The sequence below is a fragment of the Schistocerca cancellata genome, chromosome 8, assembly GCF_023864275.1.
Source record: "Schistocerca cancellata isolate TAMUIC-IGC-003103 chromosome 8, iqSchCanc2.1, whole genome shotgun sequence".
Taxonomy (NCBI): Eukaryota; Metazoa; Arthropoda; class Insecta; order Orthoptera; family Acrididae; genus Schistocerca; species Schistocerca cancellata.
This window is the reverse complement of record NC_064633.1, coordinates 186530247-186602335: the sequence shown is the minus strand read 5'-3', so window position 1 is coordinate 186602335 and position 72089 is coordinate 186530247. Positions and strand designations below refer to the sequence as shown.

General features: G+C 42.5%; 1 pseudogene; it reads left to right on the top strand.

Annotated features, from left to right (window-relative positions):
- Positions 1-42456: 42456 nt before the first annotated feature.
- Positions 42457-42573, top strand: LOC126095974 (5S ribosomal RNA; annotated as a pseudogene).
- Positions 42574-72089: the final 29516 nt, after the last annotated feature.

The following is a 72089-nucleotide window of genomic DNA, read 5'->3' as shown; positions in this document are numbered from 1 at the left end:
TTAACATTTTTTACAAAATACTAGCAGTGCCTCTTAGCAGCTAAAATTTTGGCAGTGCATTCCTTTCGTTTTCTTCCGGTGTTAAAAATTTTAGGGTAGGTTTCGACTTGTCTTATTGGATATTTCTCTTGTAAGTTACTTTACTTTACATTAATCATACCACAACACATACGTACACATTACCAGTAACGCCCCTGCAGCCTACCAACTCAAACGTGACGCGGAAGCCCAGCACGATTCCAGGCGACCAGGAAAGCCCACTTTTATCCCGCGTGGCCAGCTATATCCCAGGCTGACTATCCGCCAATGTGGACGCAGCAGAGACGGAAATGTGTGATGTAATACGTAAACCGAAAATAAAGAATACAATTTTCAAAGTATCAAGTGGTCTCTTATTTATTTTTCCTTCTTACTGGGTCATGCATTGTGTAATAGTAATTCTATTTTTTTGTCACATATTATAAATACAGTATTTTTATAATTGATTTACACTTTTCGTATGTATATAGTGTTAAAAAGGTAACTATGCTTCAATTTCTTTGAAAAAATCGAAATGGTCAATACGAAGAAATGCTACTCCTCTGTCAGATTAAAAAAAAACATATTTTTGAATACATTCCGTGTAACCAACTACTCCACGTATGGATTCGAAAAAAAAATATTATTTTAAATTCAAAATCTCAAAAGTGGCGAAAAAATTGTTTAGCAAATTGGATTTACCCACTGAATTCAGCACCCCAAGATATCTTACGAAATAAATTTTCAGCTCCCTGCGACTTTTTTGCGACAGCGATGAAATTTCAACTGTGCCTCCCCTTAACCGCTAAACCGATTTTGATGAAATCTGGTATGGAGTTAGCTTGAACCCTGAGCAAGTGCATAGCCTACTTCAGACAGGACCACGTCACAGAGGGGTGGCTCTGGGAGTGGAAGAAGCGAAACGCACTGTACACAAATGCCCGGACTATTCATACAGTATGTGAGGATGAGAGCTGTCAGTGACTTGCACATAACTCCAAACCATCACGAAACTTTTTCTTGCTGACACCTCCCAGAAAATGACGAAAGGAAATAAGATTTTCGCTTACTAAATTCTCGCTTTTCATGCAGTAGAACTCCAACATCAGAGATGAAGTTTTAATGTATGACTTGTTCACTGCTAACCCTATTCTCAACACAATTTGCGGACAGCATGCACATATACCACTCATACCTCTTATTGTACTTGAAAAATTATGTCGTTGTATAACACATGGTCAAATATGGTGCATAATGTTTGAGACGCGTGAAAAACTGCTGCACCATGCATAACGTTTTAATTTATTATTTCTTTAGTGCTATCTCAATTCGCAACATATTCCGCATACAGGATCCACATACACCACTGAATACACCTGCAAAATTATATCACTCTGTGACACTTAGTTAAGAAGATGTAACGTCATAAACAATGAAAAGTGGGTGACACGGAAGCATAACTAAGGAACACCTGCAGAAATCTCATAATTTTTTTTTTATGTACGTGACTTCTTATTTGTACAAAGATGCTGTGGGACTAGGGTACTGTTACTGACAATAGGGGTGGAGGTACGGATGAGAAGAGCGGGCATAAAAACGGTGCCAGACGAAATTCCAAGGCGAAATTCGCTAGACGTACAGGTGAAATACGTTAAATACATGTGAAGTATTTGTGACACGTGGGCAGCCACAGATAAAGGTTAGTAATAAACAAACGTTTAATGTATAAAAATTATTAAATTTTGTCAATCGATAAATTTGCAAGAATCAAGGAATTTGTAATTTGCATGCCTGCAACTAGGCTGACAACATGGGAAGCGCAAGTACACGAGGTTTCCTGATACCAACTGCCGAATAAGAGAGCATTCGTAGACGCACGTTGTTAGAGATGCGACGTTTCGGGTGGCCGCCTCCATAATGGCTGATCCTCAGCTTCAGACGTCAGGCCTGCACTGAAGTCGTTGCCATCGAAGCATCCAATGCTATAGTATGAAGGCAAAGGTTTGGTGTGCATCAGATCCCTGGCACAATTGCTCCTCAGTTTTTCCCATCATCATCCAATCCCCGACTCTTTTCGGCATTACAACTTATTCACTGACATGCTTTAAGAATAGAAGCACTGTCTAGCAGCATTCATATGTTTACAAATTCTCTTACATGACCAGCGAAAACAATCAACAGACCTTGTTGGCCTACACTGATGTAACAAAAGTCATTGGATAGCGATCTACACACATATACACGCAGTGCGGTAGTATCGAGTACATTTTGTGTAAAAGGGCCTTCCATTGACGAAGCTGTCACGTATTCTAAGGTGATTCAGGTGAAAACATTTCCTAGATGATTCTAGCCCCACGACGGGAATTAACAACGTTGAACGCGAAATGGTAGATGGAGCTAGACGCATGGGACATACCAGTTGTAAGTAGGCTGTTTAGGTTTTCTTATTGGTAACGCCTCGTAGCGCTCTGTATGAAGAATCACTGGCTGTGTTGTGTGCGGTCTGTGGATAGTTTGCATTGTTGTCTGCCATTGTAGTGTTGGGCAGCTGGATGTTAACAGCGCGTAGCGTTGCGCAGTTGGAGGTGAGCCGCCAGCAGTGGTGGATGTGGGGAGAGAAATGGCGGAGTTTTGAAATTTGTAAGACGGGATGTAATGAACTGCTATGTATATTATGATTTTTCAACACTATTAAGGTAAATACATTGTTTGTTCTCTATTAAAATCTTTCATTTGCTAACTATGCTTATCAGTAGTTAGTGCTTTCCGTAGTTTGAATCTTTTATTTAGCTGGCAGTAGTGGCGCTCGCTGTATTGCAGTAGTTCGAGTAACGAAGATTTTTGTGAGGTAAGTGATTTGTGAAAGGTATAGGTTAATGTTAGTCAGGGCCATTCTTTTGTAGGGATTTTTGAAAGTCAGATTGCGTTGCGCTAAAAATATTGTGTGTCAGTTTAAACACAGTCATGTATAATTGTTCAAAGGGGACATTTCACAGTTCGGAAATCGTTAGCGTACTCAATAATTCGAGATTCACAGTCTCAAGAGTGTGCCGAGAATACCAAATTTCAGGCACTATCTGTAAACACGGAAAACGCAGTGGCCGATGGCCTTCACTTAACGACCGAGAGCAGCGGCGTTTTCATAGAGTTATCAGTGCTAACAAACATGCAGAATTCCGTGAAATAAACACAGAAATCTGTGTGAGACTTATCCGTTAGGACAGTGCGGTGAAATTTGGAACCAGACGATTTTGCTAATGGCACATCGCTTTCACCACCTCTCCTGGGCTCGTGAGCATATGCGCTGGACCCTAGACGACTGAAACAGCGTGGCCCGTTCAGATGAGCTCCTATTTCGGTTGTCCGCCCTGGTCTAGGGGTAGCGTCTTTGATTAGTAATTAAAACATCCTCAGTCCCCTGTCCGAAACACGCCACCGCTTAAATTTTGATTAATAATCAGCATTGGCGGCCGAAGTTCGTTATAAGAAGTCTCCCTCATTCTGCCAACGGCCTTGCCAAGAGGGCGGAGGAGCGGACAGAGGTTCACGGCACTCTCTTGTCCTTGGGGTAGGAAACGAACCTTTAAAGGCGGAAGAATCAGCATCGATCAACGACATGGGGATGCAGAAGGCAGTGGAAACCACTGCATTAAAGAAACATAGCGTGGATCCAGAGGATATGCAGCCTGTAACTGAGAAAGTTTCACGATGATCTCTCCATTGGCAAAAGATACCGGAATAGTCACCCATCCGGATATCTGGCACGTGACTACCAAGGGGGAGGCGACCACGTGACATTCTACGAGTAGGAGCGTGGAATGTCAGAAGCGTGAATGTGATAGGGAATTTAGAAAATTTGAAAATGAAATGCGAGGGCTTAATCTAGATAAAGTAGGGGTCAGTGAAGTGGAATGGAAAGAAGACAAGGATATCTGGTTGGATGAGTATAAGATAATATCAACAGGAACAGAAAATGATGTAACGGGAGTAGGATTCATTATCAATAGGAAGGTGGGGCAGCGAGTGTGTATTGTAAACAGTTCAGTGGTAGGGTTGTTCTTATCAGAGTCGACAGCAAACCAACACTGACAACGATAGTCGAGGTGTACATGCCGACGTCGCAAGCTGAAGGTGAAGATAGAGAGAAAGTATATGAGGATATTGAAAGGGTAATACAGTATGTAAAGGGACATGAAAATGTAATAGTCATGGGGGACTGGAATGCAGTTGTACAGGAAGGAGTAGAAGAAAAGGTTACACGGTAATATGGGCTTGGAACAAGGAATTACAGAAGAAAATGACTAATTGAGTTCTGTAATAAATTTCAGCTCGTAATAACAAACATTCTGTTCAAGAATCGCAAGACATATATTTGGAAAAGGCGGGGTGATACGGGAAGATTTCAGTTAGATTAGATAATAGTCAGGCAGAGATACCGAAATCAATACTGTATTACAAGGCGTACCCATGAGCAGATATAGACCCTGGTCACAATATAGTAGTGGCGAAGAGTAGGCTGAAGTTGAAGACATTAATCAGGAAGAATCAATACGCAAAGAAGTGGTATACAGAAGTACAAAGGAATGACGAGACACTCTTGAAGTTCTCTGAGGCAATAGATACAGCAATAAGGAATAACTCAGTAGACAGTACAGTTGAAGAGGAATGGCCATCTCTAAGGATTGCCATCACAGAAGTTGGTAAGAATAACATTTGTACAAAGAAGGTAACTGCGAAGAAACCATGGGTAACAGAAGAAATACTTTTGTTAATCGACGAAAGGCGGAAGTACAAAAATGTTTTCGGAAATTCAAGAATACGGAAATACAAGTCGCTCAGGAATGAAATAAATAGAAGGTGCAGGGAAGCTAAAACGAAACTGCTGCATGAAAAATGTGAAGAAATCGAAAAAGAAATGATTGCCGGAAGTACTGACTCAGCATACAGGAAAGTCAAAACAGTCTTCCGTAACATAAAAAGCAAGGGTGGTGACATTAGGAGTGCAACGGGAGTTCCAATGTAAAATGTAGAGGAGAGAGCGAATACGTGGAAAGAATACAGTGAAAGCCTCTATGGGGGGGGGGGGGGGGGGATTTGTCTTGGTGTGGTAGAAGAAGAAACAGGAGTTGATTTAGAAGAGACAGGGGAGCCAGTAGTAGAATTAAAAGAGCTTTGGAGGACTTAAGATCAAATAAGGCAGAAGGGATGAATAATATTCCATCATAATTTCTAAAATCATTGTGGGAAGTAGCGACAAAACGACTACGTTGCGGTGTAGAATGTATGAGTGTGGCGAGGTACCATTTGACTTGCGGGAAAATGTCATCCACACTATTCCGAAAACTGCAAGAACTGGCAAGTGCGAGAAATATCGCGCGGTCAGCTTAAGAGCTCATGCATTCAAGCTGCTTACATGAATAATATACAGCAGAATGGGAAAGAAAATTGAGGATGTGTTAAATGACGATCAGTTTGGCTACAGGAAAGGTAAAGGCTCGAGAGAGACAATTCTGACGTTGCGGTTGATAGTAGAAGCAAGAGTAAAGAAAAATCAAGATACTTTCATAGGATTTGTCGACCTGGAAAAAGCGTTCGAGAATGTAAAATTGTACTAGATGTTTGAAATTCTGAGAAGAATAGGGGTAAGCTCTAGGGAGAGACTGTTAATGCACAAGAGCCAAGAGGAAATAATAATACTGGACAACCAAGAAATAAGTACTCGGATTAAAAAGAATGAACGTCTGGGGTGTAGTCTTTCAATTTGTACATCGAAAAAGCAATGATGGAAATAAAAGAAAGGTTCAGGAGTAGAATCAAAATTCAAGGTGAAATGAAATGTCATGTGGCTCGGGCCCCCCTTCGGCTAGACCGGTCGCATGGTGCAAGTCTTTTGAGTTGGCGCCACTTCGGCGACATGCATGGCTTGTAATCAATACAGCATGTTTCCAGAATGAGATTTTCACCCTGCAGCGGAGTGTGCGCTGATATGAAACTTCCTGCCGGATTAAAACTGCGTGCCGGACCGAGACTCGAACTCGGGACCTTTGCCTTTGGCGGGCAAGTGCTCTAGCAACTGAGCTACCCAAGCACGACTCACGCCCCGTCCTCCCAGCTTTACTTCTGCCAGTACCTCGTCTCCTACCTTCCAAACTGAACAGAAGCTCTCCTGCGAACCTTGCAAAACTAGCACTCCTGAAAGAAAGGATATTGCGGAGACATGGCTTAGCCACAGCCTAGGGGATGTTACCAGAATGAGATTTTCACTCTGCAGCGGAGTGTGCACTTGCCCGCGAAAGGCAAAGGTCCCGAGTTCGAGTCTCGGTCCGACACACAGTTTTAATCTGCCAGGAAGTTTAGTACAGCATGTCTTTCACACATCATCATTAGAGAATGTAACGGAAATAATGACCAGAACAGTACGAAAACTAAAGACAGTGATCTCAGTGGCTGAAATGATTGTACACCACTAGTGGCAAGAAATGTGCGAGACTTGTTTGAGAATTATTGTTGTCAGGACAGAATGATACTATAAAATGTTTTCTTAACATCAATATTTTGCTATTTGACTTCATGTCTTCCTTCCAGTCGACCTGATTTGATACGACGAATGACTTGTTTGTCAAATTTCTAGCCTTTCTTGTACCGCTGTGATAATTTATTCAAAGGACGTTTAGTCCCTTACCCCCTCAATCAATCAATCAACCAAGGGACATGGGTCGCCGCTCGCTACAAGCTCGACAAAAACGAACTAATTTGTGATGGATGTGCGCGCTTTGCTGGACGCTGTTGTTACCAGCTGCAAACATGGATATCCGGAAACGCTTACTGCCCGGACCCTTCCATACAGTCACAAGTGTTTGTGCTGTACTCAGGAGGGAAATCCGGTTCAACGCTGCACGTCCCGCTCCATTCAAGCCACAGCCATATCATCTACACAGGGATAAATCACAATGGGATTTATACATAGTTATATCATGTATCCAGCACTGTCCAAACACTATGTACATGAAGACATTATTAGTAGTACATTTACTAACTATTTGACTCACTTTGACCTTAACAGGTCAGGTTGCATGCATGCCTGCGCAGGGGCTTGCCTACGCGCCTACGTGCAGGAGCAGTGACGTTACAAGCCTCGCCCCCTCAAATATGTCACGTGACACCCCCCACCCTTCACTTAAATCACATGACAAACCATGCTCCCATTTCCCCGTACCCTCCCCTCCCTCTTCGCCTTCTTATCTCCCTACATAAACCCAATCAAAATCCAAGGTGACGAAACAAACCTAATTGTGGTAGTGGGAAAATTAAAAATATAAAATTGCAGTCCAGGTATGAATTAACAAACGCCTTCAGTCACAACTTTTCGTATTTTATTCAGTACACGATGCATTTCGGAACCTGTGCATCCATTTACAGGTGTAATTCGTCTTAATACATGCTTTATTTGTTCACGTGAATGAGATGAAATGCATATTCCTGTCACGAAAAGGTTTGATGTTAGGTTACGAATTTCGCAACTCAAACGCGGAAAAGATGTGCAAAATAGTGGAAAAGATGAACAGTGTAAACTTACTAAATAATCCAAGAAAAGTGTTTTTAACTTTTTAGCAGCAGCATACTTTTTTTCTCCACTGTTTTCAGATATATCACTTCATTCAAGAGGCACATCCGCAAACACATGTTTGTAAACACTTCACTGATGTTTACAAACATTTTGCTCTGAGTGCCAGCGTTGTTTAATTCTCTTTTTTCAGCTACTTAAAATTTAAGGCTTATGGTTATTTTTTCGTTTTTCTTAAAAATTTTGCAAGATTAATTCTTAAATTTATCATTCAAACTTAAGCAGTGCGGCCTTCTGCCTTTAAAGGATTATGGTAATATATTTTAAAATTTTGAAGCTTAATTGTGGCCTTCAGCCATTAGTATTGTACCTTCCATATGTCTGTTCTATCTGATTTGCTTTGAGCCTTTCCACTTAGCCGTAAGATTTTTTTAAAATTTATTTTATTTGTCTTTAATTGCATTTTTATCTTGTTGATTTTTAATATTTCTTGTTTTTACGCATTGTGGCCTTCTGTCTTTAAAGGTCCATGGTAATATTTTCTAATATTTTGAAACTTAATTGTGGCCTTCAGCCTTTGGTATTGCACCTTGCATAAGTTTGTTCTAGTTTCTTTGCTGTGATATTTTTTTATTTCGTTGCTATCTTAATTGGATTTTTATCTTGTTGATTTGCTAAGATTTCTTGTTTGGAGGCCTTCAGCCGTGAAAGAGTTGCATTCGGTGGAGGTCCGGCTATGTGCAATTTTGATTATAAAAGTGTTATTAAATGACAATAAATTACAACAGCGTGTTCAGCGGGCTTATCAGTTATTAGTTGGTTGCCGTCGTCGAATCAGCTTTAGACTACTGTTGTTAGGCCGATAGCGGTATATTTCTTTTTGTATAACGAACGTGCAGTTCTTAGAAGTGTTCACTGTGCTGTGTACAATATAGCACTGTCTCTATACGTATTCGCTTATTCTGAGCAGAGTACCTACCCATCTAGAGCAGTGGGGTGGACTTGTCAGACCAGCATCAGAGTTGTTATTTGACTGCTAAATACTTGAAACAATTTACCCACCAACCATAAGAAAACAATGCACTATTATAAACTGCCACAGTTGGGGGCAATATACGAAAGTTAAGTTGTTCTTTAACTAATGAAGTGTCTGTACTTACTTGTGTCAATTGTATGCGCTGATTCCTCTACTTAGCTCGTACACAACAAAATGTTGCGTGAAAATGGTTGTAACTTACATTATCTCTCACACACATTTATGTACACCTATGAACCTCTGGCGCAATATTAAAGTTTTGCGTAGAAATTGTGTCAAGTTACATTACTTTTGCAAAAGTAAACATTTACATACCTCTGTATTTAATCAGTGCAATATTAGAATGTTTTTTGAAACTGTCGACTATCTGAAAGATACGCGTTCTTCACATTTACACTTAACTGCATACACATACAAAACTCTGTATTTAATTAGCGTAATATTAAAATGATGTGCAAAACCCCTCGAAACAGAGCGTTGTGTTTAAGCTGCCATCAAAATGAAACAGCCAATCACAATGTAGCTCCATCTTGGCTATGCTGAAATGTATCTGAACGAACTGAATTATGTATAAAAAAATTACTTTTGCAGTATTTCCACATTAAAAGTATGTCACACATAAAAAATCCCTTACTTCTGAGAAATGGAGCCAAATATACTGCGAATTACTTTACTCACTAGAAAAAATTGTTTAGATTGTACAGTTCATTGAAAACTATCAATCGTTCACTACAGAATATAAGGAAGAGTGTAAAACATACTCTCCAGAAGCAGTTAAAAACCAAAGTTTGCTTGTTCACTGTAATTAACGAGTTATTCACATGTAGTTGTCGAACGTGTATTTTACTTTTAGTAATATTCAGCAAAACTTCAAAAACGCGAAATAAAATCAACTTCTGATATATGCTTCTATTGTCTGTTTTTGTGAACGGATGGGTGCACTAATAAACTTTCAAAGTTCGACTGGTGTACCATAGTGTAAGACACAAAAGAAACTTGAATTAATTAATTACCACATCTACATTGTTTATTGTAGCAGTGCAAAAGGTGCAGTTTTTATTTCGACTACCACAATTTTTATATCTGACATCAAGGAGTTACTTAGTAACCATATGAATCAATCTGGTCTCCAAAACATGATTGTGAACGCTGAAATACGCTATTTCCATGTCTAAACAGCTGTGCTTATGAACAATATCAGACAGTTCACGTTTAACGTTACGACTAGAAGATCGAAACTAGCTTGACTAGCCTAAAATACTAGGCACACACACAAACAAATAGACATTTTGAATGTAATTATTTAGTCATACTCTTCGGGTAACGTCCTAAAATTAAATAAGTGTTGCAGTGGTATCTACAGGGTTATTACAAATGATTGAAGCGATTTCTCAGCTCTACAATAACTATATTATTTGAGATATTTTCACAATGCTTTGCACACACATACAAAAACTCAAAAAGTTTTTTTAGGCATTCACAAATGTTCGATATGTGCCCCTTTAATGATTCGGCAGACATCAAGTCGATAATCAAGTTCCTCCCACACTCGGCGCAGCATGTCCCCATCAATGAGTTCGAAAGCATCGTTGATGCGAGCTCGCAGTTCTGGCACGTTTATTGGTAGAGGAGGTTTAAACACTGAATCTTTCACATAGCCCCACAGAAAGAAATCGCATAGAGTTAAGTCGGGAGAGCGTGGAGGCCATGACATGAATTGCTGACCATGATCTCCGCCACGACCGATCCATCGGTTTTCCAATCTCCTGTTTAAGAAATGCCGAACATCATGATGGAAGTGCGGTGGAGCACCATCCTGTTGAAAGATGAAGTCGGCGCCGTCGGTCTCCAATTGTGGCATGAGCCAATTTTCCAGCATGTCCAGATACACGTGTCCTGTAACGTTTTTTTCGCAGAAGAAAAAGGGGCCGTAAACTTTAAACCGTGAGATTGCACAAAACACGTTAACTTTTGGTGAATTACGAATTTTCTGCACGAATGCGTGAGGATTCTCTACCGCCCCGATTCGCACATTGTGTCTGTTCACTTCACCATTAAGAAAAAATGTTGCTTCATCACTGAAAACAAGTTTCGCACTGAACGCATCCTCTTCCATGAGCTGTTGCATCCGCGCCGAAAATTCAAAGCGTTTGACTTTGTCATCGGGTGTCAGGGCTTGTAGCAATTGTAAACGGTAAGGCTTCTGCTTTAGCCTTTTCCGTAAGATTTTCCAAACCGTCGGCTGTGGTACGTTTAGCTCCCTGCTTTCTTTATTCGTCGACTTCCGCGGGATACGCGTGGAACTTGGCCGCACGCGTTAAACCGTTTCTTCGCTCACTGCAGGCCGACCCGTTGATTTCCCCTTACAGAGGCATCCAGAAGCTTTAAACTGTGCATACCATCGCTGAATGGAGTAAGCAGTTGGTGGATCTTTGTTGAACTTCGTCCTGAAGTGTCGTTGCACTGTTATGACTGACTGATGTGAGTGCATTTCAAACACGACATACGCTTTCTCGGCTCCTGTCGCCATTTTGTCTCACTGCGCTCTCGAGCGCTCTGGCGGCAGAAACCTAAAGTGCGGCTTCAGCCGAACAAAACTTTATGAGTTTTTCTACGTGTCTGTAGTGTGTCGTGCCCATATGTCAATGAATGGAGCTACAGTGAATTTGTGAAACCGCTTCAATCATTTGTAATAGCCCTGTATATATGTAAAGTGTATTCGATGAAATGCTGTGTTCTGTCATAACCTGAAGTTTTTCATCAGCAGTTGAGGAGCGGGCGAAGAAAATGTTTCACAGGAAAAATATAATCAATGATGTCGATTGGCTATTATTACTAATGTTATTGGTCTAGATGAAGCTAAGCGCGAAACGAGCTGCTGCAGTCACATCTACTGCAGTTTAAAATGTTTAACAATCGGAACTAAAGCGCTCTAAAAATTTGTATTATCTTTAAGGAACTAGGAAATAACTTATTTCCTTTAATGAACTAGTAAAAAACACCAACATGTAATAAAAATACATGATCTAAAGCACCACACTCACACAACATAGCTAAACACTATTTCAGGAAGAAAGGAAGATGTTTCGTCACACTGCAACACGACATTACTGTAAGTTTTATTACGATATATTTTTATGAAATATCACTTAAAACTGAGATTAATTGCTTTGTTTGCACATACACACACAAACGCAGTGTTGATTCCACGAAAGTAAATTCTGTGATAAGTAATTTAATCATTTATCGAGTTCAAAAACATGCAAAATTGTGCAGATTGCTCACCATAATATGCAGTTGTAATTACAGATCTCTACAAAAATTCGAGAAAAAGAAAATTGTATTATTTCTCAAAATTTGTAAAATTTCGCACACTTTGCAAAGACAGTGGACCTTCAAATTAAATATTTCCACACGTAAATTGTCTGTATTACTTATCAGAACGCATACAGCTTGCATATTGGCACTTTAGGTTCAACAGCAGTCGTTAATGACAAAATTTCGATAGTTGTATCACGCTTTCCAAGCTCTATAGACATTTAAATTACATGTTTACACATTTGAATAAGAATTCGTTGCAAAACACGCATTGAGGACTACTGCACATCTAATTTACAGTTTAAGACACACTGACACTAATGTTATTCTTAAGCGTAAGTATTTTCGGAAGCACAATGGACCTTCAAATGAAATGTTTCCACACTAAATTGTCTGTATAGCTTATTAAATAAAAGAAACCCACTTATTGACAACACTACATTCATCTAGAACACTACAGCAGAACTGAGTTACAGCCTAAATTGCACAGAGAACTGAGGAAATAACCAATGGCAATATCACAAAAAGCAGTTCACCATACATCCTGGAATGCATGGCAATATTATCAGAATAGCTAGTACCAGAACACTATAAAACGTTGCAACCTTCTGCTGTTACATAGTAGAAACTTTAGGGAAACTGTACTGCTTCTGTAATGTGTATCGCAATGACGTTGCCTCATGAAAGTAGGTGTTACTGAGAGAGGAAATTTACTCTCGTGTATAAATCAAGTAAATGATGAGACAGACGTGGAAATAGTTTACGTAATTTTTGACGTTGTATGCAACATGTTATGTTCTTTTATATTATATTTTAAGATTTTATGATGAAACTGAGCTCGCCTTGCGTGTGTTTTGTCGTGAGGTAATATGTTGGTAAAGAGCTGAGGCAAATTTCTTGTTGCGTGCTCTTGAGTCCGTTGGAAGTAGCCGCATTTATTTTCAGGTTCGTTCGCCAATATCCACAGCATCTCTCCAGCTCCACGTCGACATGGTATAGCTGTAACTCTCCATAATAATTAGGATGACTAAAAGAGTAATATTTAAGTTCGTACTTAATATTCCCAATTGTAAGTTCACTTCGTCTTTATCAGAGCCAGAGCAAAATCAGTCATTAACATTACATTCAACAATAGAGATAATAAAAATCAGAGAGAATGCATTGATAATGTTCACTTTTCTCATGCAAAGAGTAACGTCTTTGGTTCCTACACACAGCCGAGTATCTGGCACATTTTTTTCTTTAATAAAATGTGGTATTACAACTATCGAAGAGGCAGTAGAGCAGAAAATGCATATGAACTGTGCTCACCTTTGGTACATCGCAACCTATACTCTCCATCTCGGTGCCGGAGGTTGCACCACAAAATTCTGATTGGCGTGTAATAGCTGGAAACCGGTCTTGGCCTAAGCGTTGAAAAATAAAAAGCAAGTGAAGCTGTCTTTTCAGTTTCTACTATAACGCTCAGTTGCAATGTTCCTCCGGCAGGGTTTTTGAAGACACAGTGGATTCAAAGATACCAGAATGTACGGGCTCTACAAGTGAAAAGCGGAAACCTGCAGTGTAACTTACAAACGTTGCTGTCCCAATTGAATCCCAACTGAAATTTTCCTTCATCGGAGTGAACCATAACTTCTTCTTTGTCTTAAAACCACAACGCTTCTGATTTCAGAATGTAGCGGTGCAGCAAGATGGACAATCGTATGCTAGTTCCCCAGTGGTTGCAAAATACACTCAGGGTGCAGGTGGCTGGAACAGTCGTTTTACCGGTTGTCAGGATGCAGGGTTCTCTCAACCATGGCATGGTGGGTTCTTTTGATGGCTTGGGAACGACGTGGGAAGCTGCTGACGAACAACCGGCGAACGCAAACATTTCATCGTTGGCCCATTAAAACTTGAACAGTCATTTGATCGTGTCCTCGTGTCTGGCACGGTTTGGTGGCGGCCAACGGTCTTTGCACGCAGCTGTAGAAATCAGGCTGCCTACACGGGAGCACGACGTCACGGCGGCGGCGCGGGGTTGGTGGACGCCTCTTCGCTGCCGGGGGCATCCTGGCAGGGATTTCAGGACAGCGAACCGAAAGGAACAAAATTAAAATATTTTTTTCCTTCTTTTAGAACAAGTAATATCTCTTTAAAGTATCAAGTCTAACATTCACAAAAATGCACCTCGAAAGCCCTATAGGCATCCGTAAGATTTCAACCAGGCAACTACAATTGCAGGGAATTACCGAAACAATTTGAAGACCACTCATTAAATAGTAAACTTCAAACGAGGAAGCTGGCCATTATTTAGAAATTTTTTTGGAAATTCAGGATAAGCATTATAATAAGTTGAGGGTGCTTTTGGCGCTAACAATTTTGCAACTTTTCAAACGGGGAGGAAATAATATTCAAAATTTTACAACTTCAGCATTTGACAGTATTATAAAATTTAAACGTCCAGGACTACAACGATTTGGAACGCCCTTTGGGCGCTAACAATTCTGGAGCAGAAGGTAACAACGATTTTAAAATTTACAGTGATGTACAATTAAGAATTGAAGGATCTTCAAATGAAGCTGCAATACAAGAGAAGGCTAGTCTTAGGATGGCTTAGGGTAGCAGACACCTTGACTTAAAGCTAAGTCCTAATGCCATAAGATTGAGAAATTAACTTACAGAGATTCCATAAGCGAGGAGACCGCAAGACAAGGGGCAGAACACCACGCCGCTCGCACGTACACAGCCGAGATAGACCAGCCACGCTCGGCGAACAGGCGGGTAGTGGGTAACACACCGGGGCCAATGGCTCCAACGCTACGAACAACTCGGGAAGTCGTGGCCAGACAAACATATATAAGTCATGCAAGATTGAGTGTCAGACAAACAAAATTCCCATGACCCGACACACGAATACCAAATGCAAACCAAAAATTTAAGTGTTACAATGAGTGCATAATCAAAACAAAGACTGACCGGTTAATCGTTTAAGAGTGATGATATGTGACCGACAATTCGCAATTTTTCACAAACACAACTTTTATTGATATAAGTTCAAAAGGTTGACGGCTGAAGAACAAACGAAAGGTAACAATAACGACGCCAGTAAAAGTCTCCTAATTGAGGCAAACAAAAGTTCCATTCTAAAACAAAGGTTCGTGGTAACACACACACAAGTCACAGTCCAACTCAGAGACGAAGACGTAATCTTCAACGGTCACACTAAACGAGCTCGACATCCGGCGTGAACTGAACTTCGATACTGGTTCTAGCCGCTAAATAGCTGTCTCCAGCCAATCAGGTTTTGGAGTAGTGATACTTCCTGCAGGCCGTGGCTATACCTCCCCCTGCAGGAAGTAGAGCTCAGAATGTCTGTTTCCATTATCTTGTACATAAATAGCCGGTGTTTACCATGGTGCTTTTGGTACGCCTTGGGCATAGACAACAAGAAGCGCTAATACCTAAGCACGAGATCACAGTGGTAATAAAATACACAACAGTACAATAAATTCCTGCTTTTAAGAGAAGTGCTGGATATCACCAACACCTTCCAACGTGAGCTCAGAAAACGAGCCACCATTCATCGGACCGCTGACATTTGCTTGTCACGCGCATGCCATATTACAATTCATTCGGTCAAGCAAGTACTAGCCGCCTTAAAGGTCAGGCTCGATATTCGACCTCAGTGGTCACTAATATAGGCCGTAGAACATATTACAACAAAGTCAATTTCACACTCAAGCAAGAATGACACGATCACCGAAATGCTGAACAAATTGCAATAAAACACAGTTTAAACACACTCAAATGTATAATGCATTAACTGGATTTCACACAGAGAGGGGGAGGGCGGATTTAGTCGCTTGAATACGGAGTGACGGAGAACAGCGGGCAAACCAGACTAACGGGAGCAAGTTGTAACAGAACTACGCGTGGAAGGGCGGAGAGGAAGTGGGCGTGATATTCTTTTGAACGACTAGTGTGTGCCGCCCGGAGTGGCCGAGCGGTTCTATGCGCTTCAGTCTGGAACCGCACGGCCGCTACGGTCGCAGGTTCGAATCCTGGCTCGGACATGGATGTGTGTGATGTCCGTAGGTTAGTTAGGTTTAAATAGTTCTAAGTTCTAGGGGGCTGATGACTTCAGAAGATAAGTTATATAGTGCTCAGAAGCATTTGAATCATTTGAACCATTTGAACAGCTTGTATTTATTGCAGTTGTAAACACAGCAAATATTTTAAAATCTCAAGATCACCAGTAAGGGAAATCGCTAATATAATCTTGGACACAATAAATAATAATGATACTAACAACGACACAGAATTTCAAAGAGTTGATTACAATGCATTCGGTCAGTTTAACGTATAATTGGATCAGTTTAACCCCCCCCCCCCCTCCAACTAGTACACAAAAAAGCGATTTTGAGAATGCACCACCTTAAATTACGAAAGCTTTTACACGCCGTTCATGATAAAGACTGGCACAGAAGTTCTATACCCAAGGCAGCCCACACTACGTGTCTCTTTTCCAAGAGAATAAATTTGCTTGCATTAAATAGCACCGGTACAATCACCACACCCAGCGCCCGCTAAAGTACGTCGGCCAAGTCTTTGAGCAGCGCCCAGCAGGAAGTCTTTCTGAACCTCTCGTGGGAACAAAGTTCAATGGCAGCGGCAACGACCAAAATGTTAACACGGCGGTGCGGCGAGCGGCGAGCGGCGTGCTGCAAGAAGGCGAACTGAGTGATTGACAACTGCAAACGGCCGCGTTAGGCCATTCAGTATTCCAAGATACACAGTGTCCCGAATGCGCCGCGAATACCGAATTTCGGGCATTACCTCTCACCATGGACAACACAATGGTCGACAGCCTTCACATAAGTGGCATCTGCGAAGAGTTGCCAGTGATAACAGACAAGCAACAGTGCGTCAAATAAACGCAGAAATCAATGTGGAACGTACAACAAACATATCCGTTAGGATAGTGCGGCGAAATCTGGCGTTAATTAGCTATGGCAGCAAACGACCGACGGGAGTACCTTTGGTAACAACACATTAGCTGCAGCTCCTCTCCTGGGACGGCTGGTTGGATGAGTCCGGATTTCTGTTGCTAAGAGCTGATGGCAGGGTTCGAATGTAGTACATGAGCCGTGTCTGCTCGTTTTCTTAGCTGTTATACTGTTGCTTATTGGTGTGATTCGCTTGACTATCACGCCACTTGGTGGTGCTTCGGTTTTCTTGTAGTTGACTATTTGGCTGGAGGAAGTTGGAGGCAGTGAGAGAGTGGAACGGGTGACGAACAGTAAAGGTGCGATTAAGGAACTTGATCGGCGGTCGCTCGTCGAAGTGGGAGGCTACTTGTACGAGGTCGTGTTAGTGTTGCGTATTGGGCTCTACGCTGTTGCATCCGATTGACTATCCGGGTTTGCTAGTGACCGTCTGCTGATGTTGGCGTCGTGATCACGTTGATTTTCATGGGTAACCGCCAGTCATGCCTTATTTTTGAGTGAGGTATTTCCGTTTGTTGATTTTGCCACCTGTGCTCCGGTGCTGGGCATTACATGCAGTTTTTCAGCATCCTCATGACTTGTTACTTTATTTTTAACAGAAAATTTTTCATCAATAATATATAGAGGAGATGGACTTGTTAAATACAATGATACGCGTGACCGATGTGAATGTAAACGTGCATTTTTGGGACAGTTCAGTATGTAACTTGAGCTGTGGCGCCACTGAACTAGTAGACTGTTCTGTCTGGCGCCACTGGCTCAATTGTTATTTCGATTATCCCTCTTGCGGCCCCATTGCCAATATTTATGAGGAAGAGTTGGTATCTGTGGGCTGTGTCCTTAGAAGGTCTTTGCTTGACGATATATACACGGGGTTCGCTGGCCCGGGATGGAAGCACGAAGTTTGGGGATTGGCGGCAGGGTCGCGACATGAGGTGGTCACGAGGTCCGAGCGGCCGAAGGCAAGAGCTGCCCAAGGAGTGCGTGCGCAGAGCGAAGATACCGGAGTACTTCACCAGGATCAGCATCGACTACAAGCAGACATCCCGTCGGTAGGTTGGAAACATTCGTGTCGGATGACCGTTTGTGGCCTGGCTGCCCTCTTCTACCTGGCTTTCATCGCCACCACTCAGTAACCGCTGCGACGCACAGTGGATCCGTGGAACTGCTTGCTGATAAAGGGGAGTAACATTCTGTAATCGTCGTGGTGATTTGTGTCATTGTCTACCTGCCATCCTTATTATTTTCTGGTTTGCACCCGACCCTCAGAGTTTTACGCTGTCGGCTCTTTGGTCGTAAATAGAGGCCGTAGTATTGTGCTATGACACTAGTTGCCTTTTGAAAATTTGTACCGCTATTATATTGCCTTTCCTTTCCGGTTTGAACCCGAGCATTAATGTTATAAGGAATCAGCTCCTGGCCGTAAATACATCCGTAATAATTGTTCTAAGGCACACGTTGCCGTTAAACAAAGGAGGACCTTGTGGTTAGATTTAGTTGTTAACCAGTTCAGTTCTTTGATTGTAATTGCATTTTTCAGTCATTAGTTATAATGTGAACAAGCTGTTGTACTAAGCTGTTCGTTGCTGTGTTTGAAAGACCGGGTCATTATTGGTGTGTTCTAGCTGGATATTGTGGTTCCGTCGAGTGAGTTCTTTTGTAAAGTGTTCACAAGTAATGTTCTAAGAAGTTTCTTCAGAGCAGTCTTAATAACTGACAATCAGTTTAACTTTGAAAATATTAACTGTAACGTCACCAGGGCTTTAGTCAAAATAAAATTGTCAGAGGGGACGGGTTGGGATCCAGTCGCACCTTGGTTGCCGATTGAAATTTAGAGGTTGGTTGATGTTTAACATTTAAGCACAGGTGCGCATCTTAATCCCGAACCTTTCGACATACGGCTTTCAAATTAAAATTTACGTCATCTGTTTTGAGTAACTGAATCACTCTTGTCATCAATGGTGCTTATATAGTTATCATGCGTTGCAGAAGGGCATTTAATAAGACAGACTGTGTCCAGCACGGTAGCAAACACCGCTGCTTCGCCCGATACCGGGCGGGCTGCAGGTCCGTCATGTTTTTTGCTGTTTTGCAATACAGCACTTCAGATTTCTTTTGCAAAAACTTATTCAAATTAAGGTTTAAGGTCATAAGAATTTTGCAATTTTTTAAAATTTTGTTAAAGAAATTTTTATGGTTAGATGTTGTTAAATAAAAAGGTTGTGTTAAAAGGAAGTTGTATTGGTGGGTCCTCCCTTCCACGTTTTCCTTAATTCCAGTTAGTAGCATGTATCATCACTTTTATGGTTGCTATACTCAGTGCAACATTTTAGTTTCCTAAAGCTATTAGTGTAGCTTCATAAACCTACTAGAGTAGGTTTTCAAAAGAGTTTTTTATTTTTGCATCTCAGTTACACTTTTATACTTTAACTGACTGTGTACGTGATGTAGCCTTATGCTTATAACTGGCTGTACGTAAGCTTTTTTTGAACTGCGCATGAAGTTTCTAAGTTTAGAGCACTAAAGTACATTGTTATGTACATTACATGAACACAACGCAACTATTCTACGAAGTGTGATAACTACGTTATTCTAAAAACTTTATACGTATCTCAACGTTTTCAATGCTGAACACTTGCACAACCACTGAACTAAATAATATCAGAATTTATTACAAACCAGTTATTGTCTCGCTGAATGTAATCCGTTAGACAATTGTTGTTCCCTGAGTGCCTAAATGCATAAAATAATGCTTAATTCTGGCCCTGGTAACTTGGCTTACCTGTGCTCCATACTCGCTACTCTGAGATTCCCGCAGGACATCGGATGTACTTGTGCAACCGCACTGAAGAACGTGGATGGTGCGGTGGTTAACGCACTTTCCTAGTAAGCAGGTGATCTCTACTTCGAACTTCGGTCCGGTACACATTTTGACTCGTCGTCGCTGACTTCACGTAATGTCCCGATGCTGCTGACACCAGTAATCTGTCCTCTTCCGTATCCTACTCTTTCTCCCTACCTCCACCCTCCGAAAGAAAGGGCAACACGCATTCATACAATAAAGCGTATATTACATACTCCTCATTAATGTAAACAGTAAATTATACACACAAACCTTCCGCGTGAATCAGTCTGTCTATTAGAGGAAATCGCATCAAAATCCCTACAGTAGTTCTGAGATTAGTCCGAACATACAGACAGAAATAGCGGCCAGGGACTTTAATTTATAACAGATATAAGAGGGGCAGTGCACGGAACCATGGAATGGTTCCATTCAAAAGTAATCACCGCACGCGTTGAGACATTTATTCCATTGGGAGGCGAGACGATTGGACGCTGACAGATCACCAACCGCATCCACTCTTGCACTTTCTCGTCCAACTGAAAGCGATCTCCACACATGACTTCCATCTGTTTGGTAGAGATGTGAAAATCAGACGATGAAAGCCCAGGCTCTACGGAGCATAATGCAGTGTTTACCAACCAAATCGCTGCAGCATATCCTTGTCCGATTTTTGGTGTGGAGACGGGCGTTATCGTGCAACATGATGATTCTCTCCGACAGCATTCCGACAGCATTCCGACAGCCCGAGGGCAAACGCCTAAACCAACAGTGGAAACGTCCTACATCTTTTATACGCAACGTAACATGGATCTCCAGAGGGTGGTCGGAGACGCTCGCAGTGACAACGACAACAGTGATCCTTATGAATCAGGAAGGGGTGTAAGAGAAGTAGTGAGAGTGGCCCTTGTGAGCGATCTGCAGCGCTGTATTGCTCTTCTTGTGCAGACAGGGGTGTACATCCCTTCCAGATGCTCATTCCGAGTTTTCAGCTTGGTACAGCCATCAGGCGATTTTTGAGAGCGCCATCAATTAAGTTGTGTTTTTGTTGCCTGTTAGGAAAATGGAACAACGGAATTTAGAGAAACGTTATGTGTTAAACTTGGGAATCGGGGAGATCAACCTTAGAAAAGTTGAAAGAGACTTATGGGAAAAATTCCTTAAGAAGAGCGCATATTTTTCACTGGCACAAATCATTTTTGTCAGGCCAGAGTGCTTGAAGATGAACCTTGCTCAGGGAGACCTTCAACTTCAAAAACCGAAGAAAACATCGAACATTTGCATGCTCTTGTGAGATCAAAACGATTTTGTCCATTCAGGAAAAACGGTCAACCAAGTGTTTTACAAAGATGTTGTTGAAAGGCTGAGGAAAAGGTTGAATCGATTGAGACCGGACATTGCAAACTAGTGGATGCTGCATTATGACAACGCCCCGTGTCACGCGACCACTCCCATCACGGAATTTTTGACGTCTTAAGGCGTTCCTGTTGTTTCATAGCCCCCTTGTTCACCTGCTCTGACTCCCTGTGACTTTTTCTTCCTGAAAATGAAAAATTAAATGGACATCGTTTCGGGACTACCAGTTGAAGCTATTCAGCGCCGCTACCGAGACTGGGAACGATGATTCCGCCGGTGTGCAGCTGCCGAATGGAACTGCTTTGAAGGGAACAATATTGTTGTTTGAATAAATAGATAAAGACTTTGGTAGACACAAAATCAGTCTCATTACTTTTCTCGCACACCTCATATTTAGGAAAGTATATCACTCAGAGGTAAACACAATGGCCAAGTTCACTGAAATAAAAGTGAATTTTTGCTCCGAAAGCGCACTCTCGCATCAAGATGTTTTCTGCGCGACAACCTTTCTCCGAAAGCGAGCAGCGTCCTTTTCCAACCGTTTGGATGCTTCGTTACCACAGTGACAGTGGGCCTGTCAGCCGTGAGCTAGGAGGGCACTTGCAGTGGCTTGAGCTGCCAGCCTGGAGCAATTTGCCTGCGGGGCCGGTGCGGTAATTACCGGGACAGGGGCGCGCGGGATGCGTCTGCGGCAGTGACGGGGGTGGCGGCGGGGGTGTGTCGGCTCGTAATGAAGCCGTCGCAACAGGTGTTGGCTCGGCTCACTCCTACCCAGCGCACGAGGCCCGGTGCCATGCCGAGCACGGCAAGCCGATAAGGCTTCCTTCCTCAGCTGTCCACAGAGGACACTCAACGCGCTACATACCAGGGATTTATTCAGTCGGTGGACTCGCACGTAGTATTGTGCAGGGAGCAGTCTTTTTTTTCTCATTTTGACACCGATTTGAGCCTAGAAACTTGATGTAACTGCGGCAATGAGTAGAGGCGACGAAAGTCATGGCATATCTGCTAATATCGTGTCGGACCCCGTAGTGTAGTAGTTCGACGTGGGATGGACTCAACACGTCGCTGCAGAAATACTGAGCCATGCTGCTTCTATAGCGGTCCATAACTGCGAACGAGTTGCCGGTGCAGGATTTTCTGCTGACTTCTCTAACATGTCCCGTAAATTTTCGATGGGGTTCATGTCAGGAGATCTGGATGGCCAAACCATTCGCTCTAACTGTCCAGATTGTTCTACAAACAAATCGCGAACTATAGAGGCCTGGTAAAGAAGCGAATTGTCATCCATAAATATTCCGTCGTTGTTTCGCAACATGAAGTCCATGAATGATTACAAAAGATGAACATAACCATTTCCTGTCAATAATCGGTTCAGTTTGACCAGAGGGCCCAGTCCGTTCTACACAAGCACACCAGTATGGAACCATCACTAGCTTGCACAGTGGCTTGTTGACAACTTGGGTTCATGGCTTTCTGGGGTCTCCGCCACACTACGAACTCTACCATCTGCTCTTACGAACGAAAACGGGGACTCATCCGACCAGGCCTCGGTTTTCCAGTCGCCTGGGGTCCAACCGGTATGGTCACGAGTCCAGGAGAGGCGCTGCAGACGATGTTGTGCACTTAGCAAAAGCACTCCCGTCTGTCATCTACTTTCATAGCTCATAAAGCCAAATTTCGCCGCACTCCCCTAGCAGATCGTCGTACGCCCGAATTTGATTTCTGTGGCTATTTTACAGATTTTGGCTTATCTGTTAGCACTGACACCGTTCCTCTTCAGCTGAACAGGTTACTAAGCTCTTCATTTCCTCAATATTCATACCCTCAGTGGATTGGAAGCGAATCTCCTCATTCACTAGTATTTCCGTATCTCACTTCTTTGCGCACTAATTCGTCCTGACTAGTGTCTTAAGCTTCAGCCTACTCCTCATCATTACTAAATTGGGATCTGAGCCTATCTGCTATTGGGTACGGCTTAGAAGCCATAATATGATTTCAGAATCTCTGCCTGATCATGATGAAATCTAACTGAAATCTTCCCGTATCACCAGGTTTTTTCCAAGTATACCCCATCCTCCTGTGATTCTTGAACAGAGTAGTTGTTATTATTTGTAGAAATTTACTGCAGAGCTCAATTAGTCTTAACTCATTTCTACTATCATGTGCATATTCTCCCGTAACCATTTGTTCTACTTCTTCCCCTACAACCGCATTCCAATCGGCCATGGCTAATAAATTTTGATCTCCCCTTACGTATTGAATTAACCAGTATCCTCATATACGTTGTCCCTCTCATCATCTTTGGCTTGCAATGTCGGCATGTATACCTGAGCTGTTGTTGTCGGTGCTGATCTGCTGTGGATTCTGATACGAACAATCCTATCGCTGAACTGTCCACAGGAACTCACTCCCTGCCCTACCATCCTATTGAAAACGAATCGTACTCTAGTTATATCATTTTCTACTGCTGTTAATATCCTGTACTTGTCCAGATATCCTTTACTTCTTTCCATTGATCTTCACTTACCTGCACTACATCTAGAGCGAGATTAGCATTTCCCATTTCAGATTATACAGCTTCTCTACTGTTTTGTATGATTTTATTCACAATGGTAATGTGAAGGGGCTACAGAGTGGTTTGGCGACTATTGTCGTAAGAAAGCAGGACAGAGGCAGAAACGATTAGCCAACAAATTAACGCAGCAAACTGAAAATTTACTTAGCTTGTGTTTGTCCAAGCATATGAAGACTCATTAAAAAAAAGGTTCAAATGGCTCTAAGCACTATGGAACTTAACATCTGAGCTCATCAGTCCCCTATACATAGAACTACTTAAACGTAACTAACCTAGGGACATCAAACACATCCATGTCCAAGGCAGGACTCGAACCTGTGACCGTAGCAGCCGGGTGGTTCCGTACTGAAGGGCCTAGAACCACTCGGCCACAGAAGCCGGCAACACTCATTACAAATAATGCAACAATAATTGAAGTCTAGCTCTCACTGTCAACAAGGATGAGGCTCTCTGAACTAAGAATGAATGATTGTGTCACAGCCATGACTAGGCGACATTTGGGTAGCATCACGTAGCAACGTTGATTCGAGCGCAAGTGGGTGTATGGCTACCGCCGGCTGTGTTGTAACGAGGCGGAAGTAGGCGCTCACGGTACGGAGCCGCTGGAGCTGTGGCTCAGTGGGCCTGCACCACTGGGTTCACCAGATTCCACAGACCATTACCAGTGCCTAATTTCTTCAGTTCTGTTTCCAACTGTAAGAAGCCGTTAGGGTGCTATCGATATGTGATACCACACCAACCATGTTCACACTTCTGACATTCCATGGCACAGCTCTTAGAACGTTATCTTTTCGTTGGTTAGTTAATCTCTTTCTAATCGTCGCCTCCCCCTTATCAGTCTTCTAACGGATAATCGATATCCTGTCGATACATATTACGTCCTTAATGCAGTGATTTCCATTGCCCTCTGCATTGTATTGCCATTGGTCATTATCGACATAATATTAGACGAAGCCGAGGACAACGTGTACCATATGACCATTTGTAAATTTAGAATGAGATCTGATGCATTTATTTTGTCTTTTATATTTTACAAGAAGGTGAAATGTACCACAAATGCTTTTACTGTTTTTGTAATCTGGAATATTACTTCCATGAGTGGACTAGTTACATTTTTACTTAAAATTGCACGATTGTTAGGTGTGCAGAAGAAACATTAAATGTCATGAGAAGTAGACACCGAATTGAGTGATATATAATAAAGTTTTCCTTCACTTAGAAAGTGACTAACCATGACTAGAAGAGATTCCATTATTATTAAGGCTATCGCATATTTCGAGGAGTTTGGTGGATGTTAAAATAGGTGTTTTCCCTAATCACTTTTCAGATACATGCACTTTTTAACTTAGTAATTAATGTCTTTGAGACATCAACTAAATCACACTGCTTCTGTTTAACGCTAGACGAGACACAGTACATCCTTATCTTTTGATTTTTTATATTCCAAAAACAACTCTATTTGCTAAATAGTGCGGACTTCAACTTAAAGCGACAAAATTCGAACGTTGTTTCAGCATATTCACACAGAATCATTGACAATATTTTACTTAAAATTTAACTGCTGGACTTTAATGAGACAAATAAGGAAAGGAAGCACAGTTTTGATTTCCTATATTTGCAAACAACATTAATGAATTACTCAAAAACACATAAGGTGAAATGTTACTGTTACTTTTTTTCGAAAAACTTTGGAAGGCTCTAAAAGACAAATTAACCATGCACTATTGTAAAATGAGCATTCCAATAAATGAGCAAAACATTTATTTTGACTGTGACTCTTCTAGTAATTTTTAAGAATGAAAATAAATCAGTTAAACATAAAAAATTATACAATCACTTTTGTCTTTGTGCTGAACACGTTTCATCTGTAACCCTATTATGTCACATTAGCATTTCTGGACAAACATTCATAGTGTCTAAAATCAGACTTTGATTAACAATATGACTTTGGTAAATAATATGGCGGAAGGAATCGATAAGCTTTCAAGTAATACTAAATCACGTTACTATAAGTCATGTTAAGATTTTGTACAGAACTAGTTAACATCAGTTTTTCCCAACATAACTAATGGTTCCTAAGTAGAAAGGAAAAACGTTCTCGTATTTTCAACTGAAGCATGGACGTGGAAGCAGTGAGCAGTTATCGTACTATGATATCCTCACATCTTATATTAAACATCTAGATGCTGCTCTCCACATTGAATTCTTTAACGACAGTGCATGCTGGACTTTTAGTGTCAACAATTACGACATGCATTTAGTCTCGAAAAAATCTTGCATCGGACGCAGTTATGTCTTAGAGAGGCATTATTGCTGGAAATTTACCAAGTAGAAGGTTTGATTGATCACTGTGCAACACTTTACTTCACAAAAATTAACTGCTTGTTGAGCACAGTAGCCGTTTACTGCGCTGCACCATTGTCCAACTACGACTGGCTAAAACCATATTCGCACATTGCCTGCACGGGCAAGAAACACGACCCAAATTTAAAAACACAGTACATCCATTACCTTTGTGGTTGAAGAACATGTTCATAAATTTATAGAAAAATCATTTCCTCATGACAATATGTTATTTACAGACATTAATAGCGAAAATAATTTGTTGTGAAAGATAGTTCAGATAAACAACTTATTAAGTACGTGTTATATAATTATTGAATTGTTAATCGTTCCTGTCATATACACTAAGGTGACAAAAGTTAGGGAATACCTCAAAATTTAACGTCTTACCTCCTTTTCCCCTGCGTTCTGCAGCAACTGAACGCGGCATGGACTCAAGCAGTCCTTGGAAGCCACTTGCAGAAATATCGAGTCGTGCTGACTCTATTGCAGACCATAATTGACAAAGTATTGCTACTCGGTGAAAAGTCTAATCGATATTAAATGATGTTGGCAAAAAAATATGTGATGATATTGAAAATGTAGTGCTGTTACGTTACTAACAGGACAACAAAAGTTAAAGACACTGTATCGAATTTGTGGCGTAACTGTGTCTGCGATCGATACTACTGTCAGATCATCAGAAAGCTCGTAGTACAGTAGGTACGAAATGTAGTGACCAAAACGGAGGATTCTGTCGCTGCTAATTCGTGACGCATGTTTCACATCTTGTGAAGGGAATTAGCTGTGGCGTCCATCTGCTGTGTGGGCGGTGTCATCCCCTGGCGTGTGGCTGCGCGGTCCGCCCCTGGGACGGCCAGCCAGTAATGGCTGCTGCTCCTCCTGGGACGGCGCGCGCCACCTGCTGGTCCGGGACGGCACCAGTGGTGCGGTTCCAGTGCTCCAGCGGAAACGCAGCACCATGGCCAGTAGATGGTGCAGTTGGGATACGACATTACCAATGATTCAAAATTTGTCATTTGTTGTTGTGAAAAAGTCACAACTTCCCCGGGGCAGCAATTATATTGAGCGTTTAAAGAAACAGCGCCCAATACACCGCTGAAAGAAAAAGAATTGTACCATCCTCGAGGTCTGTGTTTGGTGGCATCAGGATATATACTGCTATTTGCTAGAAGTGAAATACTCAGAAGAAACAGTTTTTTTAGTATGTTGCTATGGGATAAAAAAAACAACAACATATACACTCTTTGGTGTCCGTACTGTAAGACCTTCGGTACACACACCATCAGATTATTTGACTTGTCGCTCTAACGAAGTAGGCGAGTGTCAGCAATATGTCTACATCTACATCTACATTCATACTCCGCAAGCCACCTGACGGTGTGTGGCGGAGGGCACCTTCAGTACCTCTATCGGTTCTCCCTTCTATTCCAGTCTCGTATTGTTCGTGGAAAGAAGGATTGTCGGTATGCCTCTGTGTGGGCTCTAATCTCTCTGATTTTATCCTCATGGTCTCTTCGCGAGATATACGTAGGAGGGAGCAATATACTGCTTGACTCTTCGGTGAAGGTATGTTCTCGAAACTTTGACAAAAGCCCGTACCGAGCTACTGAGCGTCTCTCCTGCAGAGTCTTCCACTGGAGTTTATCTATCATCTCCGTAACGCTTTCGCGATTACTAAATGATCCTGTAACGAAGCGCGCTGCTCTCCGTTGGATCTTCTCTATGTCTTGTATCAACCCTATCTGGTACGGATCCCACACTGCTGAGCAGTATTCAAGCAGTGGGCGAACAAGCGTACTGTAACCTACTTCTTTTGTTTTCGGATTGCATTTCCTTAGGATTCTTCCAATGAATCTCAGTCTGGCATCTGCTTTACCGACAATCAACATTATATGATCATTCCATTTTAAATCACTCCTAATGCGTACTCCCAGATAATTTATGGTATTAACTGCTTCCAGTTGCTGACCTGCTATTTTGTAGCTAAATGATAAAGGATCTATCTTTCTGTGTATTCGCAGCACATTACACTTGTCTACATTGAGATTCAGTTGCCATTCCCTGCACCATGCGTCAATTCGCTGCAGATCCTCCTGCATTTCAGTACAATTTTCCATTGTTACAACCTCTCGATACACCACAGCATCATCTGCAAAAAGCTTCAGTGAACTTCCGATGTCATCCACCAGGTCATTTATGTATATTGTGAATAGCAACGGTCCTATGACACTCCCCTGCGGCACACCTGAAATTAGTCTTACTTCGGAAGACTTCTCCCCATTGAGAATAACATGCTGCGTCCTGTTATCTAGGAACTCGTTATCGTGGCGTGTTTATCTTCTGCCGTTATGTCAGACGATAGAAATGCCACTTGCACGCTTAGAGTAGCAGATTTACGGTGACCAACTTTAAACAGAACTTGATCAATTATTAAAATAATAAAAAGCATAAAAATAACTTAACTTGGTTCTGGATGCTATTTACAATTGACAATCTGAAGTTCCTTTGGGTCTTGGTACGTTAATCTTATTCTCGCATCTCTGATACTTGACAAAGTGTCTATACATTTCTCTTCATGGATATGTACAGGAATATGATAATCTTATTAGGCGCAGACTGAAACTTGACTACAGACTAATGCAGACTGACTAATCGGAGGTCTGTATACTCGTTATAATACCTCGCGCGTTCAGGTATCACTGCGCGAGTGTGATCCGCGAGGAGAAAAGGTTCTACGTTAGCAGCAATCTCATTGGCTGCGTTACATATTAATACGCGGATCGGCGGAAGCAGAATTTGGTCCGTCTTTATGGCAGCGCCATCTCGCAAAGCGGAGACGGACGAGCGCTGCGCCTGGGCTGTTGTGCTTAGCGGGGCGCGCTCTATTGGGAAAGTTGTGTACGCGCTGACTACGCGGAACTATGTACACAACACACACACACATATGCCCGAGGGAGGACTCGAACATTCAATCAATTGGGGGGGGGGGGGCGCCGTGCGAACCGTGGCAAGGCGTCCTCACACGGTGCGGCTACCCCGCGCGGCTAGCAACGGTCTGCAAAACACCACAATAAGAGGACGTGTAGAACAGCGAAACCACAATAAGTGGTGTAAATGGTAGAGAGGTGGCCTGCAAGTAGGTCCCCACAGCACCTTCTTCTGTGTGACTAGATAGGTCAGCGTTACACAATGCAGTGGCAAGGCGGAGCCATCATACGAAGCGGAAAACGAAATGCCGCTTTGCCTTGCCGACATCACAACGTGGAATCTCGGCAAGCGAGTGCTTTCTAAAGGGCATAATAATAGGTCTCCGGGAAGTGAGGCTAGTGGAGAGAAGAGTGGGGCACACAGCGCCAACAGGATACTGGACACACAGCGTGAGATGACTGCCATCTTGACCGCTTGGCCGTAACGCACTGAAAAGTTTCGTCCACAGTGCTGGCGCGACATTGGAGCACTGCAACGGGGTGTGCATACGTCTGCGTCGACGGTTCTCTGCCGGGTTCTGCGAACTGGTGGCCTACACGTCCGCTTCCATTCACCGGAACCCACCAACACCGCTAACTGCAACGGGCGCATGAACGCCGACATTAGCGTGCTAAGTAGCAAAACGTAGTGTTTTCGGACAAGTTCTGCTTCAAATTGTCCTGCAGTATTGGCGGCATGCGCACTTAGCACCGCCGTGGTGAACGCAGTCGGGCAGACTGTACTGCTGAACGACATAGCGGACAAACGCCAAGTGGTGCCATTGGCTATAATACACGATCTCGTCTTGACGGCAAGCCGAACAGCTACTGCTACGTTAAGAGGTCCTTACAGGAAGAGTCGTTGCCCCTCCTGTAGGCCGTTCCACAAGCCATATTTCAGCAGGACTACTCACGGCTGCATGTTGAGAGAATGTCGTCTTCGAAGAACGACGGGCACCGTTTCTTCCCTGGCCTGCTCATTCGTCTGACACGTCGTCCATAAAACGTGCCTTGCATGTGGTCGGTAGACAAAATAATCGTTCAGGTCGCCCTCCAGCCACAGCTGATGCTTTGTGGACACAACTGCAAACTGCATGGCAGAGCATTCCCAGCAGAATATTCAGGCGCTCTCTGATGCCATGCCACGACGTCTAGCAGCTCTGATTGCACAACATGTTCGCGCTACTCTATAATGAACTTCCACAGTCACAGTCCACGTAACTGTCTGTAATGATATTCATTTGTCTAATGTCATGTCCCAAATCGAGGGAACAAATTTCATTGTGACCACATCTCTTCGTCTTAGCTTTCGACTTTACCTAAAGAGTAGTGTAAAATGCTTAAGAGCCAAAACGTGTGGTATTACCAGAAGTGCCGCAACACGACGTGGCATGGACTCGACTAATGTCTGGAGTAGTGAAGTGCTGGAAGGAACTGACACCATTAATCCTGCAGGGCTGTCCATAAATCCGTAAGAGTACAAGGAGGTAGAGATCTGTTCTGAACAACACATTGCAAGGCATCCCAAATATGCTCAATAATGTTCATGTCTGGGGAGTTTGGTAGCCATCGGAAGTGTTTAAACTCAGAAGAACGTTCCTGGAACCAATCTGTAGCAATTCTGGGCGTGTGGGGTGTCACATTGTCCTGCTGGAATTGCCCAAGTTGGTCGGAATGCACAATAAACATGAATGGATGCAGGTGATCAGACAGGATGTTTACGTACGTGTCAGCTGTCAGAGTCGTATCTAGATGTATCAAAGTTCCCATGTCACTCCAATTGCACATGCCCCAGACCATTACAGAGCATCCACCAGCTTGAACAGTCCCCTGCTGACATGTAGGGTCCATGGATTCATGAGATTGTCTCCATTCCCGTACACGTCCATCCGCTCGATATAATTTGAAAGGAGACTCGTCCTACCAGGCAATATCTTTCCAGTAGTGAACACTCCAATGTCACTATTGAAAGGTCAAGGCGGGGCGTAAAGCTATGTGTCGTGCAGTCATCAAGGGTACATGAGTGGACCTTCGGCTCCGAAAGCCCATACCGACGATATTTCGTTGACTGGTTAGCACGCTGACACTTTCTGATGGCCCAGCATTGAAATCTGCAGCAATTTCCGGAAGAGTTGCACTTCTGTCACGTTGAACGATTCTCTTCATTCATTGTAGGTCCCGTTCTTGCAGGAACTTTTTCCACCTACAGCGACGTCGGAGATATGATGTTTTTGCGGATACCTGATGTTCACGCGTGAAATGGTCGCATGGGAAAATCCTCACTTCAACGCTACCTCCAAGATTGTGTCCCGTCGCTCGTGCGCCTACTACAAGACCAAGTTAAAAACTCACTTAAATCTCGATAACCTGCCACTGTAGCAGCAGTAAGCGATCTGCCGGCCGGAATGGCCGAGCGGTTCTAGGCGCTACATTCTGGAACCGCGCGACCGCTACGGTCGTAGGCTCGAATCCTGCCTCGGGCACGGATGTGTGTGATGTCCTTAGGTTAGTTAGGTTTAAGTAGTTCTAAGTTCTAGGGGACTGATGACCTCAGAAGTTAAGTCCCATACTGCTCAGAGCCATTTGAACCATTTTAGTAAGCGATCTAACAACTACGCCAGACACTTGTTGACTTATATAGGTGTTGCCGACTGCAGCGCTGTATTCCGCCTCTTTACATATTTCTGTATTTGAATACCTATGCCTATGCCAGTTTGCAGACAACCTTATAGGTGGGGCAACCACAGCTGTGAGTATTCATCTTCGGTGTTAAATAATCGCTTCAGCTGTGTTTTGGTCCTTTGTTACGGTACCACTGCCGGTTCCCTGGCTTTTCCGCTCTAATGTTTTAACCATATGTCACCTGAAGATTTAGCTTTAACACCACGAAATAAACGACCAAAATGGAGTTGAAGCGATTATTAATACCCAAGACGAAGTATGCCAATTTCATTGGCGCTTCAGCGTATTAGCACAGTGACTAGCTCTAGTGTAAGTGATTCATTTTTTTTTATCCACATCATCATCGTCCCCTCCTACCCTCACCAGATCGGGCTGCAGCGCGAGTGACTGAATCGTCCTGGTGGATTACTGACGAGGAGTCGGTATGCCGGTCTACCTGGATGTGGTTTTAGGTGGTTTCCCACATTTCACTAAGTGTATACTCGGCTGGCTCCAATGTTTCATCTCAAGATACACTGTACGCAAACACTTAGAACACTTTATCACACTTGATCACAGTATTGACTGTATACGCAGACAGTCTCGGTACACTGCTTCTGTCCTGGGGTAGTAACAGCTGTTTGGTCTCTTCAGACAATTTCTCAGAATCTGAACCACGGTCATCAACGATCAGATGACGCTCAGGAGATCTGTCTGCGCTCCCGCCGTTTTGAATCTGCAGGCAGGAACTATGCTGAGTTTAGAGGTGAACAGTGTTCGCAATATTAATTCTATGATACAAGGCTGCCCCACCGGTGGATAAGTATTTCTGCTGAATAAATTCTGGCTCTTGAACGAGGTCGTACTTTGGGCCTCTGAAAAACTGGATAGATATACCGATTGACTGTTGCAGATGTTTGGCACGGTGTATAGGTGACGTATCGCTGCTTTCACCAGTGGTCTGTGGAATGTTCCCACGGTCTTAGATCACGTTCTGAAAGTCCGCGTAGTACAGACGCACGTGAAGACCGACGTCTTGTGCGAGTAGAGGGTGCCTACCGAACATCAACCTGGGAAGAAATCTGGCAAATGTTGCACCTGATGTATCATCAGGGACCATGGTAACCGACTGCTTGTAACTGGGCTTAGAACACAAGTGCGAGGCTACTACTTACACCACGAAACTAACAAGCTTGGCTTCTCTGGTATTGTTAAAAAATTCACTGGAGAGTGGAATGGCATTTTGTTGTCTTCAGTGATGAAGGTTCAATCTATATGCGAGTGGTGGACGATTACGTGTATGACGTTGACCAATTGAGCAGCCTATTCCGGAGTGCATCAGTCCACGACACAAAGGTTCCGCCTCAGGCTTCACGGTGTCGGGGTCATCAGTCACAACTCGAGGTCACATTTGGTCTTTCTACAGGGTGAAGTAATCAGTGCGTGCTACATTCCACGGGTTGTTATCCATCTGCTACTGCCACCTCTTTGAGAGGAAGATTATGTGCTTTCTCAGCGGGACAGCGCACGTCCACAGACGGCTTCTGCGACGCAATGTTGTACAAGAATTGACCTGTCAGAAAGTTCACCTTATCTCTCGCCAATTAAACACATATGGGACATGACGAAGCGGGAAATTACTCTTTCTTCAGATCCTGCAAGAACCATATCCAAACTGCTGAAAAAGGTGGAAGATGGTTGCGACAGTCTATTGCAGGATTCCATTCGTCACCTTTTTGGTCGCTCGGATGCGAGAATACACGCCTGTGTTGCGGACAAAGATAGATGCAATGTGTACTGATGCGACTGTTTGGACACCTTTTACTGTGATATGTGCGTCTCATTTCGTCTGAATCTGTTATCGTACACTCCTACAACGATGTCACATCACTTGCCAACAAAAAGATCTTGTCCTTGATGGTATTCCATTTTTATTTTCCGGCAGATCCAGTGACGGGTAACGGGGCAGGGGAAGGGGGGGTGGGGGAGTGGAAGACGTGTCCTTCATCCTGGAGGTGACAGGCTGGTTTTTCCTAAATCCTCCTAAATGGGTTGTGAACGGAGCCTCAAGGTCTGAGATTTCTCACTCACACTGCAACGCCACTCTTTCTAGGGATGTCGAATTTAATAGATAATACAGAAGCCCTGAAGTCCAGAAATAACAAAGAAATTTGAATTTCTTATTAAGAGCTTAAATGACCTGATAGTAAAGCATAACGTGCAGAGTGCTAATTTTGGAGAGAGGGAGATAAGCCACACCCGAATCTAATCTGTGCAGCTGATAAACACTCGTGGGCCTAAGACGTCGTTTGGTCGTTTTAGGTGGCTTAACACACTTATTTCGGTAAATTCTGGTCTGGTACCCATATTTCGCATTAAATATTAACCAAAGGTGATCACACACAGGTTTGCTCGATTGACAGACAGATGGCGCACACAGCTTCTCTCAGTTAGGTTACCTCCAGAACTGTGGCGTCAGTAAGGGCATCTGGCCACGAAGTTCAACAATGAAGTAAAATTTGAAAAATCGTGAAGAACGCGCATCCATTACTTGACGCTGGGGAAAAGAAGACAGCGTTATAGAACATGGTAACTGATTTTCTATGTGATGTGAGGGCAGAAGTCATATACTAAATAGATACTAATGATATAGATGTATTTTCAATATCTTTTTGCAGGTCATTATTCCATTTAATTGAAACGTCAGTAGTTTTCACCAAGATGGCGTCTCCTGTAAGGAGTAAGTCCTTCTGAGACCTTGACTGATGCGTGGACAAGACAGCGAGGCCGTTTCAGTTCTTAGCAGATTCCAGTAGCTAATGGATCTGAGCAGCGTTTCCAAAAGATCAAAAATGAACAAAAGTTAGCTGTAAAAGGTAGCATCCCCCCCATAGTCGGCCATTTTCTTTCGGTGTCAAAACTTTAAACAGCGTATGAAACTAGCCGTCCATGACATTCGCTGGTTGGATTATCTACAGGCAACCCGCGTCTTCTGTGGTTAGTACAGTCATCCTCCAGACCACGTGTACTTACTGTTTAGGCACCATATGACACTGATGTACTTGAGTACTTCTATGTTTAGTTTGCAAACAAGAACTGAAGATCCCAGATTTGGTCCTGAGAAAGGCCGTACGCTAGTGTCTGACTGCCTAAGCTGTCTGCATGCGTCTAACCAGGAAGGCCAATAAAGGTCTGGCTACCAAGGCTTCGTTCGAGTCACCCGTCACTATTGTACGCTGAACAGCTAGCTACAAGTAACACCAAAATAAGAGATACCTGGAAGAAGAACTGCTGACATATCGGAAATTACCAAGATTGGGAAGGGTTCGAGAAATCTAAGTGACACTGTGGATGTCGAACTTGACAGGAAACGTCGGGTTAAATGAAAGAGAATCCGCACTGGGTGTGGTCGGTGGACTGACTCACTCTATAAATTGTGTATTGTGTAGTCTTCGGGTTGTGAGTGTGGTGCACTGAAGCAATCTGTCAGACTTATAAGAGAGGAGTGCGTCTTACAAAGCTATAAGGGCATGGAGAATGATTTGGAGAATACCATTGCCACAGCTGTGGCATAGATTAGAAACCTAGATATTTATATTTAGACGATTTTTTTATGCAATGAAATTCATTACATACTACACTAAAGCGCCAAGGAACTGATACACCCATAGGTAATCAAATACAGATATAACAGGGATATGTAAACAGGCAGAATACGGCGCTGCGGTCGGAAACACCCATATAAGACAACTGACTGGCGCAGTTGTTAGATTGGTTACTGCTGCTAGAGAAGGCAAAGGTAGCGAGATTTAAGTGAGTTTGAACGTGGTGTTATGGTAGGCGCACGAGCAATGGGACACAGCATCTTCGAGGTAGCAATGAAGTTGGGATTTTCACATACGAAATTTTCACGAGGGTATATGTATTCAGGAATCCCGTAAAACATCAAATCTAAATCTACGACATCGTTGCGGACGGAAAAAGATCCTGCAAGATCGGGACCAACGACGACTGAAGAGAATCGTTCAACGAGACAGAAGTGCAACCATTTCGCAAATTGCTGTAGATTTCAATGCTGGGCCGTCAACAAGTGTCAGCGTGCGAACTATTCAACGAAACATCATCGTTATGGCTTTCGGAGCCGAAGGCCACTCGTCTACCCTTGATGATTGCACGACACTAGCTTTACGTCGTCAACACCGACATTGGTCTGTTGATGACTAGAAAAATGTTGGCTGGTAGGATGAGCCTCGTTTCAAATTGTATCTAGTGGATGGACGGGTACGTGTATGAGACAACCTCATGAAACCATGAACCCTGCAGGTCTACAGGGGACTGTTCAAGCTGGTGGAGGCTCTGTAATGACGTGTGGCGTGTGCAGTTGGAATGACAGGAGGCCCATGATACGTCTAGATACGTCTCTGACAGGTGACACGCACGTAAACATCCATTCATGTCCATTGTGGATTTCGACGGACTTTGGCAACTCCCCCCCTCCCAGCACCTCACGTTTCCTGTTCATACGCGAATGGCGAATGCGAAGAATGATTGGCGGTAAGCCTTTGTATTGAATATAATTTCTCGAATTTTCTTGTGGTCACTTCGCGAGATGTATTTAGGAGGAATTAATAAGTATTCCGACTTTTTCTGGAAACTGATCTCCCGAAATTTGCATAGCAAACCTCTCCGTGACGCACGTCATTTCTCTAGTAACATCTGCCACCGTAAGTTTATAACAACTCTATAACACTCTCGCACTGACTAAATGATCCCGTGCCGAAACGCGCCGCTCTATGTTGGATCTTTTCTATCAGCCCTACTCGATGGGGATCCCATATTAATGAGCAATACTCATGTATACCTCGAAGAAGCGCCTTGTAAGCCACTTCCTTCGTGTATGAGTTACATTTCTTTAAGATTCTTCATATGACTCTCCGTCTGGCACCTGCTTTTCCTACTATTTGTTTTACGTCCTCATTGCACTTGAGGTCACTCTACACAGTTACTCCTAGATATTCCAAGGTAGATACTGTTTCCAGCAATTTTCCATCAATAGTGCAGTTGTACAGTAGTCAAATCCATTTCTTACATATGAGCAATATGTTCCTTTTATTTACGTTCAGGGACAACTGCCAGAGCTTGCACCATTCATCAATCTTCTGTAGGTCATTCTACAGACCGATGCTATTTTCTGGACTCGCTGTTTTCTTATAGACAACGCCATAATCTGCGAACGGCCCTAAAGGGCTTGCGACGCTTTCTACAAGATCATGTATATAAATTGTAAACTGTAACGGTCCTATCACACTTCCTTGGGGTCCTCCAGAAATTACCTTTACATCTTTCGATTTTCAGTATTCGTAGATGTGTGATTTTTCTTATTGATAGAATGCTGTCTTCCAGAAACTTAACCATTAATTCTTTATAACAAGAACGCTTATGATATTAATTTCATGCTTTAATAACTGTGAAAGCCTTATTAGAAAAGTATTGATGAGTCTCTATGAATCCAAATATAAGCTTATTTGAATCTGAAGACGACACTTACACAATTGTGTTGTCTTCTGATGTTTTTAGTTCTGTTCATGCTTGGCCACAATCGCTGCAATCAAACTACGCCAAGGTGAATTACGTCAGCAGTGGGAGAGTGATGAGTTAGGAAAGGGTCAGGACGAAGGGGTCAATCGGCTGCCGTAATAAAACACGAAGATAAAACGCAGGACCAATTTGCAGAAAATGAACGCAAATGCTGAAGATTACTGTGATGAGCATGCCTTGCCTTTATAATAACAGGAGCTTCACTATCTCCATGCACTGTGGCTTACATCCCAGAGTAGTTTAATGTCCATTAATTTACTACATGCAACTCAAAGAGCTGGAATAGTGCTTTTTAAAATGCAGTATAAATTCAAAATGAGAATTTCATGATCCCCTCGTATGGAGGGCAAAGGTGGCTGTATATAACATTGCGAGGTTGTTGAAATTACTCGACCCACAACCTGCCTCCTAGAACTGCAACGGTACTGACGTCAATGAGAAGTTAGGCTGTTACCTTCCTTCCATTGCAGAACTGCTGTCAGGCAGCCGCCTTACTACCTTCGGTTCAACGTAAAAGGCAGCGGCAGCTCTCAAGCATCTGAAAGGCGCGAAGCACAAGGTGTGGGCGCAGCGCCGCGCCACGCCAGAAAGACTGCGCGGTGTTCAAGTGGAACGGCGTCGGGCTGCCGAACAACAAGTCGCCTTTCTCCGCAAAGCGCTGCCAGCAAAACTCCAGACTCCAGATCGAGGACGGAGAAGTGTTCCTGGTTCCGGGCTCAGGGTCCTTTCATTTTCGTATCACGAACTTTTTCCCCGACTACAGACGCTGTAACAGTGACCTAAAGAAGTTTTATACGTAAAGGGCTAATATTCTAATGCTGCTTCTTTAGGTCCTATGCAAAACGACAGTGAAGGATAATACGAGGTGTATTCAAGTTCTAAGGCCTCCGATTTTTTTTCTAATTAACTACTTACTCGAAATCGATGAAACTGGCGTCACTTCTCGACGTAATCGCCCTGAAGACGTACACATTTTTCACAACGCTGATGCCATGATTCCATGGCAGCGGCGAAGGCTTCTTTAGGAGTCTGTTTTGACCACTGGAAAATCGCTGAGGCAATAGCAGCACGGCTGTTGAATGTGCTGCCACGGAGAGTGTCTTTCATTGTTGGAAAAAGCCAAAAGTCACTAAGAGCCAGGTCAGGTGAGTAGGGAGCATGAGGAATCACTTCAAAGTTGTTATCACGAAGAAACTGTTGCGTAACGTTAGCTCGATGTGCGGGTGCGTTGTCTTGGTGAAACAGCACACGCGCAGCCCTTGCCGGACGATTTTGTTGCAGTGCAGCAAGGAATTTGTTCTTCAAAACATTTTCGTAGGATGCACCTGTTACCATAGTACCGTTTGCAACGCAATGGGTAAGGATTACGCCCTCGCTGTCCCAAAACATGGACACCTTCATTTTTTCAGCACTGGCGGTTACCCGAAATTTCTTTGGTGGCGGTGACTCTGTGTGCTTCCATTGAGCTGACTGGCGCTTCGTTTCTGGATTGGAAAATGGCATCCACGTTTCATCCATTGTCACAACCGACGAAAAGAAAGTCCCATTCATGCTGTCGTTGCGCGTCAACATTGCTTGGCAACATGCCACACGGGCAGCCGTGTGGTCGTCCGTCAGCATTCGTGGCACCCACCAGGATGACACTTTTCGCATTTTCAGGTCGTCATGCAGGATTGTGTGCACAGAACCCACAGAAATGCCAACTCTGGAGGCGATCTGTTCAAGAGTCATTCGGCGATCCCCCAAAACAATTTTCTCCACTTTCTCGATCATGTCGTCAGTCCGGCTTGTGCGAGCCCGAGGTTGTTTCGGTTTGTTATCACACGATGTTCTGCCTTCATTAAACTGTCGCACCCACGAACGCACTTTCGACACATCCATAACTCCATTACCACATGTCTCCTTCAACTGTCGATGAATTTCAATTGGTTTCACACCACGCAAATTCAGAAAACGAATGATTGCACACTGTTCAAGTAAGGAAAACGTCGCAATTTTAAGTATTTAAAACAGTTCTCGCCGCTGGCGGTAAAATTCCATCTGCCGTACGGTGCTGCCATCTCTGGGACGTATTGACAATGAACGCGGACTCATTTTAAAACAATGCGCATGTTTCTATCTCTTTCCAGTCCGGAGAAAAAAAATCGGAGGCCTTAGAACTTGAATGCACCTCGTAAATCAACATTTCGAACATAATTTCATTTGAAAATTTGTGGATTCAGCGTACCTAGATCTAAAAAAGACCTTCGACACTGGACCACAATGTCGATTACTAGCAAATATACGATCATATATCTTCAATCCTCTTGGGTAGTCACTCACAACAACACGCCGTTTCTGGGATTCTGTAGGACTTGGCGGCAGCCCCTCATCGGGTACCCTCGGCGTGTTAACTACTAAGGCCGGTGTTCCAGTAGGCGTGGATGTGCTTTTTAGGCGGTTTCGCTCGGTCGACTAGGTGAACATCGGGTTCATACCCAAGTGCCCACTCATGTTCTCCGTATGCTCGCGTTTTCTGATTCTCGCACAGGGAGACACAAATTTTGTTTATTGTCATTTTGCCCTTCGAGGCATGTACTTCGAAGCGCCAAAAAAGAAAAAAAAACCTGGAATAGGCATGCGTATATAAATACAGAGATTTGTAAACGGCCAGAATACGGCTCTGCGGTCTTCGACACCTATGTGACGTAACAAATGTCTGGTGTAATTGTTAGATCGGTTACTGCTGCCACAATGACAATTTATGTGAGATTGAACGTGGCATTACATACAGCGTACGAGCGATGGGACACAGCATCTCCCAGAAAGAGATGATGGAAGTGTTCGAGCATCTCACAAGTGTATGTAAACATCAGGAATCCGGTAAAACCAACTGTCAGCATGTGAACCATTTAACGAAACGTCGTCGAAATTGACTATTGATGACTGGAGACATGTTGCCTGGTCGGACGAGCCTTGTTTCAAATTGTATCGAGCAAATGGACGTGTACAGCTATGGAGACAACCTCATGAATACATGGCCCCTGCATGTCGGCAGGGGACTGATCAAGCTGGTGGAAGTTCTGTAATGGTGTGGGGTGTGTGCAGTTGGGCCGATATGGGACCCCTGGTACGTCTAGATACCACTCTGACAAGCGACACGTACGTAAGCATCTTGTTTGATCACCTGCATCCATTCCTGCCCTTTGTGCATGCCGACGCACTTGGGCAATTTCAGCAGGACAATGAGACACACCACATTCCCAGAGTGGCTGCAGGAGCACTCTTCTGAGTTTAAACACTTCCGCTGGCAACCAAACTCCCCAGACAGAAACATTATTGAGCATATCTGGGATGCCTTGCAACGCGCTGTTCAGAAGAGATCTCTACACCCTTATGGATTTATGGACAGACCTGCAAGATTGATGGACATGAATGGATGAAGGTGATCACACAGGTTGCTTACGTACGTGTCACCTGAGTCGTATCTAGACGTGTAAGAGGTCCCATATCACTCCAAGTGCACACGCCTCACACCATTACAGAGCCTCCATCTGCTTCAACAGCCCTTGCCGACATGCAGAGTCCGTCGATTCGTGAGGTTGTCGCCATACCCGTACACGTCCATCTGCACGATACAATTTGAAACGAGACTCGTCCGACCAGGCAACATGTTTCCAGTCATCAACGGTCTAATGTCGGTGTTGAAGGGCGCAGGTGAGGCGTAAAGCTTTGTGTCGTGCAAGCATCAAGGGTACACGAATGGCCCTTCGGCTCCAAAAGCCCATATCGATTATGTTTCGTTGAATGATTCGCACGCTGACACTTGTTGATGGCCCAGCATAAAATCTGCAGGAATCTGCGAAAGGGTTACACTTCGTCGCGTTGAACTATTTTCTTCAGTCGTCGTTGGTCCCGTTCTTGCAAGAACTTTTTCCGGCCGCTGCCATGACAGAGATTTGATGTTTTGCCGGATTCCTGATATTCACGGTACACTCCTGAAATGGTCGTACGGAAAAATCTCCACTTCATCGTTACCTTGGAGATGCTGTGTTCTATCGACCATGCGCCGACTCTAACACCAAGTTGACATTCACTTAAATCTTGAAAAAGTGCCATTGTAACAGCAATAACCGATCTAACAACTGCGCCAGACACTTGTTGTGTTATATATACGTTTCCAACAGCAGTGCAGTATTCTGCCAGTTTACATATGTATTTGAATTTGCATGCCTACAACAGTTTCTTTTGCGTTTCAGCGTATAATGTAACAGTGGCTGTGAATGTAACGTACAAACATTGTGTAAACATAGACGTTGTGAAAGTCGCATTACAAAACAGGTTGGAAAGTGAGTATCTTGTAGTAAGGACATGAACGAAGGAAAGAAACGAGATCAGTGAACGTGACGGCGTGTTACCTGCCGTAGGTTGTAGCATATTTTGACGAGTAGCTGCAGCCTTCACTCCGACATATCATCTTCGGATCACTTTGACATCTCAGTTCACCTGAATATCGGACTGATGATGGGGACTGAATGCACGTTAACCCCCCCCCCCCCTTTTCGATGTCTGTGTGAAGAGTAAGGGGACTGAAACGTAGACCCACAGTGTACACTGCGCGAAGACTCTGAAAGTCTCTGTTGGTAGACGCCTTCCATGTGTAGCATTCTTGTGTGCGTCGAAAAGCAACTGTCTGTTTCAAAGCACCTTTATTTACTTATCCAGGATAACATACATTTGGCTGAAAACTCTGAGCTACGTCGCAGGAAGTCACATCAGCTTTGACGAGGTCCAGGCAACTGGAAAATGCAGCGGCAGAATTAGTTCTCGAGGCCGCATGTTCAGCAAAGACCCACTCTTTTCTTCCGCTTGATGCTAAGAAGACGTACTGATTTGTTTAATATAGATGCTTTGTATTATAATAAAATGCGAACGATGAAGAGATTTCGTTCTGGATTACGGTGGCTGCTTGCTTGCACTATATGTATGTGATAGTACGTTTCTAGACTGTGAAACGTTAGATTTCTTCCACAACATAATTTTCTGTCACGTGTCGCTTGGAAAACGTTAGATCTCTTTTTTTCACCTTCAGAACTTCTTTACAATATGTGGGAGTCAATATCGAACATCTTCTCTGGCATCTTTTTGCTCTGACATTGAATAATTTTCATATGTAGTGATTTTGTTTTGTCTATGGTATATGGAAGGCAACGGCCTTGCCACAGTGGATACACCGGTTCCCGTGAGATCACCGAAGTTAAGCGCTGTCGGGCGTGGCCGGCACTTGGATGGGTGACCATCCAGCCGCCATGCGCTGTTGCCATTTTTCGGGGTGCACTCACACTCGTGATGCCAATTGAGGAGCTACTTGACCGACTAGTAGCGGCTCCGGTCAAAGAAAACCATTATAACGACCGGGAGAGCGGTGTGCTGACCACAAGCCCCTCCTATCCGCATCCTCATCTGAGGATGACACGGCGGTCAGATGGTCCCGATGGGCCACTTGTGGCCTGAAGACGGAGTGCATGGTATATGGAAGGTCATGTAATGATGCATGGACCGTTGAATGGTATTTGTATATGAAACATGGGTATTTGTATGCAATTACTGAAGAATGTATTAAGGGTAAATAGAATTTCATATTCTCGTGTATATTGAGCAAGCAGTAAAGGAAACAAAAGAAAAATTCGGAGTAGGTATTAAAATACAGGGAGAAGAAATAAAAACTTTAAGGTTCGCCGATGACATTGTAACTCTGTCAGAGACAGCAAAGGACTAGGGAGAGCAGTTGAACGGAATGGACAGTGTCTTGAAAGGAGGATATAAGATGAAAATCAACAGAAGCAAAACGAGGATAATGGAATGTAGTCGAATTAAGTCGGGTGATGTTGAGGGTATTAGATTAGGAAATGAGACACTTAAAGTAGTAAAGAAGTTTTGCTATTTGGGGAGCAAAATAACTGATGATGGTCGAAGTAGAGAGGATATAAAATGTAGACTGGCAATAGCAAGGAAAGCGTTTCTGAAGAAGAGAAATTTGTTAACATGGAGTATAGATTTAAGTGTCAGGAAGTCGTTTCTGAAAGTATTTGTATGGAGTGTAGCCATGTATGGAAGAGAAACATGGACAATAAATAGTTTGGACAAGAAGAGAATAGAAGCTTTCGAAATGTGGTGCTACAGAAGAATGTTGAAGATTAGGTGGGTAGATCACGTAACTAATGAGGAGGTACTGAATAGGATTGGGGAGAAGAGAAGTTTGTGGCAGAACTTGACTAGAAGAAGGGATCGGTTGGTAGGACATGTCCTGAGGCATCAAGGGATCACAAATTTAGCATTGGAGGGCAGCGTGGAGGGTAAAAATCGTAGAGGGAGACCAAGAGATGAATACACTAAGCAGATTCAGAAGGATATAGGTTGCAGTAGGTACTGGGAGATGAAGGAGCTTGCGCAGGATAGATTAGCATGGAGAGCTACATCAAACCAGTCTCAGGACTGAGGACCACAACAACAACAACAACACTACCTTTGGTCTTTGCTCAAGTTAACCTTTTCGCATTTTGCGTATCTCTTTATGTTTTCACTTAAGAAGTACGTTCTTGAATGTACTACATTCGCTTTAGCGGCTTTCAAAACCGAGAGGGAATAAGCTGCCTCAAAAGTGACATGATTTTAATTTTAAAGGAAATATGCAGCTACGCAGGTAATTTCGTGTAGCTGGTGAATTTCAAAACATGTGCTTGCGGAAACGGAGGCTATGAAACAAAATTGTGATATATCGAGCGAGGCGGCGCTGTAGTTAGCACACTGGACTCGCATTAGGGAGGACGACGATTCGAACCCGCGTCCGGCCATCTTGATATAGGTTTCCGTGATTTCTCTAAATCACTTCCGGCGAATTCCGGGATGGTTCCTTTGAAAGTTTCGATTTATTTGGTATTGTATGGTAGAGAGGACAAAAATCATTTGCATCACACCACCTACATCTATTAGGTGTAATGCATAAACATGTAGAGTGAGTAACAGCATAAAATCTGTCTAGTGGCCGATCACGTGTTATTGCACTGGTTTGCGGGCAGCCAAGGCGCTGACCTGTACACCAGTCATCTGATCCACTGGAACAAGGTTCCGGCTGTTGGCACCCTTCTACATTAGTTTATCGTGGCCTGCAACATGATTTTTAGAGTGATGTGAAATTCTAGGAATCGGGGGAACGTTTAATATCAGTTGTACTCCAGTATCATGTTGAAAATGACTTCATCTGATATGTAACTAACATTACGAAACCGGGCGTGCTTTTTAAAAAAAGTAACCACACATTTGCATCGGTGTTCTCTTCTCAACATCTGTTGTAAGCATTATGGTTTCTATAGAGAATGCAGGACTGGGCCTCGTATAATGAGCCACTTCTATTTCCAACACGACATATGCGCTCTGCAGGTTGCCGGTCCTTGGGCAGCTGGCGCTTCATCTTGAGACTGTTCACGTACGTCCCTAAGTACATCGCCTGTTTGGATTCCGTGCTGATTAAAAAATCATTCTGTATGCATGTTTAATGCTAGCAGGCGCTCTGAGGAAGCACCAGAATCGTTGATAGGCAGCGTGCACAGCAGCTATGGTGGCGCTGCATATCTCTGAGGAGGAGGATTTCTGCAATTACTGTCTTGTGAGGATCTTAGAGTTTCTGCGGTGATGCGGCAATAAATGTATGTTGTCAGACTATCTGTGGAATCATCTTTCTTATTCGTTCTGTTCACTGTCATCATGGCGTGCCGAACCCGAGATTTGCATGCGCTACGCAGTTTCGACTTCGTTCTTGATTACGCTAGAGATCTGCAACGCTAAGCTGCGTTAGAACGTTGCCACTGGCTTGTTCTCGCCCTCGGCCGACCCTTCTCTGTTATTGTTTTCTCTGGCGTCTTGTATCTGGTTCACTAAACAAGTTAACTGTCAAGTATTCATTTGTATTTTGTGGTACAATATTTAGAGTTTTTGCCTAAGTTAACTGTTGTGAACTATTTACCAGTCAGTTGTACACATCAAAACCAACGTTGCTAATTACTGCACAAACCGCTCTGTCCACGACCATGCAACAAGAGGTAGGCTCAACTTACATTTACCAAGAAAAAATAAACATAAAACTCAAAACAGCATTTTCTACCAAGGAATAAAACTGTACAATAAATTACCAAAAGAGATTAAAGAAATTGCCAAAATACACTTATTTTAAAAAAGTACCTGTTATGCAATACATTTTATACACTCAAGAATTACTAAGCTAAAACAGAGTAGGGGTTTGATAAAATATGTTATACAAATAAATAATAATAATAATGATTATAAAATATCCAACATTCCACGTAACACCTGCACTTTATGTCTTTTGCTTTGTAGAAATACTTACCCCAAAGCTATATATAACACAAGAATAACGCCTCTTCCTCTTTCTGAGCTCAACATCTCACTCATTATGGAGGGATGCTGACTCAGTTTTTCAGGATAGCAGATGGGAAGCTGCAGTACAGAAAATGGCCCAGAGATCACCTGTGTGTGTGTGTGTGTGTGTGTGTGTGTGTGTGTGTGTGTGTATGTGTAGTGAGTGAAGCGATATGAAACAATGTGTGTATCGTGTGTGCAGTGACTGATAGTGAGATATGAGTGAACGATGTGGCATTACATTATTTAATAAGTTATTTGTAAAAAAAGTATTGTAAACCAGGAGTAAATCTAATGATTGTCTCTAACTAAAAGTCTGTAAATATATGTGTGTACGAATTAGCTTATTTTAAATTGATCTAAATTTGTAAATACTTTAACATGTCCTATATCCTTATAAAAAGAGATCTACAGCTGAATAAAGCTATTACTACTACTACTACTACTACTACTCCTGCTACCCTTTTTTTTATATTCCTTTGCGCTATCCTGAAGTCCTTGCCATTACCAAACTTGACAAGAAAGTTAGTACCATTGCGTTTATTCACAAGTGGGTGAAATTTAATTTAAAGGGATAACATTTCATGGCACTAAAAATCGGGATTATAGTGTCATATAAACTCACGGTTTAGAGTGTAAAGAGGTGGGACACTTTTCAACACAGAGCTATATGTGGATGCTCAGAGCTGTCATTAGCCACTTCAGGCAACCAAGATACTTAAAAATCCTAATGCGCATGTCCCGTACACTGACTACACCAGGGAACCTCGACAGTGAACTAGAACAGATAGATAGGTATTAATTGTTTTGTGATTAACTTTCGTAAAGGGTAACTCATATTAGCTAAAGGCTCCTAGGAAGGAAACGATCGTCATGTACCCTAGGTTCCTGTACCTGATGGACGTATAACATTTCTCTACTTGTTGATTTCAAATGGTGCCTTCAAGCGCTATTATAGTATAAAAATTCAGACTAAAAAGACGAATTAAAATTTATAAGAAGGCCGGGATTGGAACTCAGGTCTGCTGTTCACGAGGCAGATGCGCTAACCACTACGCCACCCAGGCACAATGACTTTGCATAATTACACAAACTGCCCTAGCACACCTCCCCCTTCAATTCAAATTCCCACTCACGCCTCAACCCGCTCAGTATACCCCCTAAAAGACGAACAGTATTGCAGAGGCCCTCCAGCAGTATTGGAATAGCTCTTAAGCATCGAAGCTAACGGGGCATCCTGCTTGAAACCCGGCGCAGGTCCTTAATCAAAGGAAAGTATATGGTTCCAAAAATGTTTCAACTACCAAAAAAATGTATATATGCAGATTGAAGCGACAAACGAAAATTTATACGACGACTGAGATTCAGGCCTGGGTCTCACGAGACAAATGGCTGATTGCTGTGGCGTCCTGGCACAGTGGCTTCACACGACGGCGAATTGAAAAAGTCTCTGAAATCACATAGTGTGATTGGATGTCTTATAACGAATAAATGTAGTTGACATTAGACTTCTGAGAGTGCATATTAATTAAATCCATCACTAACGCTCTTAATTTCACCGAAAGCTTGGATTCGATTGCCAGTCTGACTCGAAACTGCGGGTTAAGAACAATGTGACCATTTTAAAAGAAATATTCACTTTGTGGTTCCTGTCGAGTCTGCACGCTTTTCGGTCAGGTCTGGGCATATGTGTGGAGTAGCGCGCCGCGGTAGGCGGTAAGCCGAAAAGTCACCGCAGTTACACCGGGCGACACGTTGAAATTTGTGTCGGCCGACAAACTGCGGCCGTTTCGCCCCGTACAATTTGTCGCGGGTCTGGTGTGGGCGTGGGTGTGGGGCGTCCATTGAGGAAGGAGCTGTAGGCTCATCATACGCGCCCGGATTAATCACCTGCGGTCGCGCGGACGGCCGTGGCGCGAAATATGCTAATCCTGGGCCTGTTTGCCGTGCGGACGGCCGCCCGAATGCAAAACGCGGCGGCGAGGGCTGCCCGAGCCATTCGCGGGCGCCGACAGGTAGGCAAACAGCCGCAAATCTGTTTGCCGCGCGCGCCCCACCCTCGGCTGTTTGCGTCGCCAATCACCACAGCCGGCGGGCTGACACTCGGCACTCTCTCGCGATCCCTCGACTTCTCGCAGTGTCATCGCGGCCGACGTGCAGGGCTGGGGCGTGTCGCAGCCGAGCAGCTGCGCGGCAGTGTGCTGGTAAGCTCACTGTTAAATGCAGAGGAGGGAGCGAACAGGTGGAAGGAGTACATGAAGACTTCTGTGATGGGCAGAACTTGTCTGATGACGTAATAGAAGAGGAAACAGGAATCGATATGGAAGTGACAGTGATCCAGTATTAGAATCAGAATTAAAAACGGTTTCGGAAGACTTAGGATCAAATAAACCAGAAAGGGTAGATAATATCCAATCGCCTGAATTTTTTCAGATGGGCAGCCGGATACCGTTGACATTCTGTCTCCATATGTCATTCCAGAGACATCCTCCCCTCTGCAAGTCAGTAGACAACTGCTGAAGAGCCCAGGTGTATTCACGGTATTTATGCGCGACATATCGTGGTAGAACGTCGACGGGATCCGGCCTCATACCCGGAATTTATTAGAAGAAGAAATACGTCGAGAAAATTTCACAAATTACATCAGATTTTCTAAAACCATTTGGGAAGGGGCAACAAAACGAGCATTTATGTTGGTGTGCAGAATGTTTCAGATTGGCGATATACCATCAGACTATCGCAGAAACAACACGTACACAGAATGAGATTTTCACTCTGCAGCGGAGTGTGCGCTGATATGAAACTTCCTGGCAGATTAAAACTGTGTGCCCGACCGAGACTCGAACTCGGGACCTTTGCCTTTCGCGGGCAAGTGCTCTACCATCTGAGGTACCGAAGCACGACTCACGCCCGGTACTCACAGCTTATACTGGCAGAAGTAAAGCTGTGAGTAGCGGGCGTGAGTCGTGCTTCGGTACCTCAGATGGTAGAGCACTTGCCCGCGAAAGGCAAAGGTCCCGAGTTCGAGTCTCGGTCGGGCACACAGTTTTAATCTGCCAGGAAGTTTCAATAACACGTACACAGATCCGAAGACTGCAAGAGCCGACAAGTGTGAGGATTATCGCACAATCAGCTTATGCATCCGCGTTGCTGGCAAGAATAATATACAGAAGAATAAAAAAAAAATTACTCCATCGTCAGGCCACGAGTGGCCTACCGGGACCATCCGACCGGCGTGTCATCCTTAGTGGAGGATGCGGATAGCAGGGGTGTGGTGTCAGCACACCGCTCTCCCAGTCGTTATGATTGTATTCTTGACTGAAGCCGCTACTATTCGGTCGAGTAGCTCCTCAATTGGCATCACGAGGCTGAGTGCACCCCAAAAATGGCAACAGCGCATGGCGGCCTGGATGGTCACCCATCCAAGTGCCGACCACGCCAGACTTCGGTGATCTCACGGGAACCGGTGTATCCACTGCGACAAGGCCGTTGCCACGATATACAGAAGAATGGAAAAGAAAATTGACCATCTCTTATATGACGATCAGGTTTGCATTAGGAAAGAGAAAAGCACCAGAGAGTTCTGACGCTGCGGTTGATAGTGGAATCAAGAACGAAAAAAATCAAGACACGTTCATAGAATCTGTGGACCTGGAAGAAGCGTTCGTCAATATAATGTGGTGCAAGAAGTTCGAAATTTTGAGAAAAATAGGGATAACCTGTAAGGAAATACCTACCAGAACCAAGAGGGGACAATAACAGAGGAAGACCATGTACGAAGTGCTCGAATTAAAGTCATTCTAAAACAGGGACGTAGTCTTACACTCCCACTTCTCAGCCTATACATCGAAGAAGCAATGACAGAAATAAAACAAAGGTCCAAGAGTGGGGTTAAAATTCAAGGTGAAAGGATATCAAGAATTGCTGATGACATTGCTACACTTTGCGAAAGTAGAGAAGAATTACAGTATCTGCTGAATGAAATGAACACTATAATGAGTACAGAGCCTGGACTGAGAGTAAATCGATGAAAGACGAAAGTAATGAGAAGTTAGAGAAATGAGAACAGCGAGAAACTTAACATCAAAATTAGCGGTAGCAACGTAGATGAAGTTTAGTAATCCTGATATCTTCGAAGCAAAATAATTCATGACAGATGAAGCAAGGACATGAAAAATCACAAGAAAAGAGGCAATTCTGGGCCAAAAGACATATACTAGTAACAAACATATGCCTTAATTTGAGGAATAAATTTCTGCAAATATGGGTTCTGAGCACAGAATTTTATGTTAGTGAGATGTGTACTGTGGGAAAATCGAAACAGAAGAGAATCGAAGCATTTGAGATGTGGTGCTATAGATGAATGTTGTAGATTTGAATGTTGTAGATTTCGTGGACTGATAGGATAAAGGATGAGGAAATCTCCGTATCGACGAGGAAAGGAATCCGCGGAAAAAACTGACAAACAGAAGGGACAGGATGACGGGAATTGTGTTAAAACAGCAGGGAATAACTTCCATGATACTGGAGGGAGCTGTAGAGAGTAAAAACATCCAGCAAATAATTAAGAGCATAAGGTGCAAATGCTACTCTGACATGAATGAAATGAAGAAGTCGAGAGAAATTCGTGGCTGGTCGCATCAAGCCAGTCAGAACACTTACGACAAAAAAGAAGGCTCATAAGCTCACTGGGAATGGTATTAGTCATTGCATACAAATCACTTGTACAATCCATCCTACAGTATTGCATAAAATCTTGACAGCTTGGTGCTCCTTAGCCTTAAGACACTTACTGAAGGACGTTTCCTGTATTCCATACCACTGCTATAGAGGCACATAATGTAAGCAGACCTACTTCTGCTACTGTATTTACAACTGTAATTTTGTAGATGTGAACGGAGTTGTTTGTTTCTCAGAATTAGATACAACTGATGATCGATTATAAATCCGAAATCTTGTTTTGGCAAACAAACATTTTTACTGCAGCTCATGGCGTACAGAAAACGTCCTTTAATAAATACTGCTCAAGTGTGTGCGACCCTTATCAAGTAGGACATACAGGTGATATTGAGCTTATAAACAGAAGGGCAGCACAAATGGTCACTGGGTTGTTTGACCAGGGGCAGAGAGTCAGTAAGATGCTGAAGAAACTAAACTTGCAGACTCTTGAAGACAGATGTAAACTATCCAGAGAAATACTTACAAAGTTTAAGAAACTTTAAATAATAACTCACATAATATACTAAAGCCCCTTCGTATTACAGCTGCAGAGATGGTGAGACAAGGTTACATTAATTACGGTACTCACAGAGCTACCTAAACCAACATTCTTCTAAACTCCGTATCTGAACGGAACACGAAAAAGCCCTAATAAGTGGGACGTATCCTCCGCCACGCACTTCAGAGTGGTTTCCAGAGTGTGCATATAGATGTACTAACGACGCTCAATTGGTAATGTAGCACATTTTTTTCTGAAAGCAAGTTGGTTTTATTCAGGGTTTCAGTACACAGTAGTATTACCCACTCTTTTGGCTACAAAAACCTATTATTCAACAAATCTTTGTTCAGTGCGACTGCCTTAAGCCACCGTACCAGGACGACCTGTATGCTCGCATTGTACCTCTGTACTTGTCGACGTCGGAGTCAACAATGTATTACTGAAGCAATAACCTGCCCATCATCTACATACTGCTTCCCGCGGAGTGATTTCTTCATTGGGCCTAAGAGATAGAAGTTGCAACGTATGAGATGTGGGCTGTAGGGTGGACGAAGAAGAACAGCCCAATGAAATTTTATGAGCTCCTCTCGAGCGCGCAGACTTGTGTAAAGTCCTTCGTTGTCATGAAGTCCGTTTACATTTTTGTGGCGACAAATATCCTAAAGTCGTTTCTTCAATTTCCTGAGGGTAGCGCAATACTCTTTCGAGTAGATCGTTTTACTACAAAGGAGGACATCAAATAAAACAACCCCTTAAGAGTCTCAGAAGTCTATCGCCATGTCTTTACCGTCTCAGGATGCGGCTTTGAACTTTTTCTTCGGAGGAGAGGTTGTGCGGCGCCATTCTATGATTTCCCGTTTTGTTTGCGGTTCGAAGTGGGTTGAAAAAAAAAACAGAAAAAGACTATGCAGTGGCTGATTGAGGGTGTGTTGTGTAGACCGATGAGATGCCATTTTATCCCTTTACAAGCAATGCAAGGTGTTGAGCCGCATCGGCGGTCCGTTGTCTCGAGGGAGTAGTTCTGTTTGGAAGTGGTTCTGCGAAATTTTACTGGTGTGTTTCGTATTATAACTTGTGCCCATTGATTCATATTACCGTGAACACAAAACAACATGATTTTTCCTGCATTGGGAACAAGAATCATGTAGCAGTTTTCGGATGACATTTCCATCATTTGATTGTATTAATATTCATCACATGAGTGACAATATTTCGACGATGACATGTCATTTGCGCATCTCACACATTTTGAGATCTTTTTCCCTTTGTACTTTATAATGGATATGAAGCTGAAACCGTGATAGTGTAAAAAAAAGTAAAATGAATTAAAACAAGAATCAAAACACACAGCCAGATGGTGGAAATCTTACAAAAATAAAACTAAAAACGAAAAGTTACAAACTACTTTAAATGCAGGGAATCTGCAGCTGCTGAAGATTATGAAGAATGCTAACACCGCTGACAGATGGCTTAGAGCCGCATAATCAGCCGCAAACTACTAAAATATAATTATAAACCTTATTGCAAATTTGTGCTACTATGTAAAGATTATTTGAAGACTGATACAAAAATTATTACGTTAATCCATCATAGGTGAACCCAACGGTCTTATTGAAGATGTTGCCATTCAGAGAATCTTGTCAGTATTTAAAAAACTAGACGAACGAAGGCTACTTCGGAAGTGCTTCACGCAATGTTCTCTACTAATTCTGTCTGGTAGAACGAACTTTCTCCGGGACCCGTGGTCTAGGGGTAGCGTCTTTGATTCGTAATCAAAACACCTTCGGTCCCGGGTTCGATCCCCGCCACTGCTCAAAATTTTGATAAATAATCGGCATTGGCAGCCGAAGACTTCCGGCATAAGAAGTCAGCCTCATTCTGCCAACGGCCTTGTCAATGAGAGCGGAGGAGCGGATAGAGGTTCAGGGCACTCTCTTGTCCTAGGGGTGGGAAATTGCCCCTAAAGGTGGAAGAATCAGCAATGATCAACGACATGAGGATGCAGAAGGCAATGGAAACCACTGCATTAAAGACACGTAACGTGTATCCACAGGACATGTGACCTGTAATTGAAGAAGTGTCATGATAATCTCTCCATTGGCAAAAGATTCCGGAATAGTCCCCCATTCGGATCTCCGGGAGGGGACTGCCAAGGGAGAGGTTATCATGAGAAGAAGATTGAATAATCTACGAAAGGATAACGTTATACGAGTCGGGGCGTGGAATCAGAAGCTTGAACGTGGTAGGGAAACTAGAAAATCTGAAAAGGGAAATTCAAAGGCTCAATCTAGATATAGTAGGGGTCAGTGAAGTGAAGTGGAAGGAAGACAAGGATTTCTGGTCAGACGAGTATCGGGTAATATCAACAGCAGCAGAAAATGGTATAACAGGTGTAGGATTCGTTATGAATAGGAAGGTAGGGCAGAGGGTGTGTTACTGTGAACAGTTCAGTGACCGGGTTGTTCTAATCAGAATCGACAGCAGACCAACACCGACAACGATAGTTCAGGTATACATGCCGACGTCGCAAGCTGAAGATGAACAGATAGAGTAAGTGTATGAGGATATTGAAAGGGTAATGCAGTATGTAAAGGGGGACGAAAATCTAATAGTCATGGGCGACCGAAATCAGACACTGGATTGTAAGGCGTACCCAGGAGCAGATATAGACTCAGATCACAATATAGTAGTGATGAAGAGTAGGCTGAAGTTCAAGACATTAGTCAGGAAGAATCAATACGCAAAGAAGTGGGATACGGAAGTACTAAGGAATGACGAGATACGTTTGAAGTTCTCTAACGCTATAGATACAGCAATAAGGAATAGCGCAGTAGGCAGTACAGTTGAAGAGGAATGGACATCTTTAAGAAGGGCCATCACAGAAGTTGGGAAGGAAAACATAGGTACAAAGAAGGTAGCTGCGAAGAAACCATGGGTAACAGAAGAAATACTTCAGTTGATTGATGAAAGGATGAAGTACAAACATGTTCCGGGAAAATCAGGAATACAGAAATACAAGTCGCTGAGGAATGAAATAAATAGGAAGTGCAGGGAAGCTAAGACGAAATGGCTGCAGGAAAAATGTGAAGACATCGAAAAAGATATGATTGTCGGAAGGACAGACTCAGCATACAGGAAAGTCAAAACAACCTTTGGTGACATTAAAAGCAACGGTGGTAACATTAAGAGTGCAACGGGAATTCCACTGTTAAATGCAGAGGAGAGAGCAGATAGGTGGAAAGAAAACATTGAAAGCCTCAATGAGGGTGAAGATTTGTCTGATGTGATAGAACAAGAAACAGGGGTCGATTTAGAAGAGATGGGGGATCCAGTATTAGAATCGGAATTTAAAAGAGCTTTGGAGGACTTACGGTCAAATAAGGCAGAAGGGGTAGATAACATTCCATTAGAATTTCTAAAATCATTGGGGGAAGTGGCAACAAAACGACTATTCACGTTGGTGTGTAGAATATATGAGTCTGGCGCTATGCCATCTGACTTTCGGAAAAGCGTCATACACACAATTCCGAAGACAGCAAGAGCTGACCAGTGCGAGAATTATCGCACAATCAGCTTAACATCTCATGCATCGAAGCTGCTTACAAGAATAATATACAGAAGAATGGAAAAGAAAATTGAGAATGCGCTAGGTGACGATCAGTTTGGCTTTAGGAAAAGCAAAGGGACGAGAGAGGCAATTGTGACGTTACGGCTGATAATGGAAGCAAGGCTAAAGAAAAATCAAGACACTTTCATAGGATTTGTCGACCTGGAAAAAGCGTTCGACAATATAAAATGGTGCAAGCTGTTCGAGATTCTGAAAAAAGTAGGGGTAAGCTATCGGGAGAGACGGGTCATATACAATATGTACAACAACCAAGAGGGAGTAATAAGAGTGGGCGATCAAGAAGGAAGTTGTCGTATTAAGAAGGGCGTAAGACAAGGCTGTAGCCTTTCGCCCCTACTCTTCAATCTGTACATCGAGGAAGCAATGATGGAAATAAAAGAAAGGTTCAGGAATGGAATTAAAATACAAGGTGAAAGGATATCAATGATACGATTCGCTGATGACATTGCTATCCTGAGTGAAAGTGAAGAAGAATTAAATGATCTGCTGAACGGAATGAACAGTCTAATGAGTGCACAGTATGGTTTGAGAGTAAATCGGAGAAAGACGAAGGTAATGAGAAGTAGTAGAAATGAGAACAGCAAGAAACTTAACATCAGAATTGATGGTCACGAAGTCAATGAAGTTAAGGAGTTCTGCTACCTAGGCAGTAAAATAACCAATGATGGACGGAACAAGGAGGACATCAAAAGCAGACTCGCTGTGGCAAAAAAGGCATTTCTGGCCAAGAGAAATCTACTAATATCAAATACCGGCCTTAATTTGAGGAAGAAATTTCTGAGTATGTACGTCTGGAGTACAGACAGCATTGTATGGTAGTGAAACATGGACTGTGGGAAAACCGGAACAGAAGAGAATCGAATCATTTGAGATGTTGTGCTATAGACGAATGTTGAAAACTAGGTGGACTGATAAGGTAAGGAATGAGGAGGTTGTACGCAGAATCGAACATGTGGAAAACACTGATAAGGAGAAGGGACAGGATGATCGGACATCTGCTAAGACATGAGGAAATGACTTCCATGGTACTAGAGGGAGCTGTAGAGGGCAAAAACTGTAGAGGAAGAGATTGGAATACGTCAAGCAAATAATTGAGGACGTAGGTTGCAAGTGCTACTCTGAGATGAAGAGGTTAGCACAGGAAAGGAATTCGTGGCGGGCCGCATCAAACCAGTCAGTAGACTGATGACCAAAAAAAAAGATCGAACTGCTATACCGGCCATTCTTTGCATGTGCAAGTATCTGTAAGAAAAAGAAAGAGTGCCGAATACTAAAATCTATTTCGAAGATATAGCATAAGCGCAGTGTATCGCCAAGCGAGACCGTCTTAATAAAATGGCTCTGAGCACTATGGGACTTAACTTCTGAGGTCATCAGTCCCCTAGAACGTAGAACTACTTAAACCTAACTAACCTAAGGACGTCACACACATCCATGCCCGAGGCAGGATTCGAACCTGCGACCGTAGCGCTCGCACGGTTCCAGGCTGTAGCGCCTAGAACCGCTCGGCCGGCAGACCGTCTTACCTGAAGATCATTAACACTATGCACCATGAGGGATCAGTATGTCTACGGACGCCCCACACCCAGTTTCTGTGCTGAGGCCTGGTGAACGGCCACTTACCATCCTGCAGCTATTCCTCACGGGGCGTCCGGTGCGTTCGTTGTTCGCTGGTCCAATTTCACCAGCATACCACACCGTTGATCGTCCAGCTATTTAACGCCTTTTTACCAAGCTCCCGCGGGCAACAAAGCCGTTTAGGATCCGGGAGAGGTATGTACTATAATGGAGCCCTTCATGTGGGGCACTTGCAGGTGCAAATACAAGGTTTAAACTGATTGCCACCCTGATTACTGCAGAGGCCCAGACTGATTTTAGGTTTAGCGCAGTACACAAGAGATTGTCGCCTGCTTACGCTTTTAATATGATATCTTCCGACACTGAAAATGAGCACCACAACTATGTAGCTGTCTTCCAGGACGTGTCTAAACAAGGGGACTCCGTTGGCTGCTTTGCCATTTTTCATGATCTTCTCAAAATTCGGTTGCCCCCAGACTCCACTGTCTTCAACGCCGAATTATTCACGATCCTGAGGACGGTGGAACAGATGAGATGTGCCGTGCCTGTTACATTTCTAGTCTGTGTGCCGATCAGTCTCTGCAATCCATGTGTCCAGCCGATAAAGTAATCCAGGATACCAAGGTCCTACTCCACTTACAAATGCTGGGGAAGGAGGTGTCTTTCTGCTCGATGCCAGGGCACAGGGGCATTACGTGGAACGAAAGGGCGTGTAACAGCCACGGAGGCGTGTCGCGATCATCAGTTATGTGTGCCATCCTCCTGCTTGCTAGTGCTTCGCTGTTTAGATACAGAGTCAGACGTCGATGGAACGAAGACGGACTGGAATTGACAAACAGTAAGCCACGTCTAGTTAAGTCTTCAACGCGGCCGCGGCGTAGTTCCTTCTAGCCACACAGCCGAGTGAGGTCCGCCTTAACCGTCTTCGCATAGGCCATGACCATATAACGCATGACTTCTTGCTCCGGTGAGAGGACCACTCAACGTGTGGTATTAATGGAATATACATCACCCTGCACTATATTTTACTACACTATGTTTTATTCTCACATCAAAGAACAGTGGCAGATTTTTCGACAGATTTGCCTTATATTTTAAGTGGTATTCACATGAATGTGGTTAGAGTTATAAGTTTTTCTGACATGCCCAACGTGTTTCCTAAAATTTTAGGGAGATATTCTTAATGCGTTAACAGGGTGACTGGTTCACCCACATTTTTTGTAATTAGTCAGCCAGTCACATTTCCCGCGCTGTAAACTTAGCTCCTCTGTAGTTTTCTTTATGTTTCAATCTCAGGTTTAGCACCTTTCGCCCTTTCTCCGTTGTCTTACGACTTTTGAGATGGTATAATTGCGTGTGTTAACGTGAGTGAGATGGGAGTGAACGAATGTCATTTTGTAGGTTTACTCCTCACGATGTAACAACATCTTTAGCCCCTTTATCCACGTTCGTTTGTTTCAATATTTGTAAGGCTAAAAAACCTCACCGTTGAGGGCCCGTGAGCCCCAAATACATCCACGGGCACGCACACGTTCTGTACGGAATCCTTCATTTTTCACTTACGACACGAAACTTTTCACTTATTCATCACCGCAAATACAATGGCTTCCGATTCAATACCCTTGCGGAAAGATCGAAATTTAAAAGTTTCTTTTTACGTTTGGGAGACAAAAGGCGAAAAGGGATCTGCTGTCGAAACTTTTTGATTTTTTGTTGTTGTTTGTTTCTAACTATCGGTTGGATATTTTCGATGAAAACGAGATGTGTTGACACATAATGTTTTAAATTTTCGTTTTATTACCATTATGCAATTTGATATATTTTAGAAACAAATTCTGGGTGATGTTTCCCTTCAAATGTCCTTTCTCAAATGGTGCAGAGTTCTTTTTAGTTAATATTACACATTAAATGGTTTACCCCTTCAGCTCTATAGTACATTAGAGCCTACATCCATTTAAAACCAAATAAAATGACCCAAAATTAAGAATAATTAGCAAACTCTACGCTGCTTTTTGTTGTCGAAATATTGTTATGGTATCGTTTGCACGAATTTTTGTTTTTGAAACCATTAAAGCACCCGGATCTACCAAAATTTTGAATTCACAAGAGCCCCAAAGATAGCTTACTGAATTCCCATATTTTATATTGGCCATAGGATTTCATTTGGTTCTTGAATGTTCTATTGGTCAGGTTCTCCTTCAGGATCCTCATTGTCACAGACTGTAAACGGAGGTAAGAGGATACGGAATAGGTTCCTAGATTTTTGAATGGTTCGAAGACTTGTTAAGTATAAGAACCCGGTACATTGTCCCCCCGGTAAGTATTCATCAAAGACAAGGCTATTGTCAGGAGTGCATCAGGGAAGTGTGATACGACTACAGCTGTTCTCTTTATATATAAATGATCTGTGGACAAGATGAGGAGCCATCTACGGTTGTTATCCGCTGTGCAGGAAGATGTTGTTGACTGACTGTAGGAGGATCCAGGGTGACCTAGACAAAATTTCTAGTTGTCAAGATGAATGTCAGCTAGCTCTAAATGTAGAATAATATGGGTTAGTGCAGATGATTAACAAAAATAATCCCGTAGTATTCCAATGGATCATTGGTAAAGTGCCGCTTGACGCAGTCACGTCGACTGCATGTCTATGCGTAAAGTTACTAAGTGATATGAAATGTAACGAGCGTATAAGGATTGTAGTAAGGAAAGCTAATGATCGACTTCCGTTTACTGGGAGAATTTTAGGAAAGTGGGGGTCGTCTCTAAGGGATACGGCGTATAGATCCGTTCTTGAGTACAGCTCAAGTGCTTAGGATCTCTAGCAAGTAAGACTGAAGGAAGACAGCGGAGCAATTCAGAGGCGGGTTGCTAGATTTGTTTCCTCAATCCACACGCAGGTATTACAGATGCTTTGGGAACTCAAATGGGAATCACCGGAGGGAAGGCAACGTTCTTTCCGAGGAACATTGTTGACAAAGCACAGAGAAGCAGCATTTGTAGCTGTCTGCAGAACGATTCTACTGCCGCCAATGTACATTTCACGTAAGAACCACAAAGACAAGAAAAATTAGGGCTGGTATGGAGGCACATAGATAATCGTTTATCCCTCCCTCTACTTATGAGCGGAACAAGAGGGAAACCAGTAGTAGTGGTACAAGGTATTCTCCGCCACGCACTGTACGGTGGCTTGCAAAGCATGTATGTATATGTAGATGTAGACTTCATGTTTGGTTGTTCTTCATTACACAGAATATATCTGTATTCGTCTTTGCAACAGGTCCCGATGTTTTAAAATATAAGCTTTCCGTTATCTTCACATCCCTGCTGGAATTACTGCATCAGGAAACCCAGCGGGTCCATTGTTTTCAGGAAAGATGCACTGCAAAATTTCGTTTCCATCAATTTTATAGTGTGCACTAACTTCGTAGCTAGCGTTGAACTTGAAGTGCTTGTATTTCGCTATTTGAGGTATTTTGATAGCATTACTATTCTTCAAGAAATTTAACCAAAAGCGTGAAGTTACAGTAACCTTCACCTTTTTCATTCCCAATAAGAACCAAACAGCAACAGCATAGTTTGGGTATGTGTTGTACGTGTCGATTTCTCACTGCTGTCAGCGAATTCTGTATGAAGAGACATAAGTGACCCTAAATCTTTTGAAAAGTCCTTATGCTGGGCCATATGAAAACTTCCTGACCGATAGTTTGAAAGATCACAGAAAAAAAGGATGATAAATCGTCGTTCAGCTGTTCCACAGTGAAATGCGTGGCACGTCACCTTCGCACATAATGAACTTTTGAGATATGAGGTTAATTCTCTTGTGTGTGAAGGACAACTAACGTTTTCAGTGAAAACCATCCCAGTTTTAATCAGGTATAGAGATGAAAAGCAAATACGTATTGACATTTAAACATTATATCGAAACGCTCTCTCAGACCCATCTGCATAGTACCTGAACATTATTTGGAAGGTACAGGTTTCGAAAGCGTTATTCAGTCGTTAGTATTCACAAATGTAGTCCAAGCAGCCTAGAAATAACTAGCAACGATACACTTTCTCTGAAACATTTATCTTGTGACTATCAAATGCACGACAAGAAAAGATCGGCTTCTGTCTATATGTAGACTAGTGACTTTGTAGTTCTATACTAAACGTAACATTCACAGCTTTAATCAACTGCAGCAAAGCTTTTTATATGAAATAACTGTAATTGCTCAGTGGGTTGAAATCAATGTTAAACCGTTAACATCCCTATATTTGCCTATGTAAATCGGATCTCAGATCGTAGTAAGACAATAGTATTTCACTGCTAATAGCATCATGCATAGTTAGGCTTTGTGATTTGCAAATTTATCTTCGAGCTGAGGACAAAAACCTTTTTTAATTTCACAATATTTGTGATAGACAAGAACTGAGTCAATATGATTGCTGTACTCTGTTATTTCATATCTGGCATATAAATTAAACCATTAAATTGTAAAGGAAAGTCTTTTACAATCAAAACGACAGTTTTGACACGATAGAACATCACCTTTAATTCGAAAAAAAGCGTAAGCTTCTGGTCAAAGCTTACGTGCTGCCGTATAGAGGATGTCCATAAATTACTTACACAAAAGTAATCTCTAATTGTGAAGCAGATAAATAACTTACAGAAATGTACAGCAGTTATGTGTCATTTTTTACAATTAAACATTACTTTTTTATAATTAATGTGTAGGTCATTCATGGTATTTATAATATACTTTATTATATATTGTATATTGTTCTTCTCAAACAAACAAGGAGAGCCAGAGAGAGAGAGAGAGAGAGAAATAGAGAGAGAGGGAAGGTCGAGACAGAAAGGTTGGTCCCGTATGGTATACAGGGTGTTACAAAAAGGTACGGCCAAACTTTCAGGAAACATTCCTCACACACAAAGAAAGAAAATATGTTATGTGGACATGTGTCCGGAATCGCTTACTTTCCATGTTAGAGCTCATTTTATTACTTCTCTTCAAATCACATTACTCATGGAATGGAAACACACAGCAACAGAACGTACCAGCGTGACTTCAAACACTTTGTTACAGGAAATGTTCAAAATGTCGTCCGTTAGCGAGGATACATGCATCCACCCTCCGTCGCATGGAATCCCTGATGCGCTGATGCAGCCCTGGAGAATGGCGTATTGTATCACAGCCGTCCACATTACGAGCACGAAGAGTCTCTACATTTGGTACCGGGGTTGCGTAGACAAGAGCTTTCAAATGCCCCCATAAATGAAAGTCAAGAGGGTTGAGGTCAGGAGAGAGTGGAGGCCATGGAATTGGTCCGCCTCTACCAATCCATCGGTCACCGAATCTGTTGTTGAGAAGCGTACGAACACTTCGACTGAAATGTGAAGGAACTCCATCGTGCATGAACCACATGTTGTGTCGTACTTGTAAAGGCACATGTTCTAGCAGCACAGGTAGAGTATCCCGTATGAAATCATGATAACGTGCTCCATTGAGCGTAGGTGGAAGAAATTACGAGGTGCATTCAAGTTCTAAGGCCTCCGATTTTTTTTCTAATTAACTACTCACCCGAAATCGATAAAACTGGCATTACATCTCGACGTAATCGCCCTGCAGACGTACACATTTTTCACAACGCTGACGCCATGATTCCATGGCAGCGGCGAAGGCTTCTTTAGGAGTCTGTTTTAACCACTGGAAAATCGCTGAGGCAATAGCAGCACGGCTGGTGAATGTGCGGCCACGGAGAGTGTTTTGGAAAAAGCCAGGTCAGGTGAGTAGGGAGCATGAGGAATCACTTCAAAGTTGTTATCACGAAGAAACTGTTGCGTAACATTAACTCGATGTGCGGGTGCGTCTTCTTGGTGAAACAGCACACACGCAGCCCTTTGCGGACGTTTTTGTTGCAGTGCAGGAAGGAATTTGCTCTTCAAAACATTTTCGTAGATGCACCTGTTACCGTAGTACCCTTTGGAACGCAATGGGTAAGGATTACGCCCTCGCTGTCCCAGAACATGGACACCATCATTTTTTCAGCACTGGTGGTTACCCGAAATTTTTTGGTGGCGGTGAATCTGTGTGCTTCCATTGAGCTGACTGGCGCTTTGTTTCTGGATTGAAATATAGCATCCACGTCTCATCCATTGTCACAACCGACGAAAAGAAAGTCCCATTCATGCAGTCATTGCGCGTCAACATTGCTTGGCAACATGCCACACGGGCAGCCGTGTGGTGGTCTGTCAGCATTCGTGGCACCCACCTGGATGACACTTTTCGCATTTTAAGGTCGTCATGCAGGATTGTGTGCACAGAACCCACAGAAATGCCAACTCTGGAGGCGATCTGTGCAACAGTCATTCGGCGATCCCCCAAAACAATTCTCTCCACTTTCTCGATCATGTTGTCAGACCGGCTTGTGCGAGCCCAAGGTTGTTTCGGTTTGTTGTCACACGATGTTCTGCCTTCATTAAACTGTCACATCCACGAACGCACTTTCGACACATCCATAACTCCATCACCACATGTCTCCTTCAACTGTCGATGAATTTCAATTGGTTTCACACCACGCAAATTCAGAAAACGAATGATTGCACGCTGTTCAAGTAAGGAAAACGTCGCCATTTTAAGTATTTAAAACAGTTCTCAATCTCGCCGCTGGCGGTAAAATTCCATCTGTCGTATGGTGCTGCCATCTCTGGGACGTATTGACAATGAACGCGGCCTCATTTTAAAACAATGCGCATGTTTCTATCTCTTTCCAGTCCAGAGAAAAAAATCGGAGGCCTTAGAACTTGAATGCACCTAGTAAAATGAGCTCTAACATGGAAATTAAGCGTTTCCGGACACATGTCCACATAACAATTTTTTTTTATTTGTGTGTGAGGAATGTTTCCTGAAAGTTTGGCCGTACCTTTTTGTAACACCCTGTATAATACAGACTGATTAACTTTGTTCGTCATACTCTACCAATTTAGTGTATGAACTGATAAACTAATCAAGCACACAATTTCAGAAGAAAAAAGTAATTATTTTGGTGTGGTAAGAGGCACTACAAGCAACTGGAATAAATAACCGTTTCGAAGTAGAAACCAAAGAGAAAGATTTTCAGTCCCTATTACTTGCTAAGGACACAAGGCTATCCATTATGTAAATAAATCTTCTAGTAAAAATTTCAGAGAAGACTAGTCTTCACATAAAACACAGAGTTCATGGGTTACATTTTATATGCTCTCAAATAATTGAAATCTCGTTTTGAAAAACGAATGAAATATGAGAACTGAAATACATCAGAGACGTAATTTAAATGAATGGATCAACTGAAGATGCAGCTGATGATGAATGTGAAAGTTTAATGTACATTGTTGCGGAACACCTTAGGACTAAAGTAACTTGCGCATGATTCGTGAGCGCATTGCATACTGCATGTGAAGGAACTTTTGAAACGAGAAGATATTCGACCAATGAGCTGGCCTGTCTATTCCTCCGATTTAAATCCCACCGAATATGTAAACGATGTGTTGGAGAGACGTACTTCAGCAGGTACGCATTCACCAACGGCCATCCACCAGTTGTCAGTAGCGCTCGTGAAGGAATGGAACGCTCTACTACAGGATCTTCTTACTAACCTTTAAACCCCTCACCAACCATATAGCCAGCATGGGAACACGTTGCAGAGCATACACTGCTGTCCATGGTGATCAAACACCTGTTAAAGAGCAGGTCCCGCTGTTTTTAATGTCCAGCGGACCACCAAGAATCGCGGTGACTTCAGTGCAATTATTGTCTTCGTCTTTGAATGAAGCTAGCATTTCTGCTTGCCTTTTTGCGTTTTTCTTTCAATTGCCTTGTATACTACACCGTAAAAGTTCTTTCTAGGTATGTTCCAAGTTTCATCGAGCTATGCTACTTTGCACTGACACATCATGTGAAAGTTACATTCTATTTTATGTTCCGCACGCCAATGTATGATACCAACTCTTTAATGATATATCCAAAAAAGGTCATAGAATAAAAAACTGGACGTGTTCTGTAGTTTTGTTTTTGAACCCCAAGGATTCCATTCGCTCTGCCGCCCAAAGCAGAGGAGAAATGCGCCAAAAAGTCTGGGACTGTATACAGGTGGAACTGATAACTACAAATTACAAAATAACAAAGAAAATTATAGAAATATTTAAAAAATCCTCAAAATAAATCCGAAAAACAGTGATTTTTGTGTATCGGAAAAGATTGGAAGAATACTGATTACCCAAAGGAAGACCTAGAAGCGATGAAGACAATCGAAACAGAAATATCCGTAAAGACGTCCATGGCTTGCAAGAAAATATCAAGTACTGAGTAACCTATAGCTTGAAACAGAAAAGACAGCACAGAAAATTCATGAAATGCTGCTGAGATCAAAGGAGTAACACTAAAGGTACGAATAAATCATCAATAATGTGCCTAGAGCCGGAAGTATTGCAATCAAGAATAAGCATGTAATAGTGTTTAGTAAAAATGAACCGAACACAACTAGGTAAGATCATAATGGAGATGGTATGTCCTTTCTTTCCTTTGATCTTTGGATTAACTTATCAATCCAGTTAGAGGAGAGCTTAAAGTATAGCGTGTATTCCAAGTTAAGGAGTAACAGTGTACTTACTGCCTGAATTAAAAGAACAATATCACAGGACTGAGTGTGAATGTAAGCCACAAACATTCAATTTATTGTCTAGTAAAAATATATTATGATATGACCTTCCTTTAAGTGCCCTGTGTCTTAGTTTGAGTCACGCTGAACGTAAATAAGTTTATATTTAGCTTAGCGCTTCTGTATGGCTGTTCGCTACTAATCTAATTAACAGGCCACTTTTTGATGTTGAGGACATGCTCATAATGTGTGTGTCTAGCCCTGCTATAAAAGGTTAGTGTGTGGCTGGAGTATGGATGCTTGTTATGTTAATTAGATGTATGCAAAGTCGCCCTGTTGATGTGACATAATTAAATTATTCCTCATCAAAATAATGATCAAGGAATTCATTATATACGGAAGCAACAAGGACCACAGTTAGTTTCTTCGATTAAAACTAAAGTCTTGGGAAGCCTGGACAACGGTTCTGGAATACGATTCAGATAAACACTTATCAGGATGAAACAATAACATATGTTCTTTCGTACAGAAGAACAGACACCATTTTCATCCAGCAGCCACTATGAATTAAGACATATAGGATTTACAGACATTGGCTGACAGTGGGAATTGATTTAAATCAGTGGGGAAAGTTGAAAATTTGTGCCAGACCGGAATCCGAACAATGGCCTCCTGCTTGTGAAAGGTCTCTGTTGGATTCTTTTCATGTTAATTTCTTAAATATGTTGTCATTTACGGCATAAATTCCTCTTCTAAATTTACTGTGGTGTTTCTGACTATCTGGGAGGAGACTGAGCAGTGAAACGTGTTACTTTTACACATAAACAAGAACGATCTGTCACACTACTACACTTTAAAACACAGTTTATATGTAATTCATGTCACACAGTCTCATACAGAACATACATCCGCTTTCTTTTATATACTGTACATGATAAGATACTTTAAAACTCAGTTTATATGTAATTCATGTCACACAGTCTCATATGGAACCTACATCCGCTTTCTTTTATATACTGTATATGATAAGATTTTGTTTCCCCTTCCCTTCTGTGTGAGAAGATGAATGAGCAAATGTATTTCTAGTTGCATGCTTGATGGTAGCAGACAAGCCTGTCTGCTAGAGAACAGTAGGACCAACGTCGGAACAGGTAGCTACACTTTCTAAAAGCAGAGAAGTTTCTATTCTTAGTATAGTCTGTACATCCCTTGTCATGTTGGTATAGGAAGCTGCCTCTCTGGTCACTTCCGTTTGTATCTGTTAAGCACGCACGGTAGCGGCCCAGGTCAGTCTGTCCGCGGCGAGCGTCTGAAGTGGTAAGATCTCCGGCTAAGCGCGTCTGCTAAGTCCGTAGGACAATGGATTCCTTAAGTTCAGCCTAACTGAAAATTTAATCACCTTTATTTCAGGTTTAGCTCTAAAATATCTAATGTTATCTTAAATTGCAACGCAGTGTATTTTGAGTGTGAAATTCAGAATATCTTCCAGTAGTTGCTTTGTCACTACTTTGTGAGTAAAGTGGAACCACGTGTTGAACAGTAACTCTAACTAAGATCATCAATCTTAAATGCGAATGTGCGTGAGAATATAACGTCTCGTGTTGACAATATTTTTCAATATAGCAACTTTTCTTTATGTTCAACCCACGTGGGGTGTATTTTGTGAGACCAGTACCACGTGCTTATACAATTGTTTGACCCATCAGGTTAATAGTAAGACGTTAGTAAACAGTTCAAGGTTTTTCTTTTGTAACTTGCTTTTCGATCTAATTTATTTTATTTATCAAAATTATTGTGGAGTTACACTCTTTGTGTAAACCAAGTTGACCACATGAAGCATGTGGTGTAATCATCAAAGTAGCCCTCAGCTATTCTTTTTGGGAAGATTTCACACAGAGTTAGTATGAATTTAGTATACTAGTGTGTGGTAATTACATGATGGACAGCATTGCGCTACGAACGTAGTGGTTAATTTCCTCTTGCATATGTTTCAACGTTCTTCATGTGTTATTTTATGAATGCAGTGTTGTATGCAGTCTCCCAATCTTGGCTCCATATTTGATGTGTTATGTAAGATTACAAACTCACATTTTCACAATCCTAAATAAGGCACCAGTTTAGTTATGAATCAAGTTTAATATGCTGAAATTTCAATGATCAATGTTAAAATAAATTTCCAAATATAAACTGATTTATTTCTTTTTATTTAAATTCTCTTCAGTTGTCGTATGACGATTAAAAGATTATAATTAATGTTAGTCTGGTTGGGAATTTGGTAAGCTAGACTGGATATCTGGTGAAACAGTTGCGCAGTAATGCAGGATTAACTTCCTCAGATAGCACACAGCTTTTAACCCACTTTTATGGTCTTGAATATCAGCACCGCTTTCAGAACAAATTAGTGCAACAACATTACACATGGCGACCCTGTTCTGTGATTCGGCTACACTCTGGAATCTCTGAAACGTTAGATTGCGAGCATTGTATAATCTTAATTTTTGTTTCCCTGCAGCGCTCAAACAACTTCTGCATTGTTTCTGAGCAGACTTTCAAAAGATTAACGGCGTTGTTGAGCGGCGTTGTGTTGTTTGTCTTGTTTTGTTTTCTATATTTGTGTGTTTTATAAGTATGTGTTTTTTTCTCGCTTGTAAATTGCACTAACTTCGATCAAAGATAAAAATTTGTTTTGCGTGTGAAAAAGTGCGTAATAGGTTGGGTACCTTTCGTGTAAATGTCGTAATTTTTGGGGGATACATTTATTGTGATTAGTGTGTTGCATACCGGGTATAAATTGAACTAATGCAGACACATAACCAAGCTAAAAGTAGGCGGTCCAATAACTTAAGCAACATGGACCAAGGGGATAATTTGATTTCGAATATTAACGCGTCAGACGGTTCCGAAAATGCAATGGGGAATACTTCAGACGAAATGCAAAACAGGACGAACGGGTTCACAGCAGAGCCAGAAATTAAATTGCCTCCTACTAACCAAATTGATTTGGCAGAACTCATGAAGGCCTTATTGCAACAAAATAAAGAAAACGCAGAGAAGTCAGAAAAATCGTTGCGAGAACAAAAAGAATCATCTGAAAAATCGATCCGAGAGCTAGGCGAACAAATGACGCAGAAATCTGAAAAATCGATCCGAGAGTTAGGTGAACAAATGACAGAGAAATCTGAAAAATCGAGCCGCGAGCTAGGCGAACAAATAGACGAAAAACTAATCCAGCAGACAAATAAAGTCGACAAGTCGATGCAGAGAGTGTCCGATGATATCTCACAAAGAATAAACAATCTGGCAAGTGAAATAAAAAGTGATATTATGAAAGAATTAGGCCATACATTTGAACAAATCGATGACCGTCTGCAAGCCTTAGAACAGGGCAAGTGGAGTCGCGATGCGGAATCGAAAGAGAGCGAAGAACAGCTACTTAGGAATTTCCAAGCGCTGAGAGAAGAATGCCAAAGGGACTCTCGAGGGTCCAGGAGGCGGAAACGCATTGTCCCGCGTCCGTTAGCAACACAGTAGCGGACAACAGTCAAGCGATTCACGCACTCGAACAGCAAGTAGAACAATTAAAGCAGACTGGGGCGGAGGACAACAGACAAATACATGATAAGACTGCGGCATTAGCGGACATCATAGGCATGATGAAGGTGACGGAGAGCGATAACAATACTACACCGGTAGCGGTTGTAGAGACCGAAGAAGTGCGTTCGCTTCTTAGATTTCAGAAGGGATATTTCGAAGTGAACAGGTGGCACAAAGCTGTATCAGGCGAATTACAGGAACTCGTGGCGCATCTGGAAAGCCGCATTGGGTGTGATTCCGAACTCGCCAATAGCACTAAAAATAGCCGTACGCACAGTGCAGAGAGGGACTCCGGCCACGAGGGAGTTTTTGACGACAGGGAAGAATGTATTTTGAGGGGCAGACATGAGAAAAATTTAAACATTCAAGGGCCTCGCCGGGAGGAAATGCGGGAATTTGATTTCAAACATTTCCTTATGGCGAGAAAGTTTGAGATATTTCGAAATTCGAAAAAAGGAATGCATCCACCAGCATGGCTCGAGCAATTTGAGTTCTGTCTTCCTCCCGACTGGGCAAGTTCACATAAGATAGAATATATGTGTGGCTATTTGGAAGGCGAACCGGCGATTCGGATGAGGTCTGCAGCACGTCACTGCAAGTCCACTCGGGAGTTTCGACAAGACTTTCTGCCCGCCTATTGGTCGGAAGCGGCACAAGATAGGGTCAAGCATGTCATAATTATGCTGCCAAATTTGAACCAGTCTTTTTTCGGCAGCGCAGCACGCCTATTCGACCACATGCTGCAGGCAAATCAATTTCTATACGACCCATATGGGCCCGCGGAACTAATTAGGATATGCATCACCAAATTGCCGGTGCACTTCCGCCACGTCATTCTTGCGGGACGAGGCAAAGAGGACGTGGAAACGTTTAAGACACTTCTCCAAGAGTTGGAATACAATACAGGAGAATGCCCGCCTAGTCAGGCACAAAGTTATTACGGAGCACAGCAGCGCGATCGCAGTCGTGGCCGTAGTACTAATCAACGGCGTGACTGGTCGTCGCGACGCGAACGGAACAATAATCGGGTCCGGCCGTATAGAAACTGGGGTAACAGTCGCGAACACAGGTGGAACCACGGAAATGATCGAGGACGTGGACAGGATCGTGAACGCAACAGTTACGGCAACCAGAATCGATACTACGGTGGACACAGTGGGAATAGGATTGTACGTGGAGCACCACATGATGTTAAAATTCGGCGGGCTAACCTAAGCCATAACCCAGAAAATGGAAATGAACAAAACCGGCAATGACAAATGATCATCGCAGAAGGCGCCCAATCGGAACAAATGAGTGACATGGCAAATGAGTACGTAGGGTGTATAGAGAGGAGAATGAATTGATTGGTTTACATTTGTGACATACGCATTTTGAATAATATGTTGGTAAAAATAATGATAAAGATGTTTCTATGTGATTGATTGAAGTCATGTTTTTAGATTTTTTTCTTTCCTTGTGCAATTATGATTTAGGTCGGTTCAAATGTGAAGCTAAAAGGTTTCTTTGTGAACGAGTGAAATGCTGTTTATGGTTTTTTGTGTAAATTGAAAAGAGTCGCTCCTGAGAGAAGCAAGGTCTGTGTTGAATTAATGCAAAACTCAGGGGAATATCCGATCAGTGGGTATAATGGGTCTGGCAAACCCAGGTCCCCAGCTGTTAGTAGCCTTGTTTCCGATTTTCTGCTTTCAGTGCTACTATCTATCTATTACTATTCTATCTCTGTCAGTATAAATGAGGATCTCTTACTATAGTATGCGTGCTGCATGAATATTTTAAGATAGGAGAACTATGAGAAAGGAATGAGTAAGTTTGGAATCTTGAAAACAGGTTGCGATAATACGATTGTTTAACCAATGGCTTCCCAATATGCGCTAATATGTTAATATTGATGATATATCTTTTTTGTTCTTTATAGCTGAGTACGTAAAGTGCTGTCTGTGGATTTCGTAAGTAGATTGATTCCCTTCAAGGTGAAAGAAGAGTTGTGGTTTGTGTAATTTAGTATTATCGCAGTCAAATGACGAGCAGTTTTCCAGCAAATGGAGAATGGAATGGAAATATGGATCCTTTTTGTAGTCTTGACTGATGTTGAGCCAGAGCCTGAAAAATTATTCTGCTTTAATACTTGTCCTAGAAAAGTGACGTTTATGTGTTTTGCTGATGCTGTGAGCATTACAGCTTACTGTTTTCGCTGGTGCGGGATGCACTGCAGCCTATATGAGTTGTACTGAAGAAATTTCCCTCTTCAAGGTAGAGGAAGATTAAATAATTTTGATTATGGGACCGAAGGAAAGCTTGGTTTAATGTAATAAGGATGAAGCAAAACATTTGTCATTTAAACTGCAGGAGGATTGAATCTTTTGTGTCTGTTGTAAGTTCAATACGTTAAGATGAAACTGTTTTACAGAATAGAGGAGACCACAATTTTGCCATTCATGAGAAATGAATCCAGAATAACCACCACAGGCGAAATAACTGATTTGGAAGCGAAAGGTAACTTAAAGAAGGTACGAAATGGGTAAGAAAATGTAGTATAACCTGTATAATGAAAATATTTTTACCCTTCTCAGAGTCATCTGTGTGATTAATTCTTGTGATAACGTAATTTTAGATGGAATTGTCTTACTGTTTTATGTGTGAATATATGAGTATGATAAATGTATAATTGCGAGTCTCTTATCAGGTGTGTCAACTGGTAAAAATGTTTTGGCGTGTAATAATGCAACAACATTACACTTGCTAGTCAGATAGTGTGTCCACTAAGCCATCCAGACACAATGGTCATCGCAACTGCATGGACTACCCAAGAACGTCTACCATCAGCCCCAAATTTTCAACTAATCTACACACTACTAATGTAGTGCATCTTATATATCTGGGATGTCTTTTCTTTCAGTCGGCCATATTTTTTATTTTATATTTTCTACATAAATGGACCCCATACTCAGGAAGCTCAATAATGCAAATAATTCTAATTTGTTTAAAAAAAGTGAGCTAGAAGTATGTTTTGTGTTACATCACTGGATATGAATACTTTAATATAAATAAGCACGAACATTTTTTATGTAGCTTAATAAGAGTTTAAGATTCTTTTACCAGAAAGATATTTGAAATTAATAACTGACATTTTCAATATTTTTAAAAGGGACAGGTTAAATTGAGATACAGTGGATTAAAGAAAATGAAAAATAATAATAGCGAGTTTCATGATTTGGAATTTTCTGTTTGAGTGCAATTTTTTGTTGTCGCTACTCTTATTCGCCATTTTTCTGGCGTTATTTTTTTCTCCCCCAGCAGCACTCATAATGCACACTTACCATTGGTAAAATAAAATATACATATATTATATCTAAAATTGGCCATATCTCTGCACACAAAAGGTAGGTTCACGAAAAAAGCTCCCAAGTGCACTCAACGTTCCCATTTACTACTTGTTTTATGTATAAGTTACCTAGAAATTGGTCATTTTCCAGCTCATTTATTTTTCTATTCTTGTTAGACTGACGTGAATAAGTTTATAATTAGGATAGTAGGATTAATTTGTAGGTTCCATGTTATTATTTCTACAGGAAAACATTAAAAATTCCAAAATTATTAAGGAATTTTGTGAATTATGTCATTTTTTCTTGCAGGATGCAGCAACAAGAGCTCCACGATTTCGAAACGACACAGCTACACGAGAGAATGGTGTAGACTGGTGGCAGTGCTGTCATTCAACTGTTCTGTATGTGCCAGCTACGGCTTGGTCTGATGAGTTCGT